Source organism: Canis lupus, chromosome 26 (genome assembly GCF_048164855.1).
Source record: "Canis lupus baileyi chromosome 26, mCanLup2.hap1, whole genome shotgun sequence".
In the NCBI taxonomy this organism is placed as follows: domain Eukaryota; kingdom Metazoa; phylum Chordata; class Mammalia; order Carnivora; family Canidae; genus Canis; species Canis lupus.
The window spans coordinates 2,216,770-2,288,858 of NC_132863.1; the positions used below are offsets into that span (position 1 = coordinate 2,216,770).

Consider the following 72,089-nt stretch of genomic DNA (forward strand, 5'->3'; position numbering starts at 1 on the left):
AAGAACTATTGGCACTTCATCAAGATAAAAAGCTTCTGCATAGCAAAAGAAACAGTCAACAAAACTAAAAGACAACCTACAGAATGGGAGAAGATATTTGCAAATGACATATCAGATAAAGGGCTAGTATCCAACATCTGCAAAGAACTCATCAAACTCAACAGCAAAGAAACAAACAATCCAATCCTGAAATGGGCAAAAGACATGAACAGAAATTTCACAGAGGACAACATAGACATGGCCAACAAGCACATGAGAAAATGCTCGGCATCACTTACCATCGGGGAAATAGAAATCAAAACCACAATGAGATACCACCTGATACCAGTGAGAATGGGGAAAATTAACAAGACAGGAAACAACAAATGTTGGAGAGGATGTGGAGAAAGGGGAACCCTCTTGCACTGTTAGTGTGAATGTGAACTGGTACAGCCACTCTGGAAAACTGTGTGGAGGTTCCTCAAAGAGTTAAAAATAAATCTCCCCATATAAAAAATAGTGAAAGGGAATTAAGGGAAAAGGAGAAAAAATGAGTGGGAAATATCAGAAAGGGAGACAGAACATGAAAGACTCCTCACTCTGGGAAACGAACTAGGGGTGGTGGAAGGGGAGGTGGGCGGGGGATGGGGGTGACTGGGTGACGGGCACCGAGTTGGGCACTTGACAGGATGAGCACTGGGTGTTATTCTATATGTTGGCAAATTGAACACCAATAAAAACAAATAAATTTGTAATTAAAAAAAAGAATAAATCTCCCCTATGACTCAGCAATTGCACTGCTGGGGTTTTACCCCAAAGATACAGATGCAGTGAAAAGCTGAGACACCTGCACCCCAATGTTTATAGCAGCAATGTCCACAATAGCCAAACTGGAGAAGCAGCCTCGGTGTCCTTCGAAAGATGGATGGATAAAGAAGATGTGGTCAATATATACAATGGAATATTACTCAGCCATTAGAAAGGATGCATACCCATCATTTGCTTCGATGTAGATGGAACTGAAGGGTATTATGCTGAGTGAAGTAAATCCATTGGAGAAGGACAAACATTATAGGGTTTCACTCATATGGGGAATATAAAAATAGTGGAAGGGAATAAAGGGAAAGGAGACAAAATGAGTGGGAAAAATTAGGATGACAATGCTTGAAAGACCCCTAACTCTGGGAAATGAACAAGGGGCAGTGGAAGTGGAGGTGGGTGAGGGGATGGTGACTGGGTGATGGGCACTGAGGAGGGCACTTGATGGGATGAGCACTGGGTGTTATACTATATACTGGCAAATCAAACTCCAATAAAAGAAATTTTTAAAAAAAGTTCCAGGTTGTCAAATTAAAAAAAAAATACACTGCAGATCTACAAATGACCCAACCATCTTCCAGTTGGATTGATTATATAAAACTCTAAGGCATTTGGCTATGTCTTCCCCAGAGTCCTAGGCAGGAAGTTTTTTATGGAATTCCATGGAAGGAACACTCTCAAGGCAAGCCAGACCCTCAGAACCTTGAAGAAACAACCCACCAGCATGAAACAGTTGAGTGCTGAGTCCCCCAGTTAGTTCTCCAGAAATAGCTTCCAGTGAAAAGTAATTTGTGCTCATAGTTCAATGAGATATGGAAATGGGTTCACAATGTCTTCTATTTACTGGTAGGTAACACATTGTCCTGCTAGTAGATGTGTGAGTGAACTAGAAGTGGCTGACCAACACTAACAAGGCATCAAGTTCTCAGTACCAGCCCCTGAAAAGCACACAAAAGGCAAAAAGGCCACAGAAATAAAGTCAACGAATCAACTTATTTAAATGTTTTGCAAGTGTATTTGCTTCTTTAAATGGAAGTGAGAGCAGTTGAATATGCTAGAAGATAATTAGACCTCTTCACAGTGTTTCTTCAGCATAGTGAACTCAAATTTCCAAGGTTTGGTTGCAACAATAAAGGTGCAAAAAAACATCTAAAAGAGACAAAAAGAATAATTAGCTTGTAAGAAATAAAAAAGAAAAATAAATAAACGGAAGTTTCTATTTCTGGGTTTCTTATTTCTAAACCAAATTTCAGAATTTGGTTTCAGGCTGTCTAAAATCAGCCTAAGCCAGCCATACCCCTGCAGTCCCTGGAGCTACTGTATCTGAGACCAGATGGGAGTGGAGCCAGCCTCACTCACCAGAATGAACCCCTCCCAATTCACCTCCCTGTGATCTGAAGCCATCATGTATAGCAGGAGCCCAGAAAATTGTTCTCAGAAATTCTCATCTCCAGCTTGGGCCTTCATCCAGCCACGGTGATTTCTCTGCAGCCTACTGAGATTGCATGCTGCATGGAGGGCCCAATGAGTCCTTCCCAAGAGAAGCAACCCAACAGGAATAATACAGAGTCCTGCACATCTTGGTGGGGCAGCAGGTCAAGGTTGGCCAGAGACAAGAAGCAAAACTTGAAGCCAGGGAACTGAGGTTTCCCAAGACATCCAGAATGAGCAGAGAGAGTTTCAGGCTCTTGTGTGGGATGAATTCACTTATGTCCCTCCTCTCACTCCTAAAATTTGTATTCACTTAGAATAAAAATACAAATGAGAAATCCCTCACTATATCAATGAAAACATGGATGCAACATTAAATAGAATTGAAGTTATAGAAGATACAAATATTGAGGATCAGCTTGAGGAAGAAAATAGGACCAAGCTACCAGCAGTCTAGTCAAACCCTTGGTGAGTAATTCAACATCCAGGAACTCTGTCTACAAGGAAACAATAATAAAACAAATAGAAATAAAGAATATTTATTAAATCAATGTTCATAATAGCTAAAAGTTAGAAAAACTTAACCAATGCTCAGGGATTTGCTAAGTGAAATGTGGAACACCATTAAATGAAATCACATAGTTCCACTATATGATGCTTTCCAATATTTTACAGTTTTATAAATTCTTAGTTATTATTAAATGAAAATCTGAATTATAGAATAGTATACAGTAGGATCCCAACTACACAAAACTGCAGATATAAAATATAGGAAAACTAGTATAAAAATATATGGACAGTGGTAAACTTTACATAAGGGTATTAATAACTGATTTTAAGTGGTTTAAATTTTTGAAAGTTCTAAATTTTCTACATGTATCAAGCTAATAACTTTAAAATCATGTCAAGTTTTAAATTTATATTTCAAGGATCTCAGATGTTTGCCTTTTATTCCTTTCTAAATCCCAATAAATAACTAAAGAAAGCAGATAAGGTCAAATCTGCAGAAGCTCTATGAAACAGGAGGGGACATTTTCCAAGGACGGAGACAGAGAGGATTCTCTGCGTGATAAGAAGTGGATGCAATCAGGGTGACCAAGTCTACTGAATGCCAGTTGCTCCATGTAGAGGATGAGAACATAAGAGGAAACCAAGAGAGCAAACTGCCTCCAAACTCCACAAACCTTGAAGTCATACTTAACTCTTTTTACTCTCCATGGCCAATCAATCAGCAAATTCCAAGCCTTTCACAGACATCTAAAACCGAGTACTTCCTCCATCCTAACCAACATCATCTCTCATCTGATCTATTCCATTAGACTCCTAACAGATTCCTATTAATCCACTCCTGCCCCTATGCCGTCTTTTCTCCATGTGTCTCTCAGTGTCTGTACTTCTTCTATTCATACCTGGTGTATCTTGAAAGACCAATGACTTTTATGGGCTGTGTCAATGGGCACTCTCACCCTATGACCTCAACTCTCTGTGACAATGGGAACCCTGCTCTCTGACCTCCATAGATCACATCACTGGGCACCCTCTGGCTTCCAGTTGGGTTTGGCCAAGGGGAGATAGAGGAAGGAAGTGGGAAGCATGAGGAGTTGAGGTCAGGGGGTTCCAGTGGGTTGGCTGTGGCTCCTGACAGGGACCCTCTGGTTGCTCCAGAAAAAAAAAAATATTAAAAAGCAAAGCCTAGAAGTGAAAACTTGGATGATCAGTAGGAAGCAACCAAGTGAAGTGGTGGGGAGATCACCTTTCACATACATCAGAATGAAAACATTTTAAGATTCAACCCCAAGTGCTGAGGGAAAATGAACAACCACACACATCACTATGGAAGATGTGCTGGTCCAACCACTTTGGAGAGTAAAACTGAGGTTGCAAGTCACATGTAGTGGCCCCAGGAGCGCTGAAGCTGCATGTGTAGCAGTATGGCAGCCCTACTCTAGAGGGTGCCCCCGGGGATAGCCCCAAACCTGCTCAGTCAGCATGCATCCAAACTGTCACTGCTGCATTGTGGTTAAGAGTGAAATTTTAAGACAACCACAGTATCCAAAATAGTGAGATGGTCAAATACAACATAATACAGTCATATAAGAGCTTAATATGCAGTAACAAAAACAATTTTGGCTGATTTCTATACACCTTAAATGGCCCAAGAAATCACTTGGCATAAATAAATAATAACAGATTGTACCAACATAATAAATCTCATAACAAGAGAAAGTTCCAAAATGTACGTAAATTTTGAAAAACACACAAAACTCTGCATGCACAAATTTAAAAAATTTTTTAATGGGTAAGAACACATTTTTTTCAGTGTAGAGAATATTTACTATGGAGTATTTGGGGATCAACACTTGTGGAAAGTGGATGGGATATTCCACAGCTTGGTTTTACAAGTTATAGGCCTAATGGCAGAGGGAAGATGGGGGTAGTGACAGGTACAGGGAGAAGCTTTCGCATTTTCTTCAACAAGGAGTGATGGTAATGGAGGTGGGTGGGTAAGAACACTTCTCAACAATTTGAGTGTTTATATTTGAGAGGGAGAAGTGGAATGCATGTTTAACATTTTACTTGTTGAAATAAACATTTAAATTAATGTAATAAAATGATTACAGTTATAATATCAAGTTCATGGTTATTTGATATATCATTCTTAGTATCTACCAGAACTTTTAAAATATTACTTCATTAAAATCTAGTAATTTATAATAATAGCAATTTATAATAACAACTTACTCTCTAGATGTAGCCATCCATTCATGTTTGGTATTCTGCTGTGGTGCCTACTATTCATCAGAATATGAAGATGTATTTTATTTGCACATGTATGGGCAATTTTCAGGAACCACTAATCTGCCATTATTTTTGCTTAGCCATATCTCATGCCAGCCAGCCTTAGGTATTCACCAAACAGGTGAAGAAAATTCAAAAGACACAGAAATATACATACTTGTAAATGCAGTTTCAACTATGAAAGAGAAAAATTAGAAGTAACTTTATGAAAAGATCATAAAGACAAATTTGAACAAGGGAAAGGAAAATTACTTCTGTCTAGCCCAGATTGCAGGATAGTGAGAAACAATGAATGGGTGTTGCTTTAAGCCACTAAGTGTTATGTGTGTTTTGGCAGGGGTGAAGAGTACCAGCAAAAACTGATAGAAACAGTTTATGTCTGTGTCTGGAATCTGGCTATATGATCAGAATATGGTTTAAAAGGAGACAAGAAAATCAAAGCAGGATTGGTCCTATTGGTTTTCTCTGTCTAGTATGCAGATCTGACCAGGCCATCCACTGCCTCCACCTGAGGCACATACCTTTTGGATTTGGGGATCCTTTTGTAATAGGCAATATTCATTTTCTCCTGAAATTTTCTTGCACATTGTTCGGGCAATTTTGACCTCAAGAAAGTAGTCTAAACTCTCTGTGACCTGTCAAGGAGTAATTTAGAAATTAGATATCATAAACGAATGTATGATACCAACTGTCATCTCTGATAAATAAACATATCCTGCTTAGGGCAAAGAATGCCTCCCCATCTCCCTCCCTAGTTTCCTTGCCAGAAATTTTGAGGTAACAGGAGGGGATGAGTTCTTACCTTGATATCTCTCCCTCTATCTGCCTATTTGTCTCACATCATGGTATTGAATGTTGAATAGTGACAACTGTTCCCAAGATAAAGGAAGAAAAATCCCCAAATAATGTTTTCCTGTGAAAGGTAATGGTGTGCTTATAGAGCTTGGGAAATAAGCTGCAGAGTCTAAACATCTTCATACTTATTCAATAGATTTGGGAGAAGAAATGATATCTAATAACTGAAATTTGTTTGGAGGGTATTGCTTCTCTCTTTAGCTTCCCTCCTTGGCAATTTTAGCAATCCAACCCTATTCCACATGATCCACTCTCCTGAATCCCTGATTGCAGGGCCTCTTCCTTGCAGACCCCCCACTGGCCTCTGTATTTCAGAGGTTTCCTGGGGAAATAGAAATGCACAATGGCAAATAGAAACTATTAATTATTTAAAAATGAGAACAATATAAGATTTTGTAACTTAAGGGAGAGACGGTATTAAAATTACCAAGTTAAACACATTCACTGACCCTAGAAGAGTAAGACATCATCTCAAAAGCATAGTAAACATTTTGAACATCCTAGGGAAGTTGCCTGGGCATTAAACAAAATGGTCAGCAGAATTCTAAGTAGTTTTTTGAATATCATATATACTTAAAATTTTTTCAGTTATTTATGTAAGTGTATATAAAGTGTCTAGAATGACAGAGCCAACTGTTTCCAGGGTGCTCTCAGGAAGTGAAGAGTGAGATTGGAAATGCAGGAAATTGAGTCTTTGCTACCATTTTTCAGCTCAACAACTTCCAGACATACTCTTAGGAGTTTTTTTTATGACTAGATAACAAATTTCTCAAACTCAGCGCTATTGACATTTGGGGCTGGATCAGTCTTTGTGGTGAGGGCTGTCCTGGGTGCTATAGGGGATGCAGTAACAGTGTCCCTAGCCTCTGCCCACTAGGTGTGTATAGTGGCCTTCTCTGATTGTGATGACCAAAAATCCCTCCAATTATTGCCAAAAATTCCCTGCCAAGCAAAATCCATGCCCATTTGAGAACCATTGCTTTACATTTGAGTAATACTTCCAAGTTAAAATTATCATAAAAAGAATAATACTGAATCAGATTCAACCACCACCACTGACCACCAGCCCTAGCTTGATCCCGGATTGCCCAGAAAAGGGAAAGGAATGGGGATCCTGGCTGCTGAGGCAGCCATTCACTGCTTTCACAGACAGGCCCTTCTGACTCTCCTGACCTTCTGTGACCTCTTTAGTCTTTCTGCAATGTCCCACCACTTGCACTCCATCCATTCCACTCAGTTAAAATGTGTGCTCATTCACTGTAGGCAGCCTTAGCTCTTCTCCATACCAGTTGTGTGCTGTGGAAAAATTATTAAACCACTCTGGCCCCATTTCCTCTTTAAGGTGGAAGAAAATAGCTCCTACATAATGAGTTGTGAGATCTGAATGAGCATATGAAAAGCAACCAGGTCTGGCATAAAGTAGACTGTATATACAGCTGACCCTTGAACAATGTGTTCAAGGCAAAAAGTTCAAAGCAATGTGTAACAAGGAGTTACAGGCACAATCAAAGATCTAAGTGGAGCTTTTGACTATAAAAAACTTAACTACCAATAGCCTACTGTTGACCAGAAGTATGCATATATTCTTGAAATAAAGTAAACTAGAGAAAATAAATTTTTAAAGAAATTATAAGAGAAAATACATTTATAGTACTGCACTGTATTTCTTGAAAGAAATTAGCATATAGTCAGACCTACAGTTCTCATTTTTACCATCATTCACCTTGCACAAAATCTGCAGCAAAGACTTAGTCAACTATGAACTAAAGCAAGTAGCAAACATTTTCTTCAACGGGAGAGTATTTAGGCTCAGAACATATAATCTTGTTATTGCAGCACAAAGGTGGCCCTAGACTGCACTCATAACATAGGTGGCAATGTTCTAATAAAACTTTATTTATAGACATAGAAATTTAAATTTTATGTAATTTTCATGTTATGAAATATTCTTTTTTTTAAATTTCTTATAACCATTCTTAGTTCATGGTGCATACAAAATAAGCAGCAAGCCAGACTTGGCTGCAGACTATAATTTTCTAACTCCTGATACAATCTTTGTATTTTAAGTTAAATCAACCAATAAGATATACCTATTCTCTTTATATAAAGCTTGTGTATGTGTTACTAAGTTTAATCTGAATTATCACCAAGCATTTTTCTTTTTCTTTTTGTTTTGTTTTCAGTTAATTTTGTTTGGAGGGGATGTTTCATTCTTCCTTACTCTTTTCTTCAGTGTGTTTTCCAGTGGTATGTAGATGGAATGTCAAGGAATTTTAAATACTTCTGTTTAGCCTCTTTTCAAACCTATTTCTACCTCATTCTTTTGAATGACACACTTTCTGGCCTGAGGTGTCCAGTACCCAAGAAACACAAACAACATAACCAAGATTAGAGGGACCCAAGGCCTGTGAGTGTGGAGGAGAGCCAAGAGGCCAAATGCCCCAGGGGATGAAGCGGTCAAATGAGCCTCCTCTCCTAACTCCTTAATTCCTAACTCAGGTTCCTGATGACATGGAGGAATGGAAAGCAAGGTGAAAGGGCAGACAGTAGAGAGGAGATGGTGGAAGGAGGAAGAGAAGCACAAGACTGTCCCTGTACTCCATGTCATTCTGATGTTGCACGGTAGCCTCCATTCTCCGTCAGCCCCCTCTCTTCCCTTCCTTAAATTCCAGCCAGACTGGCTGAATCCCTTTTCCTTCTGGGCACCTACTGATTCTTCTATGGGATCCCCCCAAACTACAGTCCCATCAACTTTCTTGGGAAACATAATTGGTGCAACACTATCTTCTACAACATGGTCCACATTCCAATTCCTCCAATTACCCCAATAATGTCATTGATAGTTTTCTTTTTAAATCCAGGAGATAATACAAAATCATATATTGGATTTAGTTGTCACATTTCATATCTGAGCTTTCTTTTTCTTTATTTATATTTATTTTTAATTTTTTATGATTTTGTATATTTTTTATTGGAGTTCGATTTGCCAACATATAACACCCAGTGCTCATCCCAGCAAGTGCCCCCCTCACTGCCCATCACCCAGTTACCCCATCCCCCTGCCCACCTCCCCTTTCACTACCCCTTGTTCATTTCCCAGTTAAGAGTCTCTCATTTCTGTCACCTCTAATATTTCGCACTCATTTTGTCTCCTTTCCCATATAATCCCTTTCACTATTTTTTATATTCCCCCTATGAATGAAACCATATAATGTTTGTCCTTCTCCAATTGACTTACTTCACTCAGCATAATACCCTCCAGTTCTATCCATGTCAAAGCAAATGCTGGGTATTAGTCCTTTCTAATGGCTGAATAATATTCCATTGTGTATATAGACCACATCTTCTTTATCCATTCATCTTTCGATGGACACCGAGGCTTCTTCCACACTTTGGCTATCGTGGACATTGCTCCTAAAACTATTGAGGTACAGGCATCTCACCTTTTCACTGCATCTGTATCTTTGGGGTAAATCTCCGGTAGTGCAATTGCTGGGTTGCAGGGTAACTCTACTTTTAACTCTTTGAGGACCACCACACAGTTTTCCAGAGTGGCTGTACCAGGTCACATTCACACCAACAGTGCAAGAGTGCTCCCCTTTCTCCACATCCTATCCAACATTTATTGTTTCCTTTCTTGTTAATTTTCACCATTCTCAGCGGTGTGAGTTGGTATCTCATTGTAGTTTTGATGTGTATTTCCTTGATGGCAAGTGATGTGGAGCATTTTCTCATGTGCTTGTTGGCCATGTTTATGTCTTCCTCTGTGAAATTTCTGTTCATGTCTTTTGCCCATTTCAGGACTGGATTGTTTGTTTCTTTGCTATTGAATTTGATAAGTTCTTTATAGATCTTGGAAACTAGCCCTTTATCTGATATGTGATTTGCAAATATCTTCTCCCATTCTGTAGGTTGTTTTTTAGTTTTGTTGACTGTTTCTTTTGCAGTGCAGAAGCTTTTTATCTTGATGAAGTCCCAATAATTCATTTTTGCTTATGTTTCCCTTGCCTTCATAGATGTATCTTGCAAGAAGTTGCTGATGTCAGATTGAAAAAGAATGTTGCCTGTGTTCTCCTCCTGGATTTTGATGGATTCTTGACAAACATTTAGATCTTTCATCCATTTTGAGTTTATCTTTGTGTATGGTGTAAGAGAGCAATAAGTTAGGCAACCTAAAAGAAATGGATCCATATCTGGAAAATGACTAATTATGAAAACTGGAACAGGAAGAAATAGAAAACCTGAACAGGCCAAAAACCAGGGAGGAAATTGAAGCAGTCATCAAACACCTCCCAAGACACAAAAGTCCAGGGCCAGATGGCTTCCCAGGGGAATTCTATCAAATGTTTAAAGAAGAATTAATACCCATTCTACTAAAGCTGCTCCAAAAGATAGAAAGGGATGGAGTACTTCCAAACTTGTTTTATGAGGCCAGCATCACCTTAATTCCAAAATCAGACAAAGACACCACCAAAAAGGAAAATTATACACCAGTATTGCTGATGAACACAGACGCAAATATTCTCAACATGATACTAGCCAATAGGATCCAACAGTACATTAAGAAGATTAATCACCATGACCAAGTGGGGTTTATCCCCGGGATGCAAGTTTGGTTCAACACACAAAACAATCAATGTGATAGCTTCAGTATCTTCAAAGCCATCTATCAAAAGCTCAGAGCAAATATCATTCTCAATGGGGAGAAACTGAGAGCCTTTCCCCTAAGATCAGGAACAAGTCAGGGATGTCCACTTTCACCACTGTTATTCAACATGGTACTAGAAATCCTAGCCTCAGCAATCAGACAACAAAAAGAAATAAAAGACATTCAAATTGGCAAAAGAGAAGTCAAACTCTCCTTCACAAATGACATGATACTGTACATAGAAAACCCAAAAGACTCCACCCCAAGATGGCTAGAGCTCATACAGCATTTGGGCAGTGTGGCAGGATACAAAATAAATACCCAGAAACCAGTGGCATTTTTATCCACTAACAATGAGACTGAAGAAAGAGAAAGTAAGGAGTCAATCCCACTTACAATTGCACCCAAAAGCATAAGATACCTAGGAATGAACCTAACCAAAGAGGTAAAGGATCTATACCTTAAAAACCACAGAAAGACATTGATGAAGACATAAAGAGATGGAAAAACATTCCATGATGATGGACTGGAAGGAGTAATATTGTGAAAATGTCAGTGCTACACACGGCATTTTACACATTCAATGCAATCACTACCAAAATACCATGGACTTTCTTCAGATAATTGGAACAAATGCAAAATTCTCATCCTAAGATTTGTGTGGAATCAGAAAAGATCCCAAATAGCCAGGGGAATATTGAAAAAAGAAAACCAGAGCCAGGGGCATCACAATGCCAGATTTCAAGTTGTACTACAAAGCTGTGATCACCAAGACAGTGTGATGATACTGATACTATGAGACCCATAGATCAATGGAACAGAACAAAGAACCCAGAAATGGGCCCTCAATTCTATTGTTCACTAATATTTGACAAAGCAGGAAAGCCTATCCACTGGAAAAAGGACAGTCTCTTCAATAAATGGTGCTGGGAAAATTGGACAGCCACATGCAGAAGAATGAAACTGGACCATTCTCTTACACGATACACAAAGATAAACTCAAAATGAATGAAAGGTCTTCTTTTAAAAATGTGAATGAAAGATCTAAATGTGAGACAGGATTCCATCAAAATCCAGGAGGAGAACACAGGCAACACCCTTTTTGAGCTTGGCCACAGCAACTTCTTACAAGATACATCTATGAAGGAAAGGGAAACAAAACAAAACAAAAAAGAACTATTGGCTCTTCATCAAGATAAAAAGCTTCTGCACAGCAAAAGAAACAGTCAACAAAACTAAAAGACAACCTACAGAATGGGAGAAGATATTTGCAAATGACGTATCAGATAAAGGGCTAGTCTCCAATATCTATAAAGAACTTATGAAACCCAACAGCAAAGAGACAAACAATCCAATCCTGAAATGGGCAAAAGACAGGAACAGAAATTTCACAGAGAATTGAGGAGGGGCAAGGTGGCGGAAGAGTGGGGTCTCCAAATCACCTGTCCCCACCAAATTACCTAGATAACCTTCAAATCTTCCTGAAAATCTACGAATTTGGCCTGAGATTTAAAGAGAGACCAGCTGGAACGCTACAGTGAGAAGAGTTCGCGCTTCTATCAAGGTAGGAAGACGGGGGGGAAAAAGAAATAAAGAAACAAAGGCCTCCAGGGGGAGGGGCCCCGCGAGGAGCCGGGCTGAGGCCGGGGCGAGGGTCCCCAGGACAGGAGAGCCCCGTCCCAGAGGAGCAGGAGCTGCACCAACCTTCCCGGGCGGAAAGGGGCTCCCAGGGAGTTGGAGCAGGACCCAGGAGGAAGGGGGTGCCCTCGGGCTCCCTGGGACAGTAACAGACACCTGCGCCCCGGGAGAGTGCGCCGAGCTCCCTAAGGGCTGCAGCGCGCACAGAGGACCCGGAGCAGCTCGGAGGGGCTCGGGGGCTGCTCCGCGGAGGGGGCCGCGGCCCGGGAGCGCAAATCCAACAGCGCAGGCCCCGGAACACAGGGCGCCGGGACACAGCCCAAAATCCGGCCTCCCCCGGGACAGGCAGAGGCTGGGAGGGCCCAGGACCGCAAGGACGCTCCTGCCCCAGCTGAGCAGACCAGCAGCCCCGCCCCCCAGAGCCTCCAGGCCCTGCAAACAGAGATCTCGGTAGTTACTGAGGGGGCTGAATCCAGGTTTCCAGAGCTGGCCCCACCACTGCGGCTATTCCTCCAGGGGCCTCACGGGGTAAACAACCCCCACTGAGCCCTGCACCAGGCAGGGGGCAGAGCAGCTCCCCCAAGTGCTAACACCTGAAAATCAGCACAGCAGGCCCCTCCCCCAGAAGACCAGCTAGATGGATAAGTTCCAGGGGAAGTCAAGGGACTTAAAGTATACAGAAACAGAAGATACTCCCTCATGTTTTTTTTCTTTTTGATTTCTGTTTGCTTCCTCCATCCTTTTATTCCCTTTCTTTCTTTTTCTTTCTCATTTTCTTCTCTTTTTTTCTTTTTTTCTTTTGTCTTTTTCTATTTTCTGTCATTCTTTCTCTCCTCTCTTTTTCTCCTTTTCCCAATACAACTTGTTTTTGGCCACTCTGCACTGAGCAAAATGACTAGAAGGAAAACCTCACCGCAAAGGAAAGAATCAGAAACAGTCCTCTCTCCAACAGAGCTACAAAATCTGGATTACAATTCAATGTCAGAAAGCCAATTCAGAAGCACTATTATAAAGCCACTGGTGGCTCTAGAAAAAAGCATAAAGGACTCAAGAACTTCATGACTGCAGAATTTAGGTCCAATCATGAAGTAATTAAAAATCAATTGAATGAGATGAAATCCAAACTAGAAGTCCTAACGACGAGGATTAACGAGGTGGAAGAACGAGTGAGTGACATAGAAGACAAGTAGATGGCAAAGAGGGAAACTGAGGAAAAAAGACACAGACAATTAAAAGACCATGAAGATAGATTAAGGGAACTAAACGACAGCCTGAGGAATAAAAGCCTACGTTTAATTGGGGTTCCCGAGGGCGCCAAAAAGGGACAGAGGGCAAGAATATGTATTTGAAAAAATCATAGCTGAACACTTTCGTAATCTGGGAAGGAAAACAGGCATTCAAATCCAGGAAATAGAGAGATCCCCCCCTAAAATCAATAAAAACCGTTCAACACCTCGACATTTAAAAGTGAAGCTTGCAAATTCCAAAGATAAAGAGAAGATCCTTAAAGCAGCAAGAGACAAGAAATCCCTGACTTTTGTGGGGAAGAATATTAGGGTAACAGCAGACCTCTCCACAGAGACCTGGCAGGCCAGAAAGGGCTGGCAGGATATATTCAGGGTCCTAAATGAGAAGAACACGCAACAAAGAATACTTTATCCAGCAAGGCTCTCATTCAAAATGGAAGGAGAGATAAAGAGCTTCCAAGACTGGCAGGAACTGAAAAATATGTGACCTCCAAACCTGCTCTGCAAGAAAATTTAAGGGGGACTCTTAAAATTCCCCTTTAAGAAGAAGTTCAGTGGAACAATCCACAAAAACAAGGACTGAATAGATATCATGATGACACTAAACTCATATCTGTCGATAGTAACTCTGAACGTGAACAGGCTTAATGACCCCATCAAAAGGTGCAGGGTTTCAGACTGGATAAAAAAGCAGGACCCATCTATTTGCTGTCTACAAGAGACTCATTTTAGACAGAAGGACACCTACAGCCTAAAAATAAAAGGTTGGAGAACCATTTACCATTCAAATGATCCTCAAAAGAAAGCAGGGGTAGCCATCCTTATATCAGATAAACTAAAACTTACCCCCGAAGACTGTAGTGAGAGATGAAGAGGGACACTATATCATACTTAAAGGATCTATCCAACAAGAGGACTTAACAATCCTCAATATATATGCCCCGAATGTGGGAGCTCACAAATATATAAATCATTTAATAACCAAAGTGAAGAAATACTTAGATAATAATACACTTATACTTGGTGACTTCAATCTAGCTCTTTCTACCCTCGATAGGTCTTCTAAGCACAACATCTCCAAAGAAATGAGCTTTAAATGATACACTGGACCAGATGGATTTCACAGATATCTACAGAACTTTTCATGCAAACTCAACTGAATACACATTCTTCTCAAGTGCACATGGAACTTTCTCCAAAATAGACCACATACTGGGTCACAAATCAGGTCTGAACCGATACCAAAAGATTGGGATCGTCCCCTGCATATTCTCAGACCATAATGCCTTGAAATTAGAACTAAATCACAACAAGAAGTTTGGAAGGACCTCAAACACGTGCAGGTTAAGGCCCATCCTGCTAAAAGATGAAAGGGTCAACCAGGAAATTAGGAAAGAATTAAAAAGATTCATGGAAACTAATGAGAATGAAGATACAACCGTTCAAAATCTTTGGGATGCAACAAAAGCAGTCCTAAGGGGGAAATACATCGCAATACAAGCATCCATTCAAAAACTGGAAAGAACTCAAATACAAAAGCTAACCTTACACATAAAGGAGCTAGAGAAAAAACAGCAGATAGATCCTACACCCAGCAGAAGAAGAGAGCTAATTAATATTTTAGCAGAACTCAACAAAATCGAGACCAGAAGAACTGTGGAACAGATCAACAGAACCAGGAGTTCGTTCTTTGAAAGAATTAATAAGATAGATAAACCATTAGCCAGAATTATAAAAAAGAAGAGGGAGAAGACTCAAATTAATAAAATCGTGAATGAGAAAGGAGAGATCACTACCAACACCAAGGAAATACAAGCGATTTTAAAAACATATTATGAACATGTATATGCCAATAAATTAGGCAATCTAAAAGAAATGGACGCATTCCTGGAAAGCCACAAACTACCAAAACTGGACCAGGAAGAAATAGAAAACCTGAATAGGCCAATAACCAGGGAGGAAATTGAAGCAGTCATCAAAAACCTCCCAAGACACAAGAGTCCAGGGTCAGATGGCTTCCCAGGGGACTTCTATCAAACATTTAAAGAAGAAATCATACCTATTCTACTAAAGCTGCTTGGAAAGATAGAAAGAGATGGAGTACTTCCAAATTTGTTCGATGAGGCCAGCATCACCTTAATTCCAAAACCAGACAAAGACCCCAACAAAAAGGAGAATTACAGACCAATATCCCTGATGAACATGGATGCAAAAATTCTCAACAAGATACTAGCCAATAGGATCCAATAGTACATTAAGAAAAGTATTCACCATGACCAAGTAGGATTTATCCCTGGGACACAAGGCTGGTTCAACACTTGTAAAACAATCAATGTGATTCATCATATCAGCAAGAGAAAAACCAAGAACCATATGATCCTCTCATTAGATGCAGAGAAAGCATTTGACAAAATACAGCATCCATTCCTGATCAAAACTCTTCACAGCGTAGGGATAAAGGGAACATTCCTCAACATCTTAAAAGTCATCTACGAAAAGCCCACAGCAAATATCATTTTCAACGGGGAAGCATTTTCAAAGGGGAGCCTTTCCCCTAAGATCAGGAACAAGACAGGGATGTCCACTCTCACCACTGCTATTCAACATAGTACTGGAAGTCCTAGCCTCAGCAATCAGACAACAAAAAGACATTAAAGGCATTCAAATTGGCAAAGAAGAAGTCAAACTCTCCCACTTTGCCGATGATATGATACTCTACATAGAAAACGCAAAAGCCTCCACCCCAAGATTGCTAGAACTCATACAGCAATTTGGTAGCGTGGCAGGATACAAAATCAATGCCCAGAAATTAATGGCATTTCTATACACTAACAATGAGACTGAAGAAAGAGAAATTAAGGAGTCAATCCCATTTACAATTGCACCCAAAAGCATAAGATACCTAGGAATAAACCTCACCAAAGAGGTAAAGGATCTATACCCTAAAAACTATAGAACACTTCTGAAAGAAATTGAGGAAGACACAAAGAGATGGAAAAATAGTCCATGCTCATGGATTGGCAGAATTAATATTGTGAAAATGTCAATGTTACCCAGGGCAATTTACACGTTTAATGCAAAATATCAAAATAACATGGACTTTCTTCAGAGAGTTAAAACAAATTATTTTAAGATTTGTGTGGAATCAGAAAATACCCCGAATAGCCAGGGGAATATTAATAAAGGAAACCATATCTGGGGGCATCACAATGCCAGATTTCAGATTGTACTACAAAGCTGTGGTCATCAAGACAGTGTGGTACTGGCACAAAAACAGACACATAGATCAATGGAACAGAATAGAGAACCCAGAAGTGGACCCTGAACCCTATGTTCAACTAATGTTCGACAAAGGAGGAAAGACTATCCACTGGAAGAAAGACACTCTTCAATAAATGGTGCTGGAAAATTGGACATCCACATGCAGACGAATGAAACTAGGCCACTCTCTTGCACCATACACAAAGATAAACTCAAAATGGATGAAAGATCTAAATGTGAGACAAGATTCCATCAAAATCCTAGAGAAGAACACAGGCAACACCCTTTTTGAACTCGGCCATAGTAACTTCTTGCAAGATACATCCACGAAGGCAAAAGAAACAAAAGCAAAAATGAACTATTGGGACTTCGTCAAGATAAGAAGCTTTTGCACAGCAAAGGATACAGTCAACAAAACTAAAGACAACCTACACAATGGGAGAAGATATTTGCAAATGATGTATCAGATAAAGGGCTAGTTTCCAAGATCTATAAAGAACTTATTAAACTCAAGAGCAAAGAAACAAACAATCCAGTCACGAAATGGGCAAAAGACATGAAGAGAAATCTCACAGCGGAAGACATAGACATGCCAACACGCACATGAGAAAATGCTCTGCATCACTTGCCATCAGGGAAATACAAATCAAAACCACAATGAGATACCATGTCACACCAGTGAGACGGGGAAAAGTAACAAGGCAGGAAACCACAAATGTTGGAGAGGATGCGGAGAAAAGGGAACCCTCTTACACTGTTGGTGGGAATGTTAACTCGAGCAGCCACTCTGGAAAAGTGTGTGGAGGTTCCTCAAAGAGTTAAAAATAGACCTGCCCTACGACCCAGCAATTGCACTGTTGGGGATTTACCCCAAAGATTGAGATGCAGTGAAACGCCGGGACACCTGCATCCCGATGTTTCTAGCAGCAATGGCCACAATAGCCAAACTGTGGAAGGAGCCTCGGTGTCCATCGAAAGATGAATGGATAAAGAAGATGTGGTTTATGTATACAATGGAATATTACTCAGCTATTAGAAATGACAAATACCCACCATTTGCTTCAACGTGGATGGAACTGGAGGGTATTATGCTGAGTGAAGTAAGTCAATCAGAGAAGGACAAACAGTGTATGTTCTCATTCATTTAGGGAATATAAACAGTGAAAGGTAATATAAGGGAAGGGAGACGAAATGTGTGGGAAATATCAAAAAGGGAGACAGAACATAAAGACTCCTAACTCTGGGAAATGAACTAGGGGTGCTGGAAGGGGAGGTGGGCGGGGGGTGGGGGTGAGTGGGTGACGGGCACTGAGGGGGCCACTTGACGGGATGAGCACTGGGTGTTATTCTGTATGTTGGCAAATTGAACACCAATAAAAATAAATTTATTAAAAAAAAGAAATTTCACAGAGGAATATATAGACGTGGCCAACAAGCACATGAGAAAATGCTCTGCATCACTGGCCATCAGGGTAATACAAATCAAAACCACAACGAGATACCACCTGACACCAGTGACAATGGGGAAATTAACAAGACAGGGAACAACAAATGTTGTAGAGGATGTGGAGAAAGGGGAGAATTCTTGCACTGTTGGTGTGAATGTGACCTGGTGCAGCCACTCTGGAAAACTGTGTGGAGGTTCCTCAAAGAGTTAAAATTAGATCTGCCCAGGAAAGGACTAATTAGAAAGGACTAATATCCAGCATTTGCTTCGACATGGATGGATCTGTAGGGTATTATGCTGAGTGAAATAAGTCATTTGGAGAAGGACAAACATTATATGGTCTCATTCTTTTGGGGAATATAAAAATTAGTGAAAGGAAATAGAAGGAGAGGAGAGAAAATGAGTGAAAATATCAGTGACGGTGCAAAACATGAGAGACACCTAACTCTGGCAAATGAACAAGGGGTAGTAGAAGGGAGGTGGGTGGGGGTTGGGGTGACTGGGTGATGAGCAGTGCGGGGGGCACTTGGTGGGATGAGCACTGGATATTATGCTATATGTTGGCAAATTAAACTCCAATAAAAAATTTTTTTAAAAAGAAATCTGAGAAAAAAAATAATTGGAGTCAATCCCATTTACAATTGCACCCAAAAGCATAAGATACCTAGGAATAAATCTAATCAAAGAGGTAAAGGATCTATGCCCTAAAAACTGCAGTACACTTCTGAAGGACATTGAGGAAGACACAAAGAGATGGAAAAACATTTCATGCTCACGATTGGAAGTATTAATATTGTGAAAATGTCTATGCTCCCCAGGCAATTTACAAGTTCAATGCAATCCCTATAAAAATACCATGGACTTTCTGCAGAGAGTTGGAACAAATCATCCTCAGATTTGTATGGAATCAGAAAATATGCCAAATAGTCGGGAATATTGTAATAGTAAACCAGAGCCGGGGCATCACAATGCCAGATTTCAAGTTGTACTACAATTGTGGTCATCAAGACAGTGTGGTCCTGGCAGAAAAACAGACACACAGATCAATGGAGCAGAATAGAGAATTCTGAAATGGGCCCTCTATGGTCAACTAATATTTGACAAAGCAGAAAATACTATCCACTGGAAAAAGGACAGTCTCTTCAACAAATGGCCTGGGAAATTTGGACAGCCTCGTGTAGAAGAATCTTACATGTCTTTTAATCAGGCCATTTCCTTGCTTTTCCTCTTTCATGACACTGATAATTTTAAGAGGTCTTACAGAATGCTCCATAATATGGATATGTCTAACTGTTCCTTGTGATTACCTTTAAGGGATTGATTTCAGACAATGATACCATACACTAGTGACGCTGTGTCCTTTCTGTGACCTCACATCAGGGGCACATGATGTTAGTTTGTCCCAGTATTGTTCACAAACATTTAATGAACAAAGTCTTGGCCAGGTGTCCTGATCGTAAGGGTATCTTTTCCCTGTTGTAATTAATTAATGAAAGAATCCCTGCAAGCAATTTGTCCCCCACCACTTTCCCACCCCAGGGATTGTAGGATTCATTGATGATGTTTGCCTGAAGTAGTTATTGCCATGATGATTTACTCCTTACACAATCTTTTACATCTATAGGTAGCTGTTTTTTTCTGTAAAAAGCCTTCCATTTCTTTTTTCAGTGAAAGCTGGACTTGCACTTCCTTTGCTTTTTCATTGTGTCATAATCCATAACAGTAATGACTCATTTTGATATCAGCCCAAACTGTCCCAAATTTGTCCCTTTCAATAGCCCTTCTTGGGCTCTCACCTATGCTTTCTGATATGACTGTAATCAATATTAAGTTATTATGATCTTTATTTTATGTTTCATCCCAGAATAAGAAAGGATGAAGTGTAACTAATTTTCCTCCAGAAACCCCTAAAATAAAAGTAATATATATTTGGTTAAAGGCATCTCTTAGCTATTTTCCACTCCCTGGTGTCTGTGCCCTCCATGAATAATGGGCCCCTGTATGACTGCATCTTGAAGAGAAAGAAGAGAGAGCATGCTCACTGACCTGCTCCTGGGATTTCAAGACCTTTATGACCTTGAAGATGTACTTGTCTTTGCTGGCCTTGTTATACTCTTTCATGGCATACCATAGCGCCTGCTGCACATAGACATAAGTTTCAGGAATGTCTTGGAACGTCCTCACCACCTTTGACCTGCCCCAGGCATGGATACCTCTGGACACAAGGGTCACAGTGGCTACCAGGAGCAGCAGACTCAGGCAGGGTCTGGCCATGGCACCTCAGCCAAGGGGGTACAGGTCTTGTTCCTTCTGTCCTTACAGGACTATAGTAGGACATGGGCTGGTCTGGCTGTGCTGCTTCTGCACCCCCACGTCTTCCTGGCACTGCTAGGGATAAAAGGGGGAGAACTTCTGTTAGCTTTATGTCCTATGAGATTCTCTCTCTCCTTCCCCATAGAGAAGTGGAGTAATAAATCAGCAGTCACAATTCAGAGCATTTTCTCCTACTGGCTGTTCCTTTCTGGAAGGAATGCATGCCTCCACACACTCGCTGTCCTTTCCTTCCCCTTCCCTACCAAGTGACCCCAGCCTCCTTGTCTGCGAGGTCCCTCTCACATCCAGTGCAGGGGCCTATCTCTATCAGTTCTCAGTGCACAGAAAGGCACAAATTCTGCAACAGAAGCACGTCACAGGAAGAACACTGGTGTCAAAACTTCTTATTTGTTTCCTCTTCAGAAGCATGTATGAAAATCCTCAGCCAAGCCTTTGTCTGGCTTCAAAACTGCCCCCCTGTGTCTCCCCCATTTCCAGTCAGACTCATTAGCAATCACACTGGGATCTGTTTATGGAGTATTATTGAGTCTTGCCAGACCCTATAATAAGAATATCACATATTTCTCTTCTTTAATTATCCCCCTTGGGGCCACATAAGGAATAGCCCCTTTTACACAGGAGGAAGATAGGACTCACAAAGGGGTCAAGTAAAGCCTCAGGCTACCTGACTTAGTGTAGGAGCTTCACCTCATTTCCTGAAACACACCTTCAGACCTACCTCAATCTAACAGAGGAGTATGTGTAGATTACAGCTTGTAACAATTGCTTTTGAGGAGATTTGATTCTCTTATAGAAGGTGAATCAAGATGTAGCTCCTGAGACAGAGCCACAACAGTTAGTGTGTTAAGTATAGATAATGAAGAAGCAAATAGCCCGAGGGATGTAGGGGCCAAGGGCAGGCCACCTCAAAAGGAACTACTTTGGCATGAAGATTATTTTGATTTATTTTTTTATTTTTTTTTAAAGATTTATTTATTTATTCATGATAGACAGAGAGAGAGAAAGAGGCAGAGACACAGGAGGAGGGAGAAGCAGGCTCCATGCACCGGGAGCCTGACGTGGGATTCGATCCCGGGTCTCCAGGATCGCGCCCTAGGCCAAAGGCAGGCGCCAAACCGCTGCGCCACCCAGGGATCCCCGATTATTTTGATTTAAAAAAAAAAACAATTGGGATCCCTGGGTGGCGCAGCGGTTTGGCGCCTGCCTTTGGCCCAGGGCATGATCCTGGAGACCCGAGACCCGAGATCGAATCCCACGTCGGGCTCCCGGTGCATGGAGCCTGCTTCTCCCTCTGCCTGTCTCTCTGCCTCATTCTCTCTCTCTCTCTGTGAGTATCACAAATAAATAAAAATTAAAAAAAAATTAAAAAAAAAAACAATCAAAACCCAGCAGATTCAGGAAAAGTTCTATACCTCTTCCCTTCCCCTAACCTAAAAAAATTTAGATAGAGAGCCTGCTCCAGGAAGATATCTTTCACCACAGACAACCACATTATACTGTCAACAAAGTATAGTAGACAGGAGAAACCTAGCAAAGTCCCCTCTGGGTCCCATTGTTTCATTGGGGCCAATTTTTTTTTGTTTTGTTTTACTTTTATTTTTATTTTTTTTAAATAATAAATTTATTTTTTATTGGTGTTCAATTTGCCAACATACAGAATAACACCCAGTGCTCATCCCGTCAAGTGCACCCTTCAGTGCCCGTCACCCATTCTCCCCCACCCCCTGCCCTCCTCTCCTTCCACCACCCCTAGTTCGTTTTCCAGAGTTAGGAGTCTTTATGTTCTGTCTCCCTTTATATATACAATGGAATATTACTCAGCTATTAGAAATGACAAATACCCACCATTTGCTTCAACGTGGATGGAACTGGAGGGTATTATGCTGAGTGAAATAAGTCAATCGGAGAAGGACAAACATTCATTTGGGGAATATAAATAATAGTGAAAGGGGCCAATTTGTTTACCAAACATCAATTCTTTTTCTTTCTTCCTAAGGATTACATCCCTTCTCTTTGAAGTCTTAGACCACACCCTTCTCTTTAGTTCAGAGTGACATATATACCTCAGTTTACCTGAGTGCCTTTGGAATTTCAATGTCTTTATGGATTCCCCATATGTATGAAATTAAATTTGATTTTTTTCCTTGTTAACCTATTGCATGTCAATTTGATCCTTAGTGTGGCTAGAAGGCCTTTGAAGGAGACAAGAAATTTTTCCTTCCCAACAGAGACAAAGGCAAAGTCCACAAGTTGTGTTCATCACAGATAAGCAGTAAATATAGCTTGCCTAAGTTGAATAAGGACTGTGACAGCATAATCAAGAGACACCTGATATTCACCAGACACTAACTACACATGAGATACATGGAACACAGAATATTCATAAGGTATTACGTCAGCCACCCAGTGATGATGCCATCCTGGCTCCACGTGTCCTCACTCCAGAAACCGCCAACCAAATCCTCAACGTGTCCAGCTATACCAGGCAGACTTGCCTGTGTGTCTCATCAAGGCCAGTGTGTGTTTCTGACCTGCCATATAGGCTTTGCTCAAACCCTTACTATGGGCCCCGTAACTCCATCAGCTTTGAGACTGAGGCAGCAGAGAGTATCACAGGCCCAGGGTCCAACCAACCTGGCCTTTGTGTCTCATGGCTTGCCCCCCACCATACCTGAAGTGTGTTAGCTTGTTCTCTTTCCCTGCCTAGCCTCTTGCTGGATGGTTTGAAAGTTTGCACTAACTTGATACACATGGGACATGCTCAAGCAGCTAACTTTGGCCTTCAAGCCTTTCTGTTCCATGATGTCAGAATGTGTTTCCCAGGGAACATTTGGAGGCCACCTTGGCATCATAATCCTTCCACACCTGATGCAGCTATACCCCAGACCCACCTCAGAACCAAGGTCTTCACCACACTCCTGCTTGATGAGCCTTCAGCTGGCTGTCTCACCCACAAGTGGTATCTGTCTCCTTCTTGAGGACTTGAGCTTTGACCAGCACGCCTTGTCGGCCACACTCAGTTCATGCCCCTGCATCTGGTCAGGGTATTAGTCAGGCCTGAGTCAGGGGTGCTTTTGACCTCTGGCTGCACTCTCTGGCCAGGTGATCACATCTGGGGCCCCTTTGTGAGGTAAGCTCAGTCCCTCTGATGCTACTCAAGTGCAGTGCAAATCTGACAGATCCTTCAGCTCTGAGAGCTTCATGAACTCAGCAAGAGCCGGCAGTATCTGCCCCTAGTGCAGAAATCTGGCTTGTTTCACACCTTCTGGCTTTCTAAATACCTGGGCTTAGGACTGAAACCCTTAAAAATGAAAGCACCTCTTTGGTTCTTTCTGTCAGGGTCTTGTTATGTGACTCTATAGTTCTAGAGGCAGGATGAGGCATTAAACTGCCTGGGTCAGGGAATCTGGAACTGAGAGGCCCTTGGGGAGGTAGTACCTATGCCTGAGAAGAGCTGCCCCCAGGAACACCAAGTAGAAGGCATCATTTGGCAATGGTGGTGTTGATATGACATACCTCTGTGGGATGAACAAATTAGATCCCCACAGACCCACTTGCCATATGTCCCCCCTTTGTTAACCATGTCCCAGGTAAGAATTCCTGATTCTGCCTGCCTCCCCCATGTGGGAGTTCTCTCTCCTGGTGGTGATTCTCAGGCCACAAGCCAGGCTCCACTAAGGAGAAGACTCCATCCCACTCTGCAGTTAGAGCCTGGCAGTGACAAGCAGCTCCCAGGAACTCAAATGGTTGGGGATTAATATTTGTTTATCCAGAAGAAAATATATATCAGCATAAAGAGGATCATACCTGAGATACATAAGATAAAACTCCAAACAGGAAGTGAGACTCTTGAACCCTATAAAACCTGAGAATTGCCAGCTGAGGGTTCAGATGTTTTAGACAAAATTGTGTACTTGGCCCAAGGAGCAGTTTCTAAGCAGGTATAAAACACAGACACCAAAATGGAAAAAGATAGTTAATTTGTCCACACATTTTGTTGCACATACACATGTGCACATACACACAGAATAAAGAGATGAATGAGAACACAGATTAAGTTACTTGGAAGATATTTGGTCTTTGGCAAGGAACTAAATTCTCTCTTATGGAAAAAGCTCTTTAAAATTTAAAAGAGGGATGTCTGGTGGCTCAGCAGGGCGTGATCCTGGAGACCTGGATCGAGTCTCACATCCCGCTCCCTGTGTTGAGCCTGCCTCTCCCTCTGCCTATGTCTCTGCCTCTCTCTCTCTCTCTGTGTGTCTCTCATGAATAAATAAATAAAATATTTTTAAAAATAAAATAAAATTTAAAAGAAGGGAGAGGCGGAGCAAGATGGTGAAAGAGTAGGGGTCCTCAACTCACCTGGCCCGAGCAACTTACCTAGATAACTTTCAAATCTTCCTGAACACCTACGAATTTGACCTGAGATTTTTTTAAAGATTTTTATTTATTTATTCATGACAGAGAGAGACACAGAGACATAGGCTGAGAGAGAAGCAGGCTCCATGCAAGGAGCCCTATGTGGGACTCGATCCTGGGACTCCAAGATCACACCCTGTGCTGATGGCAGGCGCTCAAATGCTGAGCCACCCTGGCATCCCTCGACCTGAGATTTAAAGAGAGAACAGCTGGAACACTACAGAGAGAAGTTTTTGCTTCTAACAAGGTAGGAAGGCAGCAAAAAGTAAAATAAAAAAGAATCAATTGGGGGAGGGGCCCTGCAAGGAGCCGGGCTAAGGAGGGCAGTGAGAGCCTTGGGGACAGGAAAGCTCAGCCCTGGAGAAGTGGGAACTTTAAAAATCCACACCGGATTCTTACCAGATGGAAAGGCACTGAGCAGGGAAATGGGGCAAAACCACAGGAGGGGCAGGGCAGCTTCCAGTCTCCCAGAATCACTAATAGAGGAAGTGCACCTGGAGGAGAGCACAATGCACACCATAGGTGGATCTCGGTAATGGGCTGGCGTGCAGGCCCAGCACAGCATCAGGGGGAAGCAAGTCGGTCAGGCAGGGGCTCGGGGCTCAGGGTCTGTACCCTGCTGCCTTTGGGAGCCGCGGCCCCAGGAGCATGATTCCAGCAGCACAGGCCCCAGATCCCAGGGTGCCAGGGAGACACAGCCCATGATCCTGCACTCCCAGCAGGGAGGCAGAGGCAGGAAGGGCACAGAACAGCGAGGACTATCCTGATTCTGGGTGCCCCCAGGCTGTGGAGGTCAGCACCCTCCACTGCCCTGGGAGCATCAAGGCCAGTGCAGACTGGGAGACTGTGGTAGTTACTGTGGGAGCTGACTCCAGGGGTGGAAATCTGGCTGCCGCCAGCGTTGTTGTTCCTCCTTGTGTCACCCTGTGCCTGGGACGGAGCGGGGCCGCCAGGGGACAGAGGCCTCACAGGATAAACAGCTCATCTGAGCCCAGCACCTGGGGGCGGGGGCATCTCCCTCAGGTACATACACCTGAGAATCAGCACAGCAGGCCCCCCCCCAGAAGACCAGGTGGAAGGACAGGGGAAGAGTAAGTTCCTGACCCAGCAGTGCTAGGAAGCTCCAGGAGAAGTCGAGGGATTATACAGTATATAGAAGTAGAGGGTACCCTCCCCTCTTTATACCCCTTTTCCATTACAACTCGTTTTTATATCAGATTTAAAATTTCCAATTCTTTTCTCTTTCCCCACCTTAACTACAATATTTTACCACCTCTTCATTTCTAGGTTTCTTCCTTTTTGACTTTCATATTTCTACAATTACATGTCTTAGATATATTTTCTGCTTCTAGAATCCCTTCAACATACTCAACTTAATTTTAGATATACGGGGTATTTTGTTGTTGTTGTTGTTCTGTTTTGTGTTTTTTTTTTCTCTGCCTCATTTTGTTCTACAATGGCAAAAGTTAATACCTTCTAATCCATGACAAGCATGCACCCATAACCACGTGGTATACTGTGCTGGTTCACTCTATAAGATTATCTTCTCTCTTCATTCCCATTCTTCCCCCCTCTTTAAAGTCATTTATATGTTGGTGGTCAATGTTGGGGCTCTCTTCAATTATTGCTGGTTTATATAAATTTGAGACTGAGCATCTTCTAACACACAAAACTTAATACACTCAGAGCCAAAACGGTCACCCTCTAGGACCCCTCAGGTAGACTATATTCTCCCTCCACTAAAACTTCTTCACTACCATCATCTCGCAGTAGCACCTGCTTTTTTTTCTTCTCTTTTTTTCTTTTTTGCCCCTCTTTAATTTTGCTTTTTTTCTTTTCTTTTTTTCTCTTTTTTTTTCTTCTTCTTTGGGGTTTTGCCCTTTTGTATTTGTATTTATATTTTGTATTGAAATTTGACTTCACTTTAATGGTCCTTTTATTTTATTTTGCTCTGATCTTCATTTTCATTTTCTGGTCTCTGACCTTGTCAGAATCATCTAGGGTGGATTTTACATAGGTTGTGGTTGAGGTTGATATTTTTGACTCAACCCATTCATACAGCCACTCTCCACTGAGCCAAATGACTAGAAGGAAGAACTCACCACAAAAGAAAGAATCAGAAACAGTAATCCCTGCCACAGAGTTACAGAATATAGATTTCAATTCCATGTCAGAAATCCAATTCAGAAGCAAAATTATAAAGCTACTAGTGGCTCTGGAAAAAAAAAGCATAAGGGACTCTAGAGCCTTCATTACTGCAGAATTTAGATCTAATCAGGCAAAAACTAAAAATCAATTAAATGAGATTCAATCCAAACCAGATGTCCTAATGGCTAGGGTTAATGTGGTGGAAGAAAGAGTGAATGACATAGAAGGCAAATTGATTGTAAGAAAGGAAGCTGAGAAATAAAGAGGAAAACAAGAGACCATGAGGAAACGCTTTGGGAAATAAATGATAGCCTAGGCAGGGAGAATCTGTGTAAATTTGGGGTTCCAGAAAACATTGGGAAGGAGAGAGGGCCAGAAAGTATATTTAAACAAATCATACTGAGAAATTCCCTAATTTGGGGAGGGAAACAGGCATTCAAATAGAGGTGATAGGAGGTCCCCTTCACACACAATCAAAAATCATTCAGCACCTCGACATTTAATAGTGAAACTGGCAAATTCCAAAGATAAAGAGAAAAATTGTAAAGCAGCAGGAGACAAGAGATGCTTAACTTATATGGGGAGAAATATCAGATTAACAGCACACCTCTCCACAGAGACTGGCAGGCCAGAAAGGGATGGAAGGATATAGTCAGGGTAATAAATGAGAAGGACATGCAGCCAAGAATACTTTATTCAGCAAGGATCTCATTCAGAATAGGACAGATAAACAGCTTCCAATATAGGCAGAAAGTGAAAGAATATGTGACCACCAAACCAGCTCTGCAAGAAATATTAAGGGGGACCCTGTAAAAGAAAGAGGAAGCCCAAAGAAATAATCCACAAAAACAGGGACTGAATAGGTATTACGATGACACTAAATTCATATCTTTTAATAGTTACTCTGAATGTGAATGGGCTACATGCTCCCATCAAAAGATGCAGGGTTTTGGACTGAATAAAAAAACCAAGACCCAACTATTTGCTGTCAACAAGAGGCTCATTTTAGACCTAAGGACACCTACAGCCTGAAAATGAAGGGGTAGAGAACCATTTACCATTTAAGTGGTTCTCAAAAGAAAGCAGGGGTAGCGATCCTCATATCAGATAAATTTAATACCAAAGACTGTAATAATATATGAAGAAGGACACTATATCATACTTAAAGGGTCTGTCCAACTAGAAGATCTAACAATCATGAATATTTATGCCCCTAATATAGAAGCTGCCAAGTATATCATTCAATTAATAACCAAAGTAAAGATATATAAAAATACACTAATAGTAGGAGACTTCAACATAGCACTTACTGCAAATGACAGATTTTTCAACCACAAGATCAGCAGTAAAACAAGACCTTGGTGAGGCGGGGCAAGATGGTGGAAGAGTAGGGTCCCCAAGTCACCTGTCTCCACCAAATTACCTAGATAACCTTCCAATCATCCTGAAAATCTACAAATTCGGCCTGAGATTTAAAGAGAGAACAGCTGAAACGCTACAGTGAGAAGAGTTCGTGCTTCTATCAAGGTAGGAAGACGGGGGAAAAGAAATAAAGAAACAAAAGGCCTCCAAGGGGGAGGGGCCCCGCGAGGAGCCGGGCTGAGGCCGGGGCGAGTGTCCCCAGGATAGGAGAGCCCCGTCCCGCAGACGCAGGAGCTGCACCAACCTTCCCGGGGGAAAGGCGCTCGCAGGGAGTTCAGGCAGGATCCCGGGGCCGGGGGGCGGGGAGCAGGGATGCCCTCAGGCTCCCGGGGGCACCAACTGAGGACCCGCACCCCAGGGAGAGCCGCCACACCCCCCGCCGAGCTCCCTAAAGGGCTGCACCGCGGGACCTCAGAAACAGCTCGGGTGGCTCAGGCGGTGGCTCCGCCTGGAGGGGGCTGCGCGGCCCCAGGAGCGCGATTCCAGCAGTGCAGGCCCTGGAGCCCAGGGCGCCGGGGGACACAGCCCAGGATCCGGCGCTCCCCCAGGGACAGGCAGAGGCCGGGAGGACACAGGACAGCGAGGACGCTCCTGCCCCGAGCTGAGCAGAGCAGCGGCCACGCCACTGCGGCTGTTCCTCCTGGGGCCTCACGGGGTAAACAACCCCCACTGAGCCCTGCACCAGGCAGGGGCAGAGCAGCTCCCCCAAGTGCTCACACCTGAAAATCAGCACAGCAGGCCCCTCCCCCAGAAGACCAGCTAGAGGGACAAGTTCCAGGGGAAGTCAAGGGACTTAAAGTATACAGAATCAGAAGATACTCCGCCATGGTTTTTTTCTTTTTGATTTCTGTTTGCTTCACCCACCCCTTTTTTTACCTTTCTTTTTCTTTCTCTTTTTCTTCTCTTTTTTCCTTTTTTTCTTCCTTTTTTCTTCTTTCTTTTTCTCTTTTCTTTCCTTCTCTCTCTCTTTTTCTTCTTCCCAATACAACTTGTTTTTGGCCACTCTGCACTGAGCAAAATGACTAGAAGGAAAACCTCACCTCAAAAGAAAGATTCAGAAACAGTCCTCTCTCCCACAGAGCTACAAATTCTGGATTACAATTCAATGTCAGAAAGCCAATTCAGAAGCACTATTATACAGCTACTGGTGGCTCTAGAAAAAAGCTTTGGACTGAAGAGACTTCATGACTGCAGAATTTATATCCAGTCAGGGCGAAATTAAAAATCAATTGAATGAGATGCGATCCAAACTACAAGACCTAACGACAAGGGTTAATGAGGTGGAAGAATGAGTGAGTGACATAGAAGACAAGTAGATGGCATAGATGGCATAGATGGCAAAGAGGGAAACTGAGGAAAAAAGACACAGACAATTAAAAGACCATGAAGACAGATTAAGGGAAATAAACAACAGCCTGAGGAAGAAAAACCTACGTTTAATTGGGGTTCCCGAGGGCGCCAAAAAGGGCCAGAGGGCCAGAATATGTATTTGAACAAATTATAGCTGAAACTTTCCTAATCTGGGAAGGGAAACAGGCATGCAGATCCAGGAAATAGAGAGATCCGCCCCCCTAAAATCAATAAAAACCGTTCAAAACCTCGACATTTAATAGTGAAGCTTGCAAATTCCAAAGTAAAGAGAAGATCTTTAAAGCAGCAAGAGACAAGAAATCCCTGACTTTTATGGGGAAGAATATTAGGGTAACAGCAGACCTCTCCACAGAGACCTGGCAGGCCAGAAAGGGCTGGCAGGATGTATTCAGGGTCCGAAATGAGAAGAACATGCAACCAAGAATACTTTATCCATCAAGGCTCTCATTCAAAATAGAAGGAAATATAAAGAGCTTCCAAGACAGGCAGGAACTGAAAGAATATGTGACCTCCAAACCAGTTCTGCAAGAAATTTTAAGGGGGACTCTTAAAATTCCCCTTTAAGAAGAAGTTCAGTGGAACAATCCACAAAAAAAAGGACTGAATAGATAACATGATGACACTAAACTCATATCTTTCAATAGTAACTTTGAACGTGAACGGGCTTAATGACCCCATCAAAAGGCTCAGGGCTTCAGACTGGATAAAAAAGCAGGACACATCCATTTGCTGTCTACAAGAGACTCATTTTAGACAGAAGGACACCTACAGCCTGAAAATAAAAGGTTGGAGAACCATTTACCATTCAAATGGTCCTCAAAAGAAAGCAGGGGTAGCCATCCTTATATCAGATAAACTAAAATTTACCCGAAAGACCGTAGTGAGAGATGAAGAGGGACACTATATCATACTTAAAGGATCTATCCAACAAGAGGACTTAACAATCCTCAATATATATGTCCCGAATGTGGGAGCTGCCAATATTTAAACCAATTAATAACCAAAGTGAAGAAATACTTAGATAATAATACACTTATATTTGGTGTCTTCAATCTAGCTCTTTCTACCCTCAATAGGTCTACTAAACACAACATCTCCAAAGAAACGAGAGCTTTAAATGATACACTGGACCAGATGGATTTCACAGATATCTACAGAACTTTACATCCAAACTCAACTGAATACACATTCTTCTCAAATGCACATGGAACTTTCTCCAGAATAGACCACATACTGGGTCGCAAATCGGGTCTGAACTGATAGCAAAAGACTGGGATTGTCCCCTGCATACTCTCAGACGATAATGCCTTGAAATTAGAACTAAATCACAATAAGAAGTTTGGAAGGACCTCAAACACGTGGAGGTTAAGGACCATCCTGCTAAAAGATGAAAGGGTCAACCAGGAAATTAAGGAAGAATTAAAAAGATTCATGGAAACTAATGAGAATGAAGATACAACCGGTTCAAAATCTTTGGGATGCAGCAAAAGCAGTCCTAAGCGGGAAATACATCACAATAGAAGCATCCATTCAAACGCTGGAAAGAACTCAAATACAAAAGCTAACCTTACACATAAAGGAGCTAGAGAAAAAACAGCCGATAGATCCTACACCCAGCAGAAGAAGAGAGTTAATTAAGATACGGCAGAACTCAACGAAATCGAGACCAGAACGGTGGAACAGATCAACAGAACCAGGAGTTGGTTCTTTGAAAGAATTAATAAGATAAATAAACCATTAGCCAACCTTATTAAAAAGAAGAGAGAGAAGACTCAAACTAATAAAATCGTGAATGAGAAAGGAGAGATCACTACCAACACCAAGGAAATACAGACGATTTTAAAAACATATTATGAACAGCTATATGCCAATAAATTAGGCAATCTAAAAGAAATGGATGCATTCCTGGAAAGCCACAAACTACCAAAACTGGAACAGGAAGAAATAGAAAACCTGAATAGGCCAATAACCAGGGAGGAAATTGAAGCAGTCATCAAAAACATCCCAAGACACAAGAGTCCAGGGCCAGATGGCTTCCCACGGGAATTCTATCAAACGTTTAAAGAAGAAATCATACCTACTCTACAAAAGCTGTTTGGAAAGATAGAAAGAGATGGAGTACTTCCAAATTCGTTCTATGAGGCCAGCATCACCTTAATTCCAAAACCAGACAAAGACCCCACCAAAAAGGAGAATTAAGACCAATATCCCTGACGAACATGGATGCAAAAATTCTCAAGACACTAGCTAATAGGATCTAACAGTACATTAAGAAAAGTATTCACCATGCCCAAGTAGGATTTATCCCCGGGACACAAGGCTGGTTCAACACTCGTAAAACAATCAATGTGATTCATCATATCAGCAAGAGAAAAACCAAGAAACATATGATCCTCTCATTAGATGCAGAGAAAGCATTTGACAAAATACAGCATCCATTCCTGATCAAAACACTTCAGAGCATAAGGATAGAGGGAACATTCCTCAACATCTTAAAAGCCATCTACGAAAAGCCCACAGCAAATATCATTGTCAATGGGGAAGCACTGGGAGCCTTTCCCCTAAGATCAGGAACAAGACAGGGATGTCCACTCTCACCACTGCTATTCAACATAGTACTGGAAGTCCTAGCCTCAGCAATCAGACAACAAAAAGACATTAAAGGCATTCAAATTGGCAAAGAGAAGGCAAACTCTCCCTCTTCGCCGATGACATGATACTCTACATAGAAAATGCAAAAGTCTCCACCCCAATATGGCTAGAACTCATACAGTTATTTGGTAGCATGGCAGGATACAAAATCAATGCCTAGAAATCAATGGCATTTCTATACACTAACAATGAGACTGAAGAAAGAGAAATTAAGGAGTCAATCCCATTTACAATTGCACCCAAAAGCATAAGATACCTAGGAATAAACCTCACCAAATACGTAAAGGATCTATACCCTAAAAACTATAGAATACTTCTGAAAGAAATTGAGGAAGACACATAGTGATGGAAAAATATTCCATGCTCATGGATTGGCAGAATTAATATTGTGAAAATGTCAATGTTACCCAGGGCAATTTACACGTTTAATGCAGTCCCTATCAAAATACCATGGACTTTCTTCAGAGCGTTAGAACAAATTATTTTAAGATTTGTGTGGAAGCAGAAAAGACCCCGAATAGCCAGGGGAATTTTAAAAAAGAAAACCATATCTGGGGGCATCACAATGCCAGATTTCAGGTTGTACTACAAAGCTGTGGTCATCAAGACAGTGTGGTACTGGCACAAAAACAGATACATAGATCAATGGAACAGAATAGAGAACCCAGAAGTGGACCCTGAACTTTATGGTCAACTAATATTCGATAAAGGAGGAAAGACTATCCACTGGAAGAAAGACGGTCTCTTCAATAAATGGTGCTGGGAAAATTGGACATCCACATGCAGAAGAATGAAACTAGACCACTGTCTTGCACCATACACAAAGATAAACTCAAAATGGATGAAAGATCTAAATGTGAGACAAGTGTCCATCAAAATCCTAGAGGAGAACACAGGCAACACCCTTTTTGAACTTGGCCACCGTAACTTCTTGCAAGATACATCCACAAAGGCAAAAGAAACAAAAGCAAAAATGAACTATTGGGACTTCATCAAGGTAAGAAGCTTTTGCACAGCAAAGGATACAGTCAACAAAACTAAAAGACAACCTACAGAATGGGAGAAGATATTTGCAAATGACGTATCAGATAAAGGGCTAGTTTCCAAAATCTATAAAGAACTTATTAAACTCAACACCAAAGAAACAAACAATCCAATCATGAAATGGGCAAAAGACATGAAGAGAAATCTCACAGAGGAAGACATAGACATGGCCAACATGCACATGAAAAAATGCTCTGCATCACTTGCCATCAGGGAAATACAAATCAAAACCACGATGAGGGGATCCCTGGGTGGCGCAGCGGTTTAGCGCCTGCCTTTGGCCCAGGGCGCGATCCTGGAGACCCGGGATCGAGTCCCACGTCGGGCTCCCGGTGCATGGAGCCTGCTTCTCCCTCTGCCTATGTCTCTTCCTCTCTCTCTCTCTCTCTCTCTCTCTCTCTGTGTGTGACTATCATAAATAAATAAAAATTAAAAAAAAAACAAAACCACGATGAGATACCACCTCACATCAGTGAGAATGGGGAAAATCAACAAGGCAGGAAACCACACATGTTGGAGAGGATGCAGAGAAAAGGGAACCCTCTTACACTGTTGGTGGGAATGTGAACCGGTGCAGCCACTCTGGAAAACTGTGTGGAGGTTCCTCAAAGAGTTAAAAGTAGACCTGCCCTACGACCCAGCAATTGCACTGTTAGGGATTTACCCCAAAGATTCAGATGCAATGAAACGCCAGGGACCTGCACCCCGATGTTTCTAGCAGCAATGTCCACAATAGCCAAACTGAGGAAGGATCCTCGGTGTCCATCGAAAGATGATAGGATAAAGAAGATGTGGTTTATGTATACAATGGAATATTCCTCAGCCATTAGAAACGACAAATACCCACCATTTGCTTCAAGGTGGATGGAACTGGTGGGTATTATGCTGAGTGAAGTAAGTCAACCGGAGAAGGACAAACTGTATGTTCTCATTCATTTGGGGAATATAAATAATAGTGAAAGGGAATATAAGGGAAATATCAGAAAGGGAGACAGAACATGGAAGACTCCTAACTCTGGGAAACGAACTAGGGGTGGTGGAAGGGGAGGAGGGCGGGGGGCGGGGGTGAGTGGGTGATGGGCACTGAGGGGGACACTTGATGGGATGAGCACTGGGTGTTATTCTGTATGTTGGTAAATTGAACCCCAATAAAAAATTAATTTATTAAAAAAAGAAGATGTGATTTATGTATACAAAGGAATATTACTGAGCCATTAGAAATGATGAATGCCAACCATTTGCTTCAATGTGGATGGAACTGGAAGGCATTGTGCTGAATGAAATAAGTCAATCGGAGAAGGACAAACAGTGTATGTTGTCATTCATTTGGGGAATATAAATAATAGTGAAAGGGAATAGAAGGGAAGGGAGAAGAAATGGGTAGGAAATATGAAAAAGGGATACAGAATATGGAAGACTCCTAACTCTGGGAAACGAACTAGGGGTGGTGGAAGGGGAGGTGGGCGGCGGGTGGGGGTCACTGGCTGATGAGCACTGAGGTGGGCACTTGATGGGATGAGCACTGGGTGTTATTCTATATGTTGGCAAATTGAACACCAATAAAAAATAAATTTGTAAAAAAAAAAACAAGAGCCTTGATTGATATACTGGACCATATGGATTTCACAATATATACAAAACTTTCCTTCAGAATGCAACTGAATACACATTCTTGTAAAGTGCACATGGAACTTTCTGCAGAATAGAGGACATACTGGGTCACAAATCAGATCTCAACTGATACCAAAAGATTGAGATTGTCACCTGCATATTTTCAGACCACAATGTTTTGAAACTAGCACTCAATCACAACAAGAAAATTGGAAGAAACTCAATCACGTGTAGGTTACAAAGCATCCTGCTAAAAGATGAGTCAGTCAACCATGAAATTAGAGAAGAATTAAAAGAGTCATGGAAACTAATGAAAATGCAAATACAGTTGTTCAAAATCTTTCGGATACCCAGAAAAGCAGTTAAGAGAGAAATACATCACAATACAAACCTCCCTCAAAAAATTGTAAAAAACTCAAATACACTAGCTAACCTGACACCTAATGGTACTGGAGAAAGAACAGCAAGCAAAGCCTACACCAAACAGAAGAAGAGAGATAAGAAAAATTTGAGTAGAACTCAATGAAATACAGACCAGAACTGTAGAACAGATCAACAAAACCAGGAGTGGTTTCTTTGAAAGAATTAATAAGATAAATAAACCATTAGCCAACCTTATTAAAAGGAAAGGGAAAAGACTCAAATTAATAAAATGATGAATGAAAGAGGAGAAAGCACAACCAAACCAAGGAAATACAAACAATTTTAAAAACGTATTATGGGCAGCTATATGCCAACAAATTAGGCAATCTAATAGAATGGACACATTTCTGGAAAACCACAAATTACCAAAACTGGAACAGGAAGAAATAGAAAACCTAAACAGGCCAATAACCAGGAGGGAATTCATACAGTCATCAGACACCTCCCAAGACACAAAAGTGCAGGGCAAGATGGCTTCCCAGGGGAATTCTATCAAACGTTTAAAGAAAAAACAATATCTATTCTAATAAAGCTGTTCCAAAAGATAGAAAGGGATGGGGTACTTCCAAACACCTTCTAGGAGGCCAGCATCACCTTAATTCCAAAACCAGACAAAGACCCCACCAAAGAGGAGAATTATAGACCAATATCCCTGATGAACACAGATGCAAAAATTTTCAACAAGATACTAGCCAACAGGATCCAACAGTACATAAGAAGATTTTTAACCATGACCAAGTGGGATTTATCCCCAGGATGCAAGGTTTGTTCAACACTCGTAAAACAATCAATGTGATAGATCATATCAACAAGATAAAAACCAAGAACCATACGATCCTCTCAATAGATATAGAGAAACAAATTGCCAAAATACAGCATTCCTGATGAAAACTCTTCAGAGTGTAGGGATGGAGGGAACATTCTTCAGCATCTTAAAAGCCATCTATGAAAAGCCCACAGCAAATATCATTCTCACTGGGGAAACACTGAGAGCCCTTCCCCTAGATCAGGAACACAACAGGGATATCCACTCTCACCACTGTTATTCAACATAGTACTAGAAGTCCTAGCTTCAGCAATCAGGCAACAAAAAGAAATAAAAGACATTCAAATTGGCAAAGAGGAAGTCAAACTCCTCCTCTTTGTAGATGACATGATACTGTACACATAGAAAACCCAAAAGACTCCACTCTGTTGATACAAAATCAATGCTCAGAAACCAGTGGCATTTCTATTCACTAACAATGAGACTGAAGAAAGAGAAATTAAGGAGTCAATCCCATTTACAATTGCACCCAAAAGCATAAGATACCTAGGAATAAACCTAATCAAAGAGGTAAAGTATTTATACCCTACAAACTATAGAACACTTCTGAAGGACATTGAGGAAGACACAAAGAGATGGAAAAACATTACATGCTCATGGATTGGAAGCATGATTATTGTGGAAATGTCTATGCTAACCAGGGCAATTTACACATTCAATGCAATATCTATAAAGATACCATGGACTTTCTTCAGAGAGTTGGAACAAATCATCTTAAGACTTGTGTGGAATCAGAAAAGACCTCAAATAGCCAGGGGAATTTTGAAAAAGAAAACCAGAGCCAGGGGCAACACAATGCCAGATTTCAAGTTGTACTACAAAGCTGTGATCATCAAGACAGTGTGGTACTTGCAGAAACACACACACACATAGATTAATGAACAGAATAGGGAACCCAGAAATGGGCCCACAACCCCATGGTCAACTAATATTAGACAAAGCAGGAAAAAAGGCAGTCTCTTCAATAAATGGTGCTAGGAAAATTTGACAGCCACATGCAGCAGAATGAAACTAGACCATTCTCTTACACCATACACAAAGATACACTCAAAATGGGTGAAAGATCTAAATGCGAGACAAGAATCCATCAAAACCCTAGAGGAGAACACAGGCAACACACTTTTTGAATGTGACATCAGTAACTTCTTGCAATATACATCTATGAAGGCCTGGGAAACAAAAGCAAAAATGAACTATTGGCACTTCATCAAGATAAAAAGCTTCTGCACAACAAAAGAAACAGTCAACAAAACTAAAAGACACCCTAAAGAATGGGAGAAGATATTTGCAAATGACATATCAGATAAAGGGCTAGTATCCAAGATCTTTAAAGAACTTATGAAACTCAACAGCAAAGAAACAAACAATCCAATCCTGAAATGGGCAAAAGACATGAACAGAAATCTCACAGAGGAAGACATTGACATGGCCAACAAGCATGAGAAAATGCTCTGCATCACTGGCCATCAGGGAAATACAAGTCAAAACCACAATGAGATACCACCTGACCTCAGTGAGAATGGGGCAAATTAACAAGAGAGGAAACAACAAGTGTTGGAGAGGATGTGTAGAAGGGGAGCCCTTTTGCACTTTTGGTGGGAATGTGAACTGGTACAGCCACTCTGGAAAACTGTGTGGAGGTTCCTCAAAGAGTTAAAAATAGACCTGCCCTACGACCCAGGAATTACACTGCTGGGGACTTACCCCAAAGTTACAGATGTAGTGAAAAGCCGAGATGCCTGTACCTCAATGTTTATAACAGCAATGTCCACAATAGCCAACGTGTGGAAGGAGCCTCGGTGTCCATCGACAGATGAATGGATAAAGAAGATGTGGTTTATGTACACAATGGAATATTACTCAGCCATTAGAAATGACAAATACGGGGATCCCTGGGTGGCGCAGTGGTTTAGCGCCTGCCTTTGGCCAAGGGCGCGATCCTGGAGACCCGGGATCAAATCCCCCATCAGGCTCCCGGTGCATGGAGCCTGCTTCTCCCTCTGCCTATGTCTCTGCCTCTCTCTCTCTCTCTCTCTCTCTCTCTGTGACTATAATAAATTAAAAAAAAATTTTTTTTTAATGACAAATACCCACCATTTGCTTCAACATTGATAGAACTGGAGGATATTATGCTGAGTGAAATAAGTCAATCAGATAAGGACAATTATTATATGGTTTCACTCATATGGGGAATATACAAAATAGTGTAAGGGATTATAGGGAAAGGAGACACAATGAGTGGGAAATATCAGAGATGGTGACAGAACATGAAGGACTCCTAACTCTGGGAAACAAACAAAGGGTAGGGAAAGGGGAGGTGTCTGGGGGCTGGGTTGACTGGGTGATTGGCACTGAGGGGAGCACTTAACAGGATGAGCCTTGGGTGTTAAACTATATGTTGATAAATCTAACTCCAAAATACACACACACACACACACACACACACACACACACACACTGTGTAAAGAAAACTGGGTTTTGTAGTCATCCCCCCAACCCCCCACAAAAGCTAATTTATCTTTTTTATTCTTCCTTTTAAGAAAACAATGTGTTCTTTTTTTAATGGGAGCCTGACTCTGGGTTGGTAAATTCTCCCTCATGAAAATGATAGCAATGACACTGAGTAGTTTCTTAGAATATACCTATTCCATCCTTTGTTTTCTTTAATTCTGTTTTTAAAATTGTAATGGCCTGTGTGATGGTGAAGTTCAATGTATGTACTCTGGTCAAATCTTCACCCTGGACCATTTTTCTAGAAATGTCCTGCTGGCTGTCAGACAGCTTTCGGAGATTTACTTGTGTGGTTTTATTCAAAACCAAAGTTAAGGGCTAATTTCATAGTCATACATGGCTTTTATGAGGCTGTGAGATTTTTGTTACCTTACCTCTGGCACAGGGAACTATTCCCTGAGTATTTGTCATACTTGGTATTTTATCAGCTGCTCCTGTGTGGTCTTCCTGCAGCCTTAATGCAGTTGACAAATCCCCAGGAATCTGGCTAGCCAGGCAGAAAGCTGGCTCTTCAGGTCAATAGGACCTGCAGTCAATGTTCCTTGCTGTTCACTTAGAAAGTCTCTGTATTTTAGGATGCAGATGTTTAAAAAAAAACTCTGAAGAGTTTAGAACCAGAATACAGGAAAGTCTACTGCTCCTACAGCAGATTGCTCTTCTTATTGTCTCTTGGCATCATAAATTCATAACCAAAAAGTCATCATCTGGCAGTGGGTGGCAGTTGTCAGTTTAAGCCCTTATCTTCTCCTGGCAAGGGGCCAAGTATGGCATTCTTGGTGCCACTTTCTCTGGACTCCCAGCTGACTCGTGGGTGTTTTTGACAGCCTTCAATCCACTGAAAAAGGGGCCAGTGTTTCCATCCATCAAGGACAGTTTTTGACTCACTGATATTTTTATTTATCACTTGTGGTCTTGACCTCCTCTTCCCTCCACAACTGGTGACAAGTGTGTTAGAAAGTCCATCTCAGAATCTCCCTGAGTCAACCTGGTGAGGGATGGGATTCAAGAAAGGAGGGCAGCAGGTCCTGGATACCACCGGACATACCTGGTGTCTGATGTGTGGAGAACTTTGGGGGGGGGGTCCACATGGAAGCATCAAAGGATAAGTTTCGGAAGGTTACAAATCTGGTCCACTTGCAAATATAGAATGTCAAGAGGGAATTCCTAGGTAAGTTACAAAATTGGCTTATTTTCCAGAAAGCAATAAAACCATACCTCCAGAATAACCTTTTTGATTAGATACTAATCATTTGCACCTCTCAAGGACAAAAAGACCCACAAGTAAACATTTGACTTCAGAGTCTGGCTTTTAATCAATAATGAAAAGAACATCAAACAGAGGTATATACCCTGGATGACTCAATAATCCTCATTAGACTCATTGAACAATATCCAAAATGGCAAGTCAACACATGTTGACTTCTCTGTGTCTTATTCCAAGTTTCTGGTAAATTTTTTCTTAGCATAAACCCAGAGGAGAGCAAGAAGTGAAGAACGTGGCACTGGGGAAGAGTAAGTGGCACAGTCCCTTCTCTGAATCCTGGGTCCTATTTCCAGACCTCTGCCAGAGCCCACCTTCCAGGGAGGCCCCCATGTAGAGCATAGAGATGGAGGTGGTGGCCCCTCTACACTTACACTCTTACCAGCTTCTATCCTCCCTCAGGAGGAAGACGCCTCAGGCCAAAAAGGAGGCTTCCATAGGGAATCTGTTGAGGCAGCACCCATTGGCTCCAGACCTCTGGAAGGGGTTGTTAAACCCAATCATAAAGGAATCCCTCCTCAGATTTGCAGTAGGGAATGGAATCAGACCTCACCTCCATCGTTTGTACTCAGAGACTAACTGATTCCCTGGTGGTGGGTCACCAAGCTAGACAAAGTCAAAGGGGCTTCCGCTTGAGGCCAAAAAAAAAAATTGGACATATTCATCTCTTACCACCACCTAATAAGAAACCAGGAAACAAAATAAGCAGAGAGGCATGCATGGGGAAACCACATTGGTAACACCAGCATGAGCCATTTATCTCTTCACAGAGAAAGGTGGCGATGATGGGGAGGGGGAGTACTCCAGAACCCCCTAAGCATCCACACACTGCTTCTTCATCATGATGAATTCACCATTCCAGGGGAGTGCTCCGACCAAAAAACTGCATATTACTTTCTGAAAAAGACCACAACCACAACAAAATCAGTAATCCCAGAAAATAGAGAGAAAAAAATGTCCTGTTGCTAGGTATCAGTTTAGGAATATGCTGGAGGATGAGTCATCATCCATCAGTGAGTGCTCCTAGGAATCTACTAGACCTTTAAAGCCATCAGCATATACCTGGAGGGGTGTCTATTCCCATAAGAACAAAGACAATCACCATGCTTTGCTGGGAGATCAGATGTAAACTTGATTTTATTTGTAATTCTCTTTGATGTTTTCTACAATGTAAATAAAGGAATTCTATGTCATATATAAGCTTATGTATGTTATCTTAATAATTAAATAATGCCTTTTGTTCTAATAGCAAGAGCAATTCAGTGGGTTCTAGGGTTCTACCATCTTTTATTTCAAAGAGTCCTTCTCTCCATTTCATTTTTTAAAATAATAAATTTATTTTTTATTGGTGTTCAATTTGCCATCATACAGAATAACACCCAGTGCTCATCCCATCAAGTGCCCCCCTCAGTGCCCATCACCCAGTCACCCCCACCACCCGCCCTCCTCCCCTTCCACCACCCCTAGTTCATTTCCCAGAGTTAGGAGTCTTTATGTTCTGTCTCCATTTCTGATATTTCCCACACATTTCTTCTCCCTTCCCTTATATTCCCTTTCACTATTATTTATAATCCCCAAATGAATGAGAACATATGTTTGTCCTTCTCCGATTGACTTACTTCACTCAGCATAATACCCTCCAGTTCCATCCACCTTGAAGCAAATGGTGGGTATTTGTCGTTTCTAATGGCTGAGGAATATTCCATTGTATACATAAACCACATCTTCTTTATCCATTCATCTTTCGATGGACACTGAGGCTCCTTCCACAGTTTGGCTATTGTGGACATTGCTGCTAGAAACATCAGGGTGCAGGCATCCCGACGTTTCATTGCATGTGCATCTTTGGGTAAATCCCCAACAGTGCAATTGCTGGGTCATAGGGCAGGTCTATTTTTAACTCTTTGAGGAACCTCCACACAGTTTTCCAGAGTGGCTGCACCGTTTCACATTCCCACCAACAGTGTAAGAGGGTTCCCTTTTCCCCGCATCCTCTCCAACATTTGTGGTTTCCTGCCTTGTGTCCCCATCCATTTCAAAATACTATTGAAATTGCAAATGAAATATTCTGTGTGTGTGATAGGTGGATGGATGGATTGTTAGATAGATAGGTAGCTAGATAGGCAGATTATACATTGATAGCAGTCCTGCCAAAACAACAAAAAGCATCTTAAATAATTGTTAACATTGAGGTACTCCCAGGAGCTATTAGGAGTCAGAGAAAAAGAAGCCTGGTCTCTGCTTAGTATTGGATACACACAAAAGAGGAATATGTAGGCCTCTTTCTCCCAGAAACCCACATAAAAAAACACCAAGTCAAGATGGTTTTATAGGCAAATTACACCAAACCTTGGGAACCCAAAGCTCCTGTGGTCTCTCAACTGATCCAGAGGACACACAAAAAAGATGGGAAGTCTTCATTCTCATTGTACCAGACTAGAAAAATCCTGAAACCAAAATACAACTGAGGGAGCACTTGATGGGATATATATACACAAAAAAAGACTCCTAACTCTGGGAAACGAACTAGGGGTGGTGGAAGGGGAGGAGGGTGGGGTGTGGGGTGACTGGGTGGTGGGCACTGAGGGGGGCACTTGACAGGATGAGCACTGGGTGTTATTCTGTATGTTGGCAAATTGAACACCAATAAAAAATAAATTTATTAAAAAAATAAATTAAACTTACCTGAAACAAAAATCCTCAAAAAAAAAAAAAAAAAAACACTAGCAAGTTAAAGGCGGTGGCACATTAAATAATTTCTGTCCCTATGGCAATGTTTCAGAGACATTCCTAGTGATCTGAAAAGTGTAGGTGTCTGCACCTGGAAATTCACATGCGGTAGGTCTGGGATGAGGCCATGGAATGTGTGTGTGTGTGTGTGTGTGTGTGGTTTCACCACATGATCCAAATGATTCTTTTTTTCTTAAGATTTTATTTTTAAGTAATCTCTACACCCAACACAGGGCTTGAATCCACAACCTTGAGATCAAGTTATATGTTCCACCGACTAAGCCAGCAAGGTACCTCTGATTCATAAAATTAGGGAAGTTTAAGAGTGTTTAATGTAAATAAAATAAAAATTCCTAAATTTAAAAAGTGGCATATTGGATTTCACCATATTCTAAAAGACAAGGGCAGACATAATCCATTGTGCTCCTCCTTCCTACGCTGGGCTCAACACAATGGCTCCCACAAGGAAAACTGGAAAGAGAAGGGGCTATTCTGCCATTAGTGAGGTACCAGAGAATACACCATCTATGTTCACAGCACATCTGTGGAGGAGCCTTCAAGAAGTGTTCCCTGAGGGCACTCAGGGAGAACATGAAAGAGATGGATGTGCATGTTGACACCAGGCTCAACATTGCTATCTGGGTCAAAGGAGTCAGGAAAGTCCCATGCCATATCTGCGTGCAGTTGTCTCAAAGATGTAAAAGATGGTGATACATCTTGTACATTGGTTAACTGTGTACTTGTTGCCACTTTGAGCAGCTTGCCATCAGTCATTGTGGATGAGAACTACCTAGCCAGCAATCCAAGCAGTAAAATCCCCCTCAAAAAACAGACCATATTCCAGATACGTAAGAATGACACAATGTTAGTGAATGTCTTACTTTATTTCACTAATGAGTCAAAGCAGAACACTTATTCAAGTATCCTTGGTAGATGCTGAAAGAATAATTGGTAGGAGAAATGTTCTTAATTAAAAAAATAACTCTTGGGAAAAGGAATTGGAGGAATCCCAGAAATCAGCACTTGATATAATGTTTAATAATTGGTTATATGTATTGAAAACACTGTCGTCAAAGCTGAGAATAAGAAACATTGTCCAGCATTATTACTTTTCAGCTTTATTCTACAGATTTCAAAAGAAAAAGCAAAGCAGTTTTCATTATTGATAAGTGTGTAATTTAAAACATGCACCTTAAAATTTGGGATGGTCCATGGAAACCTTAGATGCAATATGTGAGCTCCTTGAGGACAATTCTCAATTCTCTTTAAGCTTTTCTACAGACAGGTAAAAAGTAACAACTTTTCTATAATCCCAGTGGGCCCAGTAGAAAATACAAATGTGAACCAACCATACTTCTACTAACAGTAAAAGATAAACAAAAGTAACATAAAAGCCATATAGCATGAAGACATGCTCTCTGCTTAAATGTCTGTCCTGAGGCATATCTGCTATTAAATAGACACAATCAGATTTGTAAAGTTTGAGCATACAGAGGCAGTTTTAGTGAAACATAATAGAAGTGCACTTTGTTAATTGGCCCTCACAATTTCCTGTGCCATGGCTACATGAAGCAGTGGTTCTTGAAGTATGATCCTACAGCCAGCAGCGAGAGCAGCAGCAATAGCTAGGAACTTGTTAAGAATGCAAATTTTTGGATCCTACTCCAGATCTACTGAATCCAAAGCTGTGCAGGTAGGATCTGGCCATCTGGGTTTATCAAGGCTTCCAGGTAATTCTGATGCTTGCTCACATAAAGAACCACTGGTGTAAAAAAAAGCAAAGACACACCTCTCAGGTAAACCTGCAGAAAGCCTTCACCTCAGATTAAACACTTCAATGAATCTGGGCTTCTCCCCACCTCTGAGACCAGAAATACAGGCTTGAGGCTAAAAGTCCCTGGGCCAGGTCAGCCCTTTGGTGGGGGACATTTGGGATCTTCCATGACCTTCCTGGAAATCATGGCCAAGCCTGGCAAAAATCAACTATAATTCTGGGGGATGGAAATACCCTCTGGCCTAGTCACTGCTTAATCTCAGCACCCAAAATACCACCTGGTGGTAAGCTTGGATGAGTTGCTGAGTGGATGGATAAGTTTCTGTTTGTGTCTTCACAAGGATGAGCAACTCTGGTGCCAGGAATGGCTGGGTTGTTTATTTGGATCCGAGAGAACAGACATATGTGTTGTCAAGTTTTCCTGCACCAAGAGGCCAGAGTTGATGAGAGTGATCCTGAAAGCATTCTGTCCCTAGGATGAGGGGTGGGGAAAGACTCAGAGGGGTTCAATGCATTCCATTGTTTTCTACCTTCTGCTCTAAAAGCCCATTTCTGGGGCAAATCTTTGGGAGTGATCAAAACTTCAGAGGAGGATACAGGCACCTCATGTTCTTTTTGAGGTTCAGAGTAGCCAAGACCATCACAGAATATTGGTCACCTACCTTTTCCAGTTTAGAGCTCTCTTGAATGACACAGTTTTCACTACTGTTTGAAAACTTTCTGCAATTGCTGCGGGCAATTTCAACATCAATAAAGTATTCCAAATGATCTGTGACCTGTCAATTAGCAATGGTACAATTTTATTCAAAACACTTTTATTTTACTTTTTTAAAGTTTTAGCCAAAAAAAACCCCTAAAAAACACTCACCCCTTCATCCTCTCTCCCTACCACCTACTCCCTATCCCCTCTCTCCAAAATATCTTTAGAGGAAGACCTACAACATCCTACCTGGTTCTCTGTATACTGATAATAGTAAGACCCTGGAAACTACTACCTGGAGCTGTATACTCAGGGAAAATTCTCCTTTCCAGTGTGAGGCTCCAGTGAAGGTGAGACTTTGTATTTCCATTTTTTTTCCCCAAAGTCCAGAGCATTCTGCATGCTCCATAAAAGATCAGAGGGGAAAAAAAGGATCAGAGGGAAGGATGAGGTCACCAGAACCATTGGCTCCCCTGGGCTGGAGATGTTATAGGTTCACATGGGTCAGAAGTGAGGACAGGCCCTGTGTCCACAATGGATGCTCCTTCCTTATTCCTTTCCCACTCTCTCTACACCTCAGAGTCTGTTATCTGGTGAAATCTCCTGCTTTGGAGGGCTTCCCCCACCAACTTAGCAAGCAGTTCTTAAAGGGGCCATGCTGGCTAAAATTTGTCTTGCTGTTCTCTGTTGAGTGTTTAGCAGTAGGTCTACAGCAAGGCTTTAGTAGTCCTGAACTCATGAATGGCTGAGTGTACTTAAGGCTACTCATGATGTCCATTTAAATGAGCTTTCATCTGGTTTTAATAGATTACAGCAGGAGACAAAAGGAGTATCTTTCCTCATTGCTATCTTCAAGGCTTTAATAAGATTGGATTATATTTTAGCTACATTCTAAGGAATTAACAAGGTGACTCTGACTTGCCATGGGGAGAAGCTGGTTGACATTAAGAAGGGATTGGCAGAGCTGGCCTTGGGTTTGAGAGTTAAGTTGGGAACCTGAAAAATTCCATAGAGGCAAACCCAGACAGCCACAGGACTTTGTATCAGTCCTAATACTTGCTAATGCTTACTGAGTGCTTGCTCTTTGCCTGACACTGTTCCTGGGGCTTGGCACACAATAACTTAACCCACACAGCAACCCTCTGCTGTGAGGCCATCACTCCCATTGTTTTTAGTAGGGAAATAGGGCAGAGGAACTAAGTGACCATCCATCTAGCAGGCAAGACCTGGAGTTCCAACAGAGGTGCCCAGCACTAAACTCGCATCCCAAAGCACCATGATCCACCCCTTCCACATGGCAGAAAAGGGCTACTATGTGTCATTTCCAGGGAAACACAAACCTGAACTGAGCGGAGCCAAGGCCATTGGTTCCATGGACACCTTCATGGAACCCTCACAATCCTTTCTAAAAATAACCAGAATGACAGTTTTAAAACCCCAATCCAATTACGTGGATCCCAAGAACTCCCTGACCTAATGTTTATCTGGCTTCTCAGTATTCCTTTTTTTTTTTTTTTTTGCTTCTCAGTATTCCTAACATAGAATAGAAAGTTTTGGGGCAGCCCGAGTGGCTCAGCAGTTTAGTGCTGCCTTCAGCCCAGGGTCTGACCCTAGAAACCCAGGATGGAGTCCCACGTCAGGCTCCCTACATGGAGCCTGCTTCTGTCTCTACCACTCTCTCTCTCTCTCTCTCTCTGTCTCTCTCTCTTATTAATAAATAAAATCTTTAAAAAAGAAAAAGAAAAAGTTTTGCCCACAATCTTCAAGGCCCTTCATGATCTGATCCATGAGCACCTCTCAAGCTAGTCACACAGCCTCCTTTGAGTTGCCAAATGGGCCATGCTTCTTCCCAGTGGCAGCTTGCTATACCCAGTTGCTCTTCCCAACCCCATGCAGCCCTCCCATCATCTTTTCCAGGAGATGCTGTGAGTGATACTCATGTCCTTTGCTCTTCCCAAACACACTGCCACTTCCTGGCTGTCCCTGCCTGGGGCTTCCTGACCAGCAGGAGCCAAGAGCAGCTCTTAGCCAACAATGGATGGGAGTTGATGGGTAAGCAACTGAGCTTCCCTCTTGCAGTGTGGCTAAACTCTGAGGAAGGCTATGTACCCTTTTCCTGAGGCTCCAGGGAGGCCCATAGTGGTCACCTGCACAGTAACTCACTGCCCTGCCCTGTCTCCCTTCTCTTCCAGCCCCCTGGTGCTTACTGGGATGGCCTCCCAAGTAAACTACTAGCACTAGGATCTGATGTGGGAAACCTAAACAAAAATACTTCCCACCAGCATCCATCACCTCCTAGTCTGCCTTCAGGTTTAGCCACCAACATTACTCCCTAGAGAGGTGGTTCTTACTCTTGACTCATATTGGGATCACCTAGAAAGCTTTAACACCTACTGAGACCTAGGTCCCATCTAGAGATCCTCATTTAATTGGTGCCAGTGAGACCAGTGCAGTAGGACATATACAAGCTCCTCAGGTGAGAGCCTGTCCGAAGAAGACTTTCCTGACCTCTGGGCCCCTAGGTACCATGCCAGCAGGCTAGAATCCCCAGTTCTCATTCTGGGTTTGGCACTATTTCTTTCTGATAAGACTGCTGGCTCCCTAGAAATGTGATTATTTCTGTCCATCTCACTGCCTCATCTGCAGCAGCCTGCATAGAAGCTGCTTGGGAGAAACTTGCTGAGTATGGTGCTACTTGGGTACCAAAGAATGACAACTACAAAGGGGTTGGGGGAAGGTACAAGAGCTGGAATCCATTCCCCTATTTCAAAGTGCTGTAGGAGTTCCCCAGGTGGATTGAACAGTATGCCCAGTCATAAACAGAGTGCCATCAGCACGATATACTGGAAATATGGACTGATGGCTCATAAGGTTCCAAAGGGACAAGGTCATAAGTGCCGACATGTGCATTGGCTCAGCTCCTTCAAATGGAACACTATATGGAGAATATAAAAACTGAAGTAAATCCTGCTAAAAATGACCTCTCTGCTGAGTATCTTTACAATTCATTCCAAGTTTCATTGTGGAATTATAAGCCACACTACCAACCCGCCAACTGAGGATGGTACAGTCAGCTGAATTCCAGCTCTGGGGGCTTTTTCTCGACCATGACAGGCAGGGACACGTGTTGCAAGCTTCAGAGAGCATTATCCTCAATGGAATCCAACTAAGCAATGCTTCCTAGCATTGGGCCATGCTTGGGCTTGTGAGAAGGGATACATTTTTATGAACATAAAATCAGAATGTCTTCACTTCCACTAAATAAATGTTGGAGTCAAAGAATTATAGGCTAGGAGTAGGGACTTTATTACCTACACATTAAATAGCAACATGTCTCTTTTCAACCCCACAATCCACATTATGTGGATTTTCAGCCCCACAATCCACATTATGTGGCTAGATTGAAATGTTGCCCATGGCAGCATTATTGCAAAATATTCATGACACTCAATTTATCTCCCAATTATAGAAAATACAAATCATGAACGTTAGATTTACAGTTTGGAGTTTAAACAAGTTAATACACATAAAGAACTTAGAACAACAGTGCAAGAATATATAGAAAGTGCAGTGATGTCATAGTGACATGCAAGTGTGTAGGTCCTTAAGCACTCACATAATGGGTCTTTTGTATATCATTGTTTTTCTCCCATGCCCACTCTTTCAGTCCAGCTTCAATCTGTGCCACCATATGCACACATGCATAGTGAGAGAGAACACCTTTACCTGCATCTGGACTTGTATTGTCTTGACCACTTGGAAGAGGTACTTATCCTCACTCTCTTTGTTGTATTCTTGCATGGCAAACCACAGGCACTGCTTCACGTTGGCATTTGAGGCATTGATTACTTTTAATTCCCTCAACACCTTTGCTTTATTCTTGTTTAGGTCTGTGCTGGCCACCAGGGCCCCGAAAATGGTGAACAGAAGCAAGCAGGACCCCCAGGACCTAGTCATGGTCCCTCGGTCTGGGACACAAGTAATTCTTCTTGTCCTCCCAGGCTGGAGCTGCAGGTGGGGTGGGATATCTGTGGCCACTTCAGGTCCAAAGATCTTACAATAACATCAGCCCAGCTGGATTCAAGAAAGAGCCATTAGGTTCACTCCTTAGGACTACCCCTGTCTCTAAAGAAGTCAACCTGCAAGAAGCCAATTAAAGAGTCCTGCTACCAGCCTTCCACCCTCCATCTCCTCCCTCACCATGTGAAGTTCCAGGAAGAACACTTAGACCCAGGTATGCCAGCACCTACCCCACATACCTCACTATCCACTCCTATCTCTGCCCTTCAGGCCTATAAGATGTGACTCTGAAATGGTGCTGCCCCAAGTTTTCTTGGCTCTGGCTCCCTGGGGACTCTCCAACCTGAGGTACCTGCTGGCTGCCTCCACCTCTTATGCAGCTTACTGTGGCCCACACCCTAACCCGTGATTCTCCTGGGTCTCCAGCTCTCAGTTTGTGCCTAAGCCCTGGTAAGGGGCCTCCTTCACTCCTGACCTCTGCTCTCTGTCCATGCCCCTGCAAGGAGAGCATACTTTGTGATGTAATCCAGCCACTGTGACACAGCTTATAGTCAGCTCACACACAGCAGGCAAACTGTGAGGGCTGCCCAGAGGTCTCTTGCCCACCTGTGCAGTGACCCAGTTTCCTAAATGTTTGGCCTCTGTACCCCTTCTGTTTGGGCCGATAGCATTTCCCTCTGCTGTCCTGCCAGGGTAAGGGTCACCCAGCCAACCTGTTGCCCAAGCTTGTGCCTTAGTGGGAGGGGGCACATGCATCTCCTGAACTCTCAGAGATTCTACTTCTCTGTGAAAATTCCAAGTTGATGTCAAGCAAGTTCCCAAAGGGGCAGATAGATGGGCATTGGTTCTAGGGCCAGAAGACTGATGGACTCTTGACCATAACATGTGGCAATGTATAGGAAACAATATGCAGGCATAAATCTGCCTGGCAGGTTGTAAAACATTGCATTGTGAAACACCATATTGTATTTTGAGGGATGTTTTGTTTGCTTGTCATTTATAGCTATTACAAACAGTAGTGTAGTAGATAATATTTTTCCAATATCTTTGTGAAATTACACAGGTATTTCTGTATAGTAAAAGACTAGATGGAAAATTGATGCAAAAGCTTTACCCAAATTAAATTTATTATATATTGCCCAATTGTTAATTGTGTACTAATAATGTATTAACGATTTTCAGATTTTGCTACATTTTAAAGGCACTTGGGGAGTTTTAAGCCAAGTTTTAAGCCACTCCTAACTCTGGGAAACAAAGGGTTGCAGAAGGGAAGGTGGGCGGGGGGTTGGGGTAACTGGGTGATGGGCACTGAGGAGGACACTTGATGGGATGAAGCACTGGGTTATACTATATGTTGGCAAATTGAACTTCAATTTTAAAAAAAAGAAGTACCTAGGCCACTCCCACTAATAAAATCAATGTTGGGGGCAGCCCGGGTGGCTCAGCAGTTTAGCACCGCCTTTTACCCATGGTGAGATCCTGGAGACCCCGGATCGAGTCCCCTGTCAGGCTCCCTGCATGGAGCCTGCTTCTCCCTCTGCCTGTGTCTTTGCCTCTCTCTTTCTTCTGTGTCTCTCATGAATAAATGAATAGAATCTTTTTTAAAAAATTAAAAGAAATTTAAAAAAAATTAAAAGAAATAAAATCAATGTTGGAAGAAAGTCCAATGATGAGGAAGCCATTCCAGGCTTCCAGTACACAGCCAGGTCTGGGAACCAGTGTATTGTATTTGTGCCTCTGTGTATCCATGCACATGTGAGTCAAGAGGCAAAACACTAAATATTATTCTATTCTTCACAAATAAATATATTTATTAAAAAATGCAAAGGCATTTTGATCACACTTTGTGCGCACTCATATCTTCAACCATATCTCTAATAGCCTCTCCCACCTCACCAAAGACTAAGCAGTACCCTGCCTCCCCACCCAGGCCCAGCTTCCTTAGCAGGGCTTCATGACCCCTCACCTTCACCTCAGCCACCTGCAAGTCCCAATACAAAAGTCACTGCTTCCACCCAAGTCTAAGATGTCTCCACCACCCGTTCATAGTTACTACTAGCTGCCCCCAGCTACTCCCACCTACCTCACCTACTTCTAGCTACTCACAGCTACTCTCACTTACTCCCATATACTCTTACCTACTCCCAGCTACTCCTGCATTCCCTCACCCATTCCCAATTACTGCTCTCTATTCAAGCTGCCCTACTGTCACCTACTCCCAGCTCTTCCTAGCTACACCTGCCTATTCTTACCTACTAAGAATTCCAGAATGGAAATAGATTCCAAATAGATCAGAATCGGGGGTCCTTGGCAAGATGGCGGAAGAGTAGGGTCCCCAAGTCACCTGTCCCCGCCAACTTACCTAGATAACTTTCAAAGCATCCTGAAAACCTATTAATTCAGTCTGAGATTTAAAGAGAGAACAGCTGTAATGCTACAGTGAGAAGATTTCGCACGTCTATCAAGGTAGGAAGATGGGGGAAAAATAAAGAACTAAAAAAGCATCCAAGGGGGAGGGACCCTGCGAGGAGCCAGGCTAAGGTCATGTGGTGAGTGCCCCCAGGACAGGAAAGCCCAAGCCCAGAGCAGCAGGAGCATTACCAACCTTCCCGGCAGAAAGGCGCTCACAGGGAGCTCAGGCAGGATCCCAGGAGGGGCAGAGATGCCCTCAAGCTCCCAGGGGCACTAACAGAGGAACTGTGCACCGGGGGAGAGCGTGCCATACACCTCGGGCCGAGCTCCCTAAAGGGCTGCAGCCCACGCCCTGCGGGGCCCAGGAGCAGCTTGGGGAGCTCAGGCGGTGGCTCCACCCGGAGGGGGCTGCGCAGCTTCAGGAGCGCAATTCCAGCGGTGCAGGCCCCGGAGCCCATGGGGCTCAGGGACACAGCCCAAGATCCAGCACTCCCCTCGGGACACGCAGAGGTGGAGAGGGCACAGGACAGCAAGGACGCTCCTGCCACTGGGCAGCCCCGAGTTGTGCAGATCTGTGTCCCCGCGCCTGGAGCATCCAGGCCCCTGCAGACTGAGAGCTGCGGTAGTCACTGCGGGAGCTGACTCCAGAGTTGGAGAGCTGGCCGCTGCCACTGTTGATGTTCCTCCTGGTGTCACCTTGTACCTGGGACTGAGCAGGGGCCTCACAGGATAAACAGCTCCCACTGAGAGGTGCACCTGGTAGGGGGCTGGGCAGCTTCCCCAGGGCAACACACCTGAGAATCAACACAGAAGGACCTTCCCCCAGAAGACCAGCTAGAAGGACAGGGGAAAAGCAAGTTATTGACCAATCAGCACTGGAAAGTTCCAGGGGAAGACAAGGGATTTACACTATACAGAATCAGAGGATATTCCCCCTTTTTTTATTTTCTGTTTGCTCCCCCCTTCTTTTCTTTCTACTTCTTTTTATTTTCTCTTCTCTCTTTTTCTCCATTTTCCAGTACAACTAGTCTTTAGACACTCTGCACTGAAGAAAATGACTAGCAGGAAAAATTCACCTCAAAAGAAAGAAACAGTCCTCTCTCCCAGACTTACAAAATTTGGATTATACTTCAAGTCAGAAAGCCAATTCAGAAGCACAATTATAAAGCTACTGGGGCTCTAGAAAAAGTCATAAAAGACTCAAGATACTTTATGACTGCATAATTTAGATCTAATCAGGCAGAAATTAAAAATCAATTAAATGAGATGCAATCCAAACTAGAGGTCCTAATGACGAGGGTTAATGAGGTAGAAGAATGAGTGACAAAGAACAACTTGAGGCAAGAAAGGAAACTGTGGTAAAAAGAGAAAAACAGGGTTAACGAGGTGGAAGAACAAGTGAGTGACATAGAAGACAAGTTGATGGCAAAGAGGGAAACTGAGGAAAAAAGAGACAATTAAAAGACCATGAGGATAGATTAAGGGAACTAAACAACAGCCTGAGGAAGAAAAACCTATGTTTAATTGGGGTTCCCGAGGGCGCCGAAAGGGACAGAGGGCCAGAATATGTATTTGAACAAATTATAGCTGAAACCTTTCCTAATCTGGGAAGGGAAACAGGCATTCAGATCCAGGAGAGAGAGATCCCCCCCTAAGACCAATAAAAAAACCGTTCAACACCTCGACATTTAATAGTAAAGCTTGCAAATTCCAAAGATAAAGAGAAGATCCTTAAAGCAGCAAGAGACAAGAAATCCTGACTTTTAGGGGAGAAGTATTAGGGTAACAGCAGACCTCTCCACAGAGACCTGGCAGGCCAGAAAGGGCTGGCAAGATATATTCAGGGTCCTAAATGAGAAAAACATGCAACCAAGAATACTTTATCCAGCAAGGCTCTCATTCAGAATGGAAGGAGAGATAAAGAGCTTCCAAGACAGGCAGGAACTGAAAGAATATGTGACCTCCAAAGCAGCTCTGCAAGAAATTTTATGGGGGACTCTTAAAATTCCCCTTTAAGAAGAAGTTCAGTGGAACAATCCACAAAAACAAGGACTGAATAGATAACATGATGACACTAAACTCATATCTTTCAATAGTAACTCTGAACGTGAACGGGCTTAATGACCCCATCAAAAGGCGCAGGGTTACAGACTGGATAAGAAAGCAGGACCCATCTATTTGCTGTCTACAAGAGACTCATTTTAGACAAAAGGACACCTACAGCCTGAAAATAAAAGGTTGGAGAACCATTTACCATTCAAATGGTCCTCAAAAGAAAGCAGGGGTAGCCATCCTTATATCAGATAAACTAAAATTTACCCCGAAGACTGTAGTGAGAGATGAAGAGGGACACTATATCATACTTAAAGGATCTATCCAACAAGAGGACTTAACAATCCTCAATATATATGCCCTGAATGTGGGAGCTGCCAAATATATAAATCAATTAATAACCAAAGTAAAGAATACTTAGATAATAATACACTTCTACTTGGTGACTTCAATCTAGCTCTTTCTATACTCAAAAGGTCTTCTAAGCACAACATCTCCAAAGAAACGAGAGCTTTAAGTGATACACTGGACCAGATGGATTTCACAGATATCTACAGAACTTTACACTTTACATCCAAACTCAACTGAATACACATTCTTCTCAAGTGCACATGAAACTTTCTCCAGAATAGACCACATACTGGGGCACAAATCGGGTCTGAACCGATACCAAAAGATTGGGAATGTCCCCTTCATATTCTCAGACGATAATGCCTTGAAATTAGAACTAAATCACAACAAGAAGTTTGGAAGGACCTCAAACACGTGGAGGTTAAGGACCATCCTGCTAAAAGATGAAAGGGTCAACCAGGAAATTAGGGAAGAATTAAAAAGATTCATGGAAACTAATGAGAATGAAGATACAACCGGTTCAAAATCTTTGGGATGCAGCAAAAGCAGTCCTAAGAGGGAAATACATCGTAATACAAGCATCCATTCAAAAACTGGAAAGAACTCAAATACAAAAGCTAACTTTACACCTAAAGGAGCTAGAGAAAAAACAGCAAATAGATCCTACACCCAGCAGAAGAAGAGAGTTAATAAAGACTCGAGCAGAACTCAACTAAATCGAGATCAGAAGAACTGTGGAACAGATCAACAAAACCAGGAGTCGGTTCTTTGAAAGAATTAATAAGATAGATAAACCATTAGACAAAGTTATTAAAAACAAATGAGAAAAGACTCTAATTAATAAAATCACTAATGAGAAAGGAGAGATCACTACCAACACCAAGGGAATACAAATGATTTTAAAAACATATTATGAACAGCTATACGCCAACAAATTAGGCAATCTAGAAGAAATGGACACATTCCTGGAAAGCCACAAACTACCAAAACTGGAACAGGAAGAAATAGAAGACCTTAACATGCCAATAACCAGGGAGGAAATTGAAGCAGTCATGAAAAACCTCCCAAGACACAAAAGTCCAGGGCCAGATGGCTTCCCAGGGAATTCTATCAAACGTTTAAAGGAGAAATCATACCTATTCTCCTAAAGCTGTTTGGAAAGATAGAAAGAGATTGAGTACTTCCAAATTCGTTCTGTGAAGCCAGCATCACCTTAATTCCAAAACCAGACAAAGACCCCAACAAAAAGGAGAATTACAGACCAATATCCCTGATGAACATGGATGCAAACATTCCCAACAAGATACTAGCCAATAGAATGGGTAATGGGCACTGGGGGTTATTCTGTATGTTAGTAAATTGAACACCAATAAAAAATAAATTAAAAGAAAAAAGAAAAAAAAAAGATACTAGCCAATAGGATCCAACAGTACATTAAGAAAATTATTCACCATGACCAAGTAGGATTTATCCCTAGGACACAAGGCTGGTTCAACACTCGTAAAACAATCAATGTGATTCATCATATCAGCAAGAGAAAAACCAAGAACCATATGATCCTCTCATTAGACGCACAGAAAGCATTTGACAAAATACAGCATCCATTCCTGATCAAAACTTTTCAGAGTGTAGGGATAGATGGAACATTCCTCGACATCTTAAAAGCCATCTATGAAAAGCCCACAGCAAATATCATTCTCAATGGGGAAACACTGGGAGCCTTTCCCCTAAGATCAGGAACAAGACAGAGATGTCTGCTCTCACCACTGCTATTCAACATAGTACTGGAAGTCCTAGCCTCAGCATCAGACAACAAAAAGACATTAAAGGCATTCAAATTGGCAAAGAAGAAGTCAAACTCTCCCTCTTCTCTGATGACATGATACTCTACATAGAAAACCCAAAAGCCTCCACCCCAAGATTGCTAGAACTCATACAGCAATTTGGCAATGTGGCAGGATACAAAATCAATGCCCAGAAGTCAGTGGCATTTCTGTACACTAACAATGAGACTGAAGAAAGAGAAATTAAGGAGTCAATCCCATTTACAATTGCACCCAAAAGCATAAGATACCTAGGAATAAACCTCACCAAAGAGGTAAAGGATCTATACCCTAAAAACTATAGAACACTTCTGAAAGAAATTGAGGAAGACACAAAGAGATGGAAAAATATTCCATGCTCATGGATTGGCAGAATTAATATCGTGAAAATGTCAATGTTACCCTGGGCAATTTACACTTTCAATGCAATCCCTATCAAAATACCATGGACTTTCTTCAGAGAGTTGGAACAAATAATCTTAAGATTTGTGTGGAAGCAGAAAAGACTCCAAATAGCCAGGGAAATATTAAAAAGTGAAAACCATATCTGGGGGCATCACAATGCCACATTTCAGGTTGTGCTACAAAGCTGTGGGCATCAAGACAGTGTGGTCCTGGCACAAAAACAGACACATAGATCAATGGAACAGAATAGAGAATCCAGAAGTGGACCCTCAACTTTATGGTCAACTAATATCGACAAAGCAGGAAAGACTATCCACTGGAAAAAGGCAGTCTCTTCAATAAATGGTGCTGGGAAAATTGGACATCCACATGTACAAGTATGAAACTGGATCATTCTCTTACACCAAACACAAAGAGACACTCAAAATGGATGAAAGATCTAAATGTGATCTTGTGAGACATGTGATCTTGTGAGACACTCAAAATGGATGAAAGATCTAAATGTGATCTTATGAGACAAGATTCCATCAAAATCCTGGAGGATAACACAGGCAACAGCCTTTTGGAACTTGGCCACAGCAATTTCTTGCAAGATACATCCATTAAGGCAAGAGAAACAAAAGCAAAAATGAATTATTGGGACCTCATAAAGATAAGAAGCTTTTACACAGCAAAAGAAACAGTCAACAAAACTAAAAGACAACCTACAGAATTGGAGAAGATATTTGCAAATGACATATCAGATAGAGGGCTAGTAAGTTCATCTATAAAGAACTTATCAAACTCAACAGTAAAGAAACAAACAATCCAATCCTGAAATGGGCAAAAGAGATGAACAGAAATCTCAGAGGAAGACATACACATGGCCAACAAGCACATGAGAAAATGCCACACATCACTGGCTATCACAGAAATACAAATAAAAACTACAATGGGATACCACCTGACATCAGTGAAAATGGGGAAGATAACAAGACAGGAAACAACAAGTGTTGGAGAGGATGTGGAGAAAGGAGAACCCTCTTGCAGTGTTGGGAATGTGAACTGATGGAGCCACTCTGGAAAACTGTTTGGAGGTTTTTGAAAGAGTTAAAAATTGATCTGCCCTACGACCCAGGAATTGCACTGCTGGGGATTTACCCCAAAGATACAGATGCAGTGAAATGCCGGGACACCTGCACCCCGATGTTTCTAGTAGTAATGTCCACAATAGCCAAACTGTGGAAGGAGCCTCGGTGCTCATCAAAAGATGAATGAAATAAGAAGATGTGGTCTATGTATACAATGGAATATTAGCCCTTAGAAACGACAAATACCCACCATTTGCTTCGACGTGGATGGAACTGGAGGGTATTATGTTGAGTGAAATAAGTCAATCCGAGAAGGACAAACATTATATGTTGTCATTCATTTGGGGATTATAAAAAATAGTGAAATGGAATAAAGGGGAAAGGAGAAAAATGAGTGGGAAATATCAGAAAGGGAAACAGAAAATGAAGGACTCTTAACTCTCAGAAACGAACTAGGGGTGGTGGAAGGGGAGGTTGGCGGGGGGTGGGGGTGACTCAGTGATGGGCACTGAGGTGGGCCCTTGACGGGATGAGCACTGGATGTTATTCTATATATTGGTAAATTGAATACCAATAAAAAATAAATTTATAAAAAAAAGGAAATATAAGAGAGGGAGACAGAATATGAGAGACTCCTGACTCTGGGAAAGGAACAAGGAGTGGTGGAAAGGGAGGTGGGCAGGGGGTGGGGGTAACTGGGGTGATGGGCACTGACGGGGGCACTTGATGGGATGAACACTGGGTGTTATGGTATATGTTGGCAAATTGAATTCCAATAATAATAAAAAAAAGACCCTGGCTCCTAGAAGGAGATCAAGTTCTAAAGACTGCAGTAGTATCTTCTGTGGGTCCCCAGCACACCTCCAGGAATCAGGGCATATGTAACTCCTTTCCTCTTCTATTATAGCACTCGGTGTTATACTATATGTTGGCAAATTGAACATATATATGTGTATATATATATATTTCTATTATACCCAATGGTAGTCCTCAGGCCAAAGACCTAATGACTTGAAAGCCAACTTCCACATCTATAAAATGGAAACAAGCCTTCTCCCACCCTCCATGATTCCCATGACTCAGGGAAATGGGTGTGAGTAAGGCCTCTCAGGAGTGGAGCCCAAGCAAATTCAGAGAAAATCCAAGACCTTTACTGGGCTCCATTCTGCAAGAGTCATTCATCACTTCTTAAGCCAAGTAGTAGATCATCAAGGACCAACCTCCAAAACACAGCCCAACAAACAGAGAGCCCACTTCAGAGACTCTTTGGTACAGAGTCCCACCACCCCAGGGCCACAATGAACCTGGGATACTAGAGTAACTCCATAAATTGCCCTTTAGCCCTTTCCTAATTAGTTACTAAGTTCAAAATACCTGTTTGATTTTCTCTGGCCCTATGGTACATTTGAGTTTTTTGTTTTCTTATCTTTTTCTTTTCTTATGAACCTTTGTTGCCCAGAGTCTGCTTAACATCATCCTTGCCTTTGTTCATGACACACCTGGCATTGGTCCATGTGTGCTTGTATAAGACAATGAACAGCCCACAATCCATCACCTAAACCCAGGCTAGAATGTTGTCAGTATCTGACAATATGTGCTCTTTTGTTATACAGGACACCCTGTATCATCCCTGCCCTTACTTGATAGTTTAATCACCAGTGTCTACACACCTAACATGCTCAGTTTTGCTTGATTTTATACTTGATTTTATACTCACTGTGGTAGAATATCTACCACAGTGTGTGTAAAACTCCTGGAACTTAGATTTTTACATTCAGCATTATATAACCAAGTGTTGCACACTGAGTCATTGCTGTGCTCCTGTTTAAGAATAGTTCATCTGAGGAGTCTGGAAGATGGCAGAAGAGTAGGAGCCCTCAACTCACCTGGTCGACCAACTTACCTAGATAACTTTTAAAACACCCTTAACACCTATGAATTTGACCTGAGATTTAAAGAGACAACAGCTGGAATGCTAGAGAGAGAAAAGTTTTCATTTCTAGAAAGGTAGGAAGGTGGAAAAAAACAAAGAAATAAAAAAGAATCAAGTGGGGGAGGGGCCCCACAAGGAGCTGGGCTAAAGCCAGGCAGTGAAAGCCTCTGGGAAAGGAAAGCCCAGCCCTGGAGAAGCGGGAACTTTAAAAATCCACACTCGATGTTTCCCATATGGAAAAGTGCTCAGCAGGGAAATCAGGCAGAATCACAGAAGGGGCAGTGAAGCCTCAATTTCCAGGAATCAATAATAGAGGAAGTTCCCCCCCCAGAGGGAAAGCACACCACACACTGCAGGCTGATCTCGGTAAAGGGCTGGAGCATTGCAGCCCTCAGGGCATCTGGGAGAAGCCAGTCAGTGAGGCGGGCAGCTCAAGAGGAGGGGTCTGCGCCTTGCTGCCTTCAGGAGCCATGGCCCAGAGAGCACAATTCCAGCAGCACAGGGCTCCAGATCCCAGGGTGCCCAAGCAGAAAAAGCCAGCAATCCTGAGTTCCCCTGGGAAAGAGTGGAGCAGGGAGGGCACAGGACAGCAAGGACTCTCTTGCCGCTGGGTGCCCCCAAGCTGTGCTGATCAGTGCCCCAGCACCTGCCCCCCAGGGCAGATAGACCAGTGTGGACTGGGAGACTGTGGTTAGTTACTCATGGGGAGCTGACTCCAGAGCTAGAACTCTGGCCTTGACCATTGTTGTTTTTGTTTCACCATGTGCCTGAGAGGCAGGGCCGCCAAGGAACAGAGGATTCAGGGGGTAAATAAACAGCTCCCACTGAGCCTGGCACCCAGTGGGGAGAAGGGCATCTCCCGGTACACACACCTGAGAATCAGCACAGCAGGCCCCTCCCCCAGAAGACCAGCTGGAAGAACAGAAGAAGAGCAAGTTATTGACCAAGCACCCCTGGAAAACTCCAGAACCGAGAGAAATAGTATATAGAACTAGAGGGTCCCTCTCTTTTCCCCCCCTTTCCATTACAACTTGTTTTTATATCAGTCTAAAAACTTCCAGTATTTTTTCTCTTTTCCCACCTTAACAACAATATTTTACCACCTCTTCATTTTTAGGTTTCTTCCTTTTTGGCTTTCATATTCTACAATTACATGGCTTAGATATTTTCCACTTCTAGATTCCCTTCAACATAATCAACTTAATTTTGGAGATATATGAGATATGGGTTTGTGTTTTGTGTTTTTTGGGGTTTTTTTTTCAGCCTTATTTTGTTCTACAATGGCAGAAGTTAATACCTTCTAAAACATGACCAGCATGCACCCAGAACCAACTGGAAAACTGTGCTGGTTCATTCTGTGAGATTATTTTCCTCTTCCTTCCATTCTGCTCCCCTCTTTTATCTTGTTTATATTTTCATGGTCAATGTTGAGGCTCTCTACAAGTATTGCTAGTTTATATAAATTTGGGACTGAACATCTTCTAACATACAGAACTTAATACACTCAGAACCAAGAGGATCATCCTCTAAGACCCCTCAGGTAGACTACATTCTCCCTCCACTACAACTTCTTCACCACCACCATCTCCCAGCTGCCCCCCCTTTTTTAGTTTTCTCTATTTTCTCTTTTGTTTTTTCTCTTCTTTTTCCTTTTGCTTTTTTTTTCTTCGACTTTGGACTATTTGGCCCTTTTTTTACTACTTTGTTTTTAAAATTGTTTTTCATTTTAATGTTCCTTTTGTTTTATTTTCTTCTGACCCTTGTTTTCATTTTCTGGTCTCTGACCTCATCAGAATCATCTAGGGTGAAGTTTACTTAGGTTGTGATTTATATTCTTGACTAAGCCCACTCATATGACCATTCTGCACTGAACAAAATGACTGGAAGGAAGAATTCACCACAAAAGAATCAGAAACAGTAATCTCTGCCATGGAGTTACAGAATATGAATTTCAAATCAATGTCAGAAAGCTAATTCAGAAGCACAATTATAAAGCTACTTGTGGCTCTGGAAAAAAGCACAAAGGACTCTAGAGACTTCAGTATTGCAGAATTGAGATCTAATCAGGCCAAAATTAAAACTAAATTAAATGATATGCAATCCAAACTAGATGTCTTAACAGCTAGAGTTAATGAGGTGGAAGAAGGAGTGAGCAAAAAGGAAGGCAGGTTGATGGGAAGGGAGGAAGTTGAGGAAAAAGGAGAAAAACACTTAAGAGGCCATGAGGAAAGGCTAAGAGAAATGAATGATACCCTCAGAAGGAAGAATCTACATATAATTTGGGTTCCAGAAAATGCCGAGAGGGCCAGAGGGCCAGAAAGTATATGTGAACAAATCATAGTTGAGAACTTCCCTAATCTGGGGAAGGAAACAGGCATTCAGATCCAGGAGATAGAGAGGTCCACTCACAGAATCAATAAAAACTGTTTAACACCCCGACATTTAATAGTGAAACTTGCAAATTCCAAAGATAAAGAGAAAACCCTTAAAGCAATGAGAGAAAAGAGATTCTTAACTTATATAGGGAGAAATATCAGATTAACAGCAGATCTCTCCACAGAGGCCTGGCAAGCCAGAAAGGGATGGAAGGATATATTCAGGGTCCTAAATGAGAAGAACATGCAGCCAAGAATACTCTATCCAGCAAGGCTCTCATTCAGAATAGAAGGAGAGATAAAGAGCTTCCAAGATAGGCAGAAACTGAAAGAATATGTGACCACCAAACCAGCTCTGCAGGAAATATTAAGGGGGACTATGGAAAAGAAAGAGGACACACAAAGAATCCATAAAAAGGGGACCGAATGGGTATTATGATGACACTAAATTCATACCTTTCAATAGTTACTTTGAACATGAATGGGCTAAATTATCCCATCAAAAGATGCAGGGTTTCAGAATGAATAAAAAACAAGACTCTTCTTTTTCTGTCAATAAGAGATTCATTTTAGACCTAAGGACACCTATGCCTGAAAATGAAAGGTTGGAGGACCATTTATCATTCAAATGGTCCTCGAAAGAAAGCAGGGGTAGTAATCATCATATCAGATAAATTAAAGTTTATCCCAAAGACTGTAGTAAGAGATGAAGAGGACACTATATCATACTTAAAGGGTCTCTCCAACTAGAAGATCTAACAGTCATGAATATTTATGCCCCTAATGCGGAAGCTGCCAAGTATATCATTCAATTAATAACCAAAGTAAAGACATACTTAGATCATAATACACTAATAGAAGGAGACTTCAACATGGAACTTTCTGTAAATGACAGATCTCTAAGCACAACATCACCAAAGAAACAAGGGTCTTAAATGATACACTGGATTAGATGGATTTCACTGATATATACAAAACCTTCCCTCCAAACGCAACTGAATACACATTCCTCTCAAGTGCACATGGAACTTTCTCCAGAATAGACCACATACTGGATCACACATCAGGACTCAACTGATATCAAAATATTGGGATTGTCTCCTCCATATTTTAAAACCACAATATTTTGAAACTAGAACTCAAACACAACAAGAAATTTGGGATAAAGTCAAACATGTTGAGGTTAAAGAGCATTCTGCTAAAAGATGAATAGGTCAACCAGGAAATTAGAGAAGAATTAAAAAGAATCATGGAAACTAGTGAAAATGAAAATACAAAGTTAAAAATTTTGGGATACAGCACAGCAGTCCTAAGAAGAAAATACATCACAATACAAGCTTCCCTCAAAAAATTTGAAAAAACTCAAATACACAAGCTACCTTGACACCTAAAGGAACTGGAGAAAGAACAGCAAATAAAACCTACACCAAGCAGAAGAAGAGAGGTGATAAAGATCCGACCAGAACTCAATGAAATACTGTAGAACAGATCAACAAAACCAGGAGTTGGTTCTTTGAAAGAATTAATAAGAGAGATATATACCATTAGCCAACATTATTTATTTATTTATTGTATATTTTTTATTGGAGTTTGATTTGTCGACATAAGTATATCGCCCAGTGCTCATCCCTTCAAGTGCCCTTCTCAGTGCCCATTACCAAGTCAGCCCGTCCCCTCACCCACCTACCTTTCCAATACCCCTTGTTCAGTTCCCAGAGTTAGGAGTTTCTCATGTTCTGTCACCTTCTCTGATTTCCCAGTCATTTTGTTTCCTTTCCCATAGGAGGAAAGGGATTACCCTTTAACTATTACTTATATTCCCCAAACGAATGAAACCATATAATGTTTGTACTTCTCTGATTGACTCACTTCACTCAACCCTCCAGTCTATGTTGAAGCAAATGGTGGGTATTCATCATTTCTAATGGCTGAGTAATACTCCAATGTATATATAGACGACATCTTCTGTATCCATTCATCTTTTGATGGACACCGAGGCTCCTTCCACAGTTTGTCTATTGTGGACATTTTATGAGGCCAGCATCACCTTAATTCCAAAACAGGACAAAGACCCCACCAAAAAAGAGAATTATACACCAATATCCCTGATGAAAACAGATGCAAAAATTCTTAACAAGATACTAGCCAATATATCAAACAATACATTAAGAAGTTTATTCACCATGACCAAGTGAGATTTATACCATGAAGCAAGGTTGGTTCAGCACTCTTAAAACAAGAAACATGATAGGTTACATCAACAATAGAAAAAACAAGAACCACATGATCCTCTCAATAGATGCAGAGGAAGCATTTGACAAAATACAGCATGTTCCTGATCAACACTATTCAGAGTATAAGCACAGAGGGAATATTCCTCAGTATCTTAATAGCCATCTATGAGAAGCCCATAGCGAATATCATTCTCAATGGGGAAAAACTGAGAGACTTTCCCCTAAGATCAGGAACAAGACAGGGATGTCCACTCTCACCACTGCTATTCAACATAGTACTAGAAGTCCTAGCCTCAGCAATCAGACAACAAAAAGACATTAAAGGCATTCAAATTGGCAAAGAAGAAGTCAAACTCTCCCTCATCACCGATGACATGATACTCTACATAGAAAACCCAAAATCCTCCACCCCAAGATTGCTAGAACTCATACAGCAATTTGGTAGCATGGCAGGATACAAAATCAATGCCCAGAAATCAATGGCATTTCTATACACTAACAATGAGACTGAAGAAAGAGAAATTAAGGAGTCAATCCCATTTATAATTGCACCCAAAAGCATAAGATACCTAGGAATAAACCTCACCTAAGAGGTAAAGGATTTATACCCTAAAAACTACAGAACACTTCTGAAGGACATTGAGGAAGACACAAAGAGATGTAAATATTCCATGCTCATGGATTGGCAGAATTAATATTGTGAAAATGTCAATGTTACCAGGGCAATTTACATATTCAGTGCAATCCCTATCAAAATACCATGGACTTTCTTCAGAGAGTTGGAAAAAAATCATCTTAAGATTTGTGTGGAATCAGAAAATACCCCGGATAGCCAGGGGAGTATTGAAAAAGAAAACCAGAGCTGGAGACATCACAATGCCAGATTTCCAAGTGTACGACAAAGCTGTGGTCAAGACAGTGTGGTACTGGCAGAAAAACTGACACATAGATCGATGGAACAGAATAGGGAACCCAGAAATGTGCCCTCAACTCTATGGTCCAGTAATATTTGACAAAGCAGCATAGACTCTCCACTGGAAAAAGGACAGTCTCTTCAATAAATGGTGCTAGGAAAATTGGACAGCCACGTGCATAAGAATGAAACTAGACCATTTTCTTACACCATACACAAAGAGACACTCAAAATGGATGAAAGGTCTAAATGTGAGACAGGAATCCATCAAAATCCTAGAGGAGAACACAGGCAACACCCTTGTGGAACTTGGCCACAGCAACTTCTTGCAAGATACATCTATGAAGTCAAGGGAAACAAAAGCAAAAATGAACTAGTGGGACTTCATCAAGATAAAAAACTTCTGCACAGCAAAAGAAACAGTCAACAAAACTAAAAGACAACCTACAGAATGGGAGAAGGTATTTGCAAATGACATATCAGATAAAGGGCTGGTATCCAACATCTATAAAGAACTTATCAAACTCAACACCTAAGAAACAAAGAATCCAATTCTGAAATAGGCAAAAGACATGAACAGAAATTTCACAGCAGAAGACATACACATGACCAACAAGCACATGAGAAAATGCTCTGCATCACTTGAAATCAGGGAAATACAAATCCAAACCACAATGAGATACCACCTGACACCAGTGAGAATGGGGAAGATAACAAGACAGGAAACAAGAAGTGTTGGAGAGGATGTGGAGAAAGGGGAACCCTCTTGCACTGTTGGTGGCAATGTGAACTGGTGCAGCCACTCCGGAAGTCTGTGTGGATGTTCCTCAAAGAGTTAAAAATAGAACTGCCCTATGACTCAGCAATTGCACTGCTGGGGATTTACCCCAAAGATACAATGTATTGAAATTAAGGGGCACCTACACCCTAATCTTCATAGCAACAATGCCCACAATAGGCACTCTATGGAAAGAATCAAGAGTCCATTGACAAATGAATGGTAAAGAATATGTGGTATATACATTGGAATATTACTCAGCCATTAGAAAGGATGAAATCTTGCCATTTCCACTTGAAGGGATGAGCACTGGGTGTTATACTATATGTTAGCAAATCGAACTCCAATAAGAAATTTTACAAAATTAAAAAAAAAGAAATCTTGCCATTTCATTTCTGTAGTCTTTCTAGCATTGATCGTGGGAGGGAGCCAGCAGCCAATGGTAATTCACCAGCTTGGAAAAAACTGGTAGTCAGAGGGAAAATAATCTTGAAAATGCCCTGAAGTTAAATAAGCAATAACCACAAGAATAAAAACAGAATGGAACCAGCAAGAGAAACTTAAATTTACCCACTGAAAAGGAGATTAGTAAGGCAAAAACACAAAATGAGACAATACAGTAAATGACAAGTGTTGAAAATGGCAGGGAAGATATGTAGTAATATAGTAATAAAAGTAGCTCACTAAATAAAATGCCAAAATTCACAGATTAGATTTTTTTAATAATAAATTTACTTTTTATTGGTGTTCAATTTGCCAACATACAGAATAACACCCAGTGCTCATCCCGTCAAGTGCCCCCCTCAGTGCCCGCCACCCATTCACCCCACCCCCCACCCTCCTCCCCTTCTACCACCCCTAGTTCGTTTCCCAGAGTTTAGGAGTCTTTATGTTCTGTCTCCCTTTCTGATATTTCCCACACATTTCTTCTCCCTTCCCTTTCACTATTATTTATATTCCCCAAATGAATGAGACCATATAATGTTTGTCCTTCTCTAATTGATTTATTTCACTCAGCATAATACCCTCCAGTTCCATCCATGTTGAAGCAAATGGTGGGTATTTGTCATTTCTAATGGCTGAGTAATATTCCATTGTATCATAGACCACATCTTCTTTATCCATTCATCTTTTGATGGACACCGAGGCTCCTTCCACAGTTTGGCTATTGTGGACATTGCTGCTAGATTAGATTTTTTTAAAGATTTTATTTATTTATTCATGAGAGACACAGCAAGAGAGAGAGAGAGAGAGAGAGAGAGAGAGGCAGAGTGAGAAGCAGACTCCATGCAGGGCGCCCAACGTGGGACTCGATCCTGCATCTCCAAGATCACACCCAGGGCTGCAGGCAGTGCTAAACCGCTGAGCTACTGGGGCTGCCCAGATTAGATTTTTTTAAAGGACCCATAGCATGGTGTCTATAAAAGATACATGTAAGACAAAGAGACACAGGAAAGATAAAAATAAAAGGATGGAAAAATCTTTAGGGAAATATGAAGCAAAAAAAAATTAGAGTATCAATGTTAATAAATCACAAAATAAGAATTAAGGAAAAAAGTCATAAGAAACTGATAGGCAGAACTCGAAGATGACCCCCAAGATATACTGTCTGTTATATATACCTAGTATAATCCCCTCCCATTGATTGTGGGTAGGACATGTAAATATAATTGGATACCAATCCTGTGATGAAGTTGGATTATATGGTAAAGAGGAAAACATTTTGCAGAAGTAATTAAGATCCCTTAATCAGTGATCTTCAAGATAATCGCAAGGGACATTTTCTGGGTAGAGCTGATCTAATCAAGAGTCCTTTAAAAAAAGGTCTAGAGAGGAATTTCACTTTCAGGATGGTAGAATAAAGAACTTCATGGATCCATTACTAATAAAATGTAGGAAATAAAAACTAGCCCAAAAAATCATGCAAAAAAAAAGACAAATTTGGAGAACTCACACTTTCCAATTTCCATTTTTTACACCAAAGCTACAGTAATCCTAACAATGTCCTGGTGTAAGGATTGACATATAGTTCAATGTAATGGAATTGAGAGTCCCAGAGTAAACTCTTATATTTGTAGTTACTGAGTTTTGACATGGGACCCAAGGCAATTCAATAGGAAGAGAAGAGTTTTTCAATAAGTAATGCTGGGGCAACTCAATAACCACATGAGTTAACTCATCCACAAAAATTAACTCAAAATGGATCAGACCCAAATGTTTTAGTCTGACCCAAATCAGACTAAAACAATAAAACCCTCAAGAGAAAACATCAGTGTATATGTTCGTGACCTTTGATTAGGCAATGCTTTCTGAAGCATGATACCAAAAGCACAGGCACCCAAATTAAAAATAGATAAAAAGAATCAAAACAAAAAACTTTTGTATTTTGAGAGACACTAAAGAAAGTTTAAAAACAATCCACATAATGGCAGATAATTTTTGAAAATCATCTATGGCTTAAGAGATCTAAATCTAGAATATATTTTTTAAAAACCTACTACAACTCAATAATAACAAAACAAATAGCCCAATTAAAAGATGGGCAAAATATCTGAATAGACATTTCTTCAAAAAAGATATGCAAGTGTCCAATAAACACGAGAAAATATTCAACTTTATTAACCATTGGTAAAATGCAAATCAAAGCTGTAATGAGCTATCACTTCATACCACTGGGATGACTAGAATAAAAAATATGGATTATTTCAAGTGTTGGCAAGCATGTAGAGAAATTGGAATCCTCATACATTGTTAGTGAGAATATAAAGTGGTGCAACCTCTTTGGAAAATAATCTGGCAGTTCTTCAGATGATTAAAGAATAGAATTACCATATGTTCAAGCCATACTACTCCTAGGAATATACACAAGAGGGAAATTATGTCCACAAAAAAATGTATACACAATACTATTACTTATCACTGATGAAAAGTGGAAACAACCCATATATCCATCAAGTAAAGAATGGATACAATTTAATGTTGTATATCCATATAGTAGAATGCTATTAAACAATAAAAACGAAGTATTAATTACATACTTCATGATTACATGAATGAATCTTGGAAGCATTAGGTTAAGTGAAAGATGTTAAGTCATTAATATGGTATGAGTCCATTTATGTGAAAGGTTCAGAGTAGCCAAATCTATACAGACAGAAAATAAGTTGCTGATATGGCTGGGGCAGAGGGAGATTGGGAATTGGAGGGTGATACCAAAGGAATATGGCATTTCTTTTTGTGATAATGAAAATGTTCTAAGATTGATTCTGGTGATAGATACACAACTTTGCGAATATAGATAGTAACAGCCATTGAATTGCACATGTGAAGTGAGTGAATTGTATAGAATGTGGATTTTATCTCACAAAAGCTGGTTTTTTTTGGGGGAAAAAGGATGATCTAGAGGTAAGAGACAAGAAGCAGCAGAGACACTTGTCTATTGGCCTTGAAAGAGCAAATGCTCATGTTGAACAGAAGACCATGTTGGCAGAGGACAGCAGCCTTTAACAGCTAAGAGCCTCAGTTCTATATCCACAGAAGCTGAATTCTGCCAACTACCACTTGAACCTTGAAGAAGATCCCATGTCGGGTGAATCCCCAGTCTCGGCCAACACTTGGATGCAGCATGGAGAGACCCTGCACAGAGGACCCAAGTAAGTATGACCCACAGACACTATGAGATAATAAATAGGTATTGTTTTAAGCTGTTAAATGTGTGGTTATTTGTTGCTCTGCATAGAAAAACTAATAAAGGAACAAAAATGGACAAAAGAAAAAATAGAACAAGAAGATATAGTCATCAAAAATATTTGTAGGCCTAGCAACAGCCTAACACACACCTAGCAAGAAATGAGACACCTACAGGGGAAAACAGGTAAGTGGTCAGCTTTTTATCTGATTTATCTGAAGCCAAAAATTGATAGAGAAGCCCCAAAACAAGCAGACAGTTAAAGGCCTGAAGAATACATTAACAAACTCTAATATGAAATGCCACCTTCCACATTAAAACTCACAAAATTTAGGATGTCGGATCAATAAAAGATGCTATTCACAAAAATCAATAAAGACATTTGCCAAATCTGAGACTAAGGAATGAGCTAATGTTGTGAGCCAGGCATTTTCGGGGGGGGAAACCCAGCAGTCTAAACATATCAAAAGATATTCAAATCCACTGGTAACCAAAGAAGTGAAAATAGGTATTACCAGTGAAAAGAATTACTTCCTTTCACCTAATAGGCTATCAAAAATGAGAAAGCAAGATGAGATTGATCCAGGGGCAAAGGAGGGCTCCTGCACATCTGGGGAGCATGAGTACTGGTACCTCCGTCCTGGAGAATAAATTGAGGGTTTGCAAAGCCCAGGACACAGGAAGTCTATTCCTGAGTACCAGTCCAAAGAATTTCTCAGAATATCCATGAAGTACCAAAAAGAAACACTCACTGCAATAGATTTGATGAAGAGAGTCAAAAGCCATGTAAGGGTGGGGGAAAGGTGGGTAAAAGGGTGGACACCTCCCCACAAAGCATGATGCAGGGGTTGGAAGCTAGAATAGATTTATGGAGTGAAGCAAGAATGGATCTTTTAAAAGACAATGTTAACAGGAAAAAGTGAAATTCAAAATAAGATATATAACACAACCCAATTATGAACACAGAACAAAACTACCCACTCTTCAAGAAAATCAATGTAAAGGCACAGATTAAAGGCATGAGAATGGTTGCCTAAGAAGAGGGGCAAGATACTAGAGTAGGTGTGGAAAAAAATGAATGAATGGATGGCAAGCAGGCAAATCAGAGAGGACCCCAGGGTTCTGGAGAGGGTGAGGCAGCAGGGCACCAAATGGGAAAGTACTGAGAACTAAGAGCAGAGACCCATGTCAGGTGCCCCTCCTCCATGAAGAAATCTCCCTATGTAGTGTCTCTTGAGCACCTTCCCTATGGGAGGGAGGGGGATGTTAGTCACTGCCTGCAGTTCTCTCCAGAGAATGCAAAATGTGTGCTTGGGGCTGGTGGGCAAGACCAGCTTCAAGCTTGCCAAGGCAAACTTTTAATTACCTGCAACCTGAAAAGTTACTCATACCAGTTTGGCCTGGAGCTATCCTCCTCAGTAGATTAACTTCACAAGACACACTTAGAGTTGTATCTACCTAGTACAAAAATTTCCATCAGTAAAACGTCCACCTTTATTTCAAGCACAGCTTCTTAAAATTTGTTTTATGGAGTCTTAGTATTCTTACACTAAACATTTTTTTTAGCACTGACAGTATACTTTAGTCCATTCTTACTGTTTTCCATATCCCTGTGTTCTTACATTTAAGATGCACTTCCATTTTGTTTTGACTTCTTGTATTTTTCCAGTAATCAATTAACTATGTCTTTTTTTTACATTGTATTTTTTAATAATAAATTTATTTTTTATTGGTGTTCAATTTACCAACATACAGAATAACACCCAGTGCTCATCCCGTCAAGTGCCCCCTTCAGTGCCCATCACCCATTCACCCCACCCCCCGCCCTCCTCCCCTTCCATCACCCCTAGTTCGTTTCCCAGAGTTAGGAGTCTTTATGTTCTGTCTCCCTTTCTGATACTTCCTACCCATTTCTTCTTCCTACCCTTCTATGCCTTTTCACTATTATTTATATTCCCCAAATGAATGAGAACATATGATGCTTGTCCTTCTCCAATTGACTTATTACACTCAACATAATACCCTCCAGTTCCATCCACAATGAAGCAAATGGTGGGTATTTGTTGTTTCTAATGGCTGAGTAATATTCCATTGTATACATAGACCACACGGACAGAGAAGCTCCTTCGGCAGTTTGGCTATTGTGGATATGGCTGCTATAAACATTGGGGTGCAGGTTTTCAGCGTTTCACTGCATCTGTATCTTTGGGGTAAATCCCCAACAGTGAAATTGCTGGGTCTTAGGGCAGGTGTATTTTTAACTCTTTGAGGAACCTCCACACAGTTTTCCAGAGTGGCTGCACCAGTTCACATTCACGCCAACAGTGCAAAAAGGTTCCCCTTTCTCCACATCCTCTCCAACATTTGTGGTTTCCTGCTTTGTTAATTTTCCCCATTCTCACTGATGTCAGGTGGTATCTCATTGTGGTTTGGATTTGTATTTTCCTGATGGCCACTGATGCCGAGCATTTTCTCATGTGCTTGTTGGCCATGTCTATGTCTTCCTCTGTGAAATGTCTGTTCATGTCTTTTGCCCATTTCAGAATTGGATTGTTTGTTTCTTTGCTGTTGAGTTTGATAAGTTCTTTATAGATGTTGGATACTAGCCCTCTATCTGATACGTCATTTGCAAATATCTTCTCCCATTCTGCAGGTTGTCTTTTAGTTTTGTTGACTGTTTCTTTT

General features: G+C 41.5%; 2 protein-coding genes and 1 long non-coding RNA gene across 10 annotated transcripts; 1 reads left to right on the forward strand and 2 right to left on the reverse strand.

Moving 5' to 3' along the window:
- Positions 1-1,790: 1,790 nt before the first annotated feature.
- LOC140617950 (cystatin-13-like) lies at positions 1,791-23,553 on the reverse strand. Of its 5 annotated transcripts, XR_012018101.1 has the most exons (5): positions 23,130-23,273; positions 20,171-20,512; positions 5,550-5,663; positions 4,972-5,129; positions 1,791-1,947 (listed from the first exon to the last, which is right to left on the reverse strand). XR_012018101.1 is itself a non-coding variant. In XM_072799788.1 (4 exons), exons 2-4 carry the CDS (start codon positions 20,396-20,398, stop codon positions 1,864-1,866), a joined length of 426 nt encoding a protein of 141 aa, XP_072655889.1. In that variant the 5' UTR covers positions 20,399-20,509; positions 23,350-23,553; the 3' UTR covers positions 1,791-1,863. The 5 variants fall into 5 exon arrangements, 4 of the variants coding, with proteins under 4 accessions (XP_072655889.1, XP_072655887.1, XP_072655890.1 ...); XM_072799788.1 differs by lacking the exons at positions 4,972-5,129; positions 23,130-23,273 and adding an exon at positions 23,350-23,553 and having other exon boundaries at positions 20,171-20,509; XM_072799786.1 differs by lacking the exons at positions 4,972-5,129; positions 23,130-23,273 and adding an exon at positions 23,350-23,553.
- LOC140617951 (uncharacterized) lies at positions 23,148-41,447 on the forward strand. 2 transcript variants are annotated; one of them, XR_012018103.1, is made up of 5 exons: positions 23,148-23,588; positions 24,923-25,124; positions 28,453-28,552; positions 40,349-40,397; positions 40,549-41,447. It is a non-coding gene; the product is annotated as an uncharacterized lncRNA (long non-coding RNA). The 2 variants fall into 2 exon arrangements; XR_012018102.1 differs by having other exon boundaries at positions 23,153-23,588; positions 40,349-41,447.
- On the reverse strand, positions 40,849-49,877 carry CST8 (cystatin 8). 3 transcript variants are annotated; one of them, XM_072799784.1, is made up of 4 exons: positions 49,610-49,871; positions 49,077-49,424; positions 45,313-45,426; positions 40,849-41,043 (listed from the first exon to the last, which is right to left on the reverse strand). In XM_072799784.1, the coding sequence occupies exons 2-4, from the start codon at positions 49,305-49,307 to the stop codon at positions 40,960-40,962; spliced, it is 429 nt and encodes a 142-aa protein (XP_072655885.1). In that variant the 5' UTR covers positions 49,308-49,424; positions 49,610-49,871; the 3' UTR covers positions 40,849-40,959. The 3 variants fall into 3 exon arrangements, with proteins under 3 accessions (XP_072655885.1, XP_072655884.1, XP_072655883.1); XM_072799783.1 differs by lacking the exon at positions 40,849-41,043 and adding an exon at positions 41,166-41,309 and having other exon boundaries at positions 49,723-49,877; XM_072799782.1 differs by lacking the exon at positions 40,849-41,043 and adding an exon at positions 41,166-41,309 and having other exon boundaries at positions 49,610-49,874.
- Positions 49,878-72,089: the final 22,212 nt, after the last annotated feature.

Excerpts from the sequence above, each read along its gene's own strand:
- LOC140617950 (XM_072799788.1), bottom strand. The coding sequence starts at position 20,398 with ATGGCCAGACCCTGCCTGAGTCTGCTGCTCCTGGTAGCCACTGTGACC. Across the intron at positions 5,664-20,170 it reads TCTTGAAATCCCAGGAGCAG|GTCACAGAGAGTTTAGACTA; the intron begins GTCAGTGAGCAT and ends ACTCCTTGACAG. Across the intron at positions 1,948-5,549 it reads AGGATCCCCAAATCCAAAAG|ATGTTTTTTTGCACCTTTAT; the intron begins GTATGTGCCTCA and ends TGTCTCTTTTAG.
- CST8 (XM_072799783.1), bottom strand. The coding sequence starts at position 49,307 with ATGACTAGGTCCTGGGGGTCCTGCTTGCTTCTGTTCACCATTTTCGGG. Across the intron at positions 45,427-49,076 it reads CAATACAAGTCCAGATGCAG|GTCACAGATCATTTGGAATA; the intron begins GTAAAGGTGTTC and ends GCTAATTGACAG. Across the intron at positions 41,310-45,312 it reads AGAGCTCTAAACTGGAAAAG|AAAACATCAAAGAGAATTAC; the intron begins GTAGGTGACCAA and ends TTTACATTGTAG.